This window comes from Callithrix jacchus, chromosome 7 (genome assembly GCF_049354715.1).
Source record: "Callithrix jacchus isolate 240 chromosome 7, calJac240_pri, whole genome shotgun sequence".
Lineage (NCBI taxonomy): Eukaryota > Metazoa > Chordata > Mammalia > Primates > Cebidae > Callithrix > Callithrix jacchus.
Window position 1 is genome coordinate 71,547,275 of NC_133508.1, and position 70,595 is coordinate 71,617,869.

At 40.7% G+C, this 70,595-nt stretch overlaps 2 protein-coding genes and 1 long non-coding RNA gene across 21 annotated transcripts; 1 reads left to right on the plus strand and 2 right to left on the minus strand.

Annotated features, from left to right (window-relative positions):
- Positions 1 to 625: 625 nt before the first annotated feature.
- Positions 626 to 5,060, minus strand: TMEM35B (transmembrane protein 35B). 2 transcript variants are annotated; one of them, XR_008482676.2, is made up of 4 exons: positions 4,922 to 5,060; positions 3,453 to 3,633; positions 2,971 to 3,099; positions 626 to 2,191 (listed from the first exon to the last, which is right to left on the minus strand). XR_008482676.2 is itself a non-coding variant. In XM_003733403.7 (3 exons), the coding sequence occupies exons 1-3, from the start codon at positions 5,027 to 5,029 to the stop codon at positions 2,055 to 2,057; spliced, it is 426 nt and encodes a 141-aa protein (XP_003733451.2). In that variant the 5' UTR covers positions 5,030 to 5,060; the 3' UTR covers positions 626 to 2,054. The 2 variants fall into 2 exon arrangements, 1 of the variants encoding a protein (XP_003733451.2); XM_003733403.7 differs by lacking the exon at positions 2,971 to 3,099.
- An 848-nt stretch (positions 5,061 to 5,908) lies between these two features.
- ZMYM6 (zinc finger MYM-type containing 6) lies at positions 5,909 to 46,945 on the minus strand. Of its 18 annotated transcripts, none has more exons than XM_078331157.1 (17): positions 46,784 to 46,945; positions 45,517 to 45,683; positions 38,140 to 38,224; positions 36,803 to 37,052; positions 32,711 to 32,885; positions 32,419 to 32,610; positions 30,457 to 30,607; positions 29,929 to 30,044; positions 28,874 to 29,161; positions 28,570 to 28,720; positions 26,607 to 26,779; positions 24,864 to 25,011; positions 23,079 to 23,213; positions 21,922 to 21,959; positions 16,748 to 16,910; positions 11,650 to 11,803; positions 5,909 to 8,177 (listed from the first exon to the last, which is right to left on the minus strand). In XM_078331157.1, exons 2-17 carry the CDS (start codon positions 45,607 to 45,609, stop codon positions 6,857 to 6,859), a joined length of 3,633 nt encoding a protein of 1,210 aa, XP_078187283.1. In that variant the 5' UTR covers positions 45,610 to 45,683; positions 46,784 to 46,945; the 3' UTR covers positions 5,909 to 6,856. The 18 variants fall into 18 exon arrangements, with proteins under 18 accessions (XP_078187283.1, XP_078187280.1, XP_008999115.1 ...); XM_078331154.1 differs by lacking the exon at positions 16,748 to 16,910 and adding an exon at positions 46,226 to 46,300 and having other exon boundaries at positions 5,909 to 8,688; positions 11,650 to 11,752; XM_009000867.4 differs by lacking the exon at positions 16,748 to 16,910 and adding an exon at positions 46,226 to 46,300 and having other exon boundaries at positions 5,909 to 8,688.
- A 65-nt stretch (positions 46,946 to 47,010) lies between these two features.
- Positions 47,011 to 50,132, plus strand: LOC144576969 (uncharacterized). The gene is made up of 2 exons (XR_013519921.1): positions 47,011 to 47,104; positions 49,885 to 50,132. It is a non-coding gene; the product is annotated as an uncharacterized LOC144576969 (long non-coding RNA).
- Positions 50,133 to 70,595: the final 20,463 nt, after the last annotated feature.

Below are 70,595 nucleotides of genomic sequence, written 5' to 3' on the forward strand. Positions count from 1 at the left end.
TGAGATGTAATTTTCCTTTTGTTGCCCAGGCTGGAGTGTAATGGTGCGATCTCGTCTCACCACAACCTCCACCTCCCTGGTTCAAGTGATTCTCCTGCCTCAGCCTCCCAAGTAGCTGGAATTACAGGCATGTGCCACCACACCCAGCTAATTTTGTATTTTTAGTAGAGACAGGTTTCTCCGTATTGGTCAGGCTGGTCTCCTGACCTCAGGTGATCCGCCCACCTCGGCCTACCAAAGTGCTGGGATTACAGGTGTGAGCCACTGCACCCAGCCAGTAAATCTTAGTCTAAGTCGATCATGGGAATTCTATTCTCCTGCCAGTGATTAGTCTAGGAATGGAAATGCAACATAATTCTGGCCAGTGAGATCTGTGGGAAAATGTAGAGTCTTCTAAGGCATCCTTCCTCTCTTTTCACCTTTCAGCATTATAGCAAATGCTCTGTCTGGAGCTGCTGCAGCTATTTCACAACTCTGTGGGCAACAGCCAATACACTGAAAGCAGCAGAGCATAAAGTTTAAAGAATGTTGATTCTTGATACCATCATTAGGCAGTCAAATTAAACAACATTGAAACTGAAGCGGGTATCTCTGGACCTCTTACAGGAGAGAAAAGGTTTCCTTATTGTTTTGACACTACCATTTATTTATGTGTAATCTATCCTTACTATAGGCAGACTGCACCACTGTGCTTTCAGACACAAGAAGAAAAAAATCCAACTGCAAGTGTCACCTTGCCTGAGGTTCACACTAGTCAGAATGGGAATTAGCATTTTATAGTGAACATGAAATAGAGTAACAGAGACTTCTTTCACTCCTGTGGCCTCCCAAAAGCCATTGTTCACACCCTCAAAGCAATTTGTAGGCTGATAGCTAGAATATTTGCATAAATAAGTGCGATGTTTCTCACTATGTTCCCTTATGGGAGGTACATCACTTCCCAAAAGCCCACAGCCCTGCCAAGCTAAGACAATGATGGTGGCATAATGGCAGGTGCCCTAACATACCGTCCACTTTTTCCCCAAGAACTGTCATACATATGCACCATTCCTACCCCCAAGGACCTCTGGGATTCCTCCCAGGCTTTGGGCCCTGCCGTACCATTCGCATTTCATGGAGTTGGTTGTCCCCCACTTCCGCATAGGTGTCAAGGAGCACTGGACTGGGTGCCACAGGTCACCACCAGAGCTTGATTTCAGGTCCTGTAAAATGACTCTATGCCTGCCTGTTAGTTGTGCAAATCTAATGTGTCAGAGAAAAAAAGGAGTGGGGGGGAATCTCTAATGTGGCTCAAAGGGCACAGGCAGAAGCAAGTACTTGTGCTCTGTGCCATACAGAACCTGTACATCTTAAATATGTATTAAATCCCTTAAAAATATGCAAGTAGGTTCAAAAAAACCTACATTTTTTTAACCAGCACCTTCACTTCTAGGGGAAGAAAATAAGTATGCAAAGGCGATTTACTGTGAGGCTTATAATAGCAAAAAAATTGAGAATAACCCAAATGTTCCTCATGGTGGGCGGTTGAGTAAATACAGTATAGTACATCCTTACAATGGAGTACTATGCAGCCATTAACAATGAGGCAAAAGAGACATGAAATGGTCTTATAGTATATTAGGTTTTAAAAGGAGGGAATAAAATAGGATATATGGTTTCATTTTCATTAAAAAATATATATATATATATCTGTTTAAAGGCACAGAAAAAAGTTCAGAGGTATAGTTACACTAAGGCATTAAAAGTGGTTATTTGGGGCATCAGAATTTTGGTTGATTTAAATTTCTTTTTTGCTTATTTTGTATTTTCATATGACATGAGGAACGTTAGTATGTATAACATGTACTCCTCACAAAAGAGTAGTAAAGCTAAAAAGAGAAAGCAGGGCCAGGTAGACAAGATGTCTCTTTCAACACTGGCTGACCCTGGATATTATACTGGTAACACGATGACAGACTGTGTTCTACCATGTTCCTGCTGTGACAGCTGCATGGCACAAAGAGGCAGAGATGCTCTACTTCCAGGATTCCTTGAATGTACTTAGAGTCTTCTTCCTAAGTGGGTCTGACCACCTTCTTAGTTTGGGCTAAGAGCTGGCCGACATCCAGCAGCAGCAGGAACACCAGGCAGATGATGGCTGGGATGCAGGTGCTTAGTGACTCTTTTAGAGCTGCCAAGGTGAAGATGGCCCCTGGAATGGAAAGTGAGGTCCCTGAGGCTTCCTGGAAGAACCCAGGAGATCCAGGAGCTCAGGGCTCTCCAGTTTAGGCTGACCCATTTCAGTCCAAGCCCTCCTATTAAACACCCCCCACCACTCCCAACGCACATTCCCAAAACTAGCTGCACTCATCTCTGGCCTCCTGGAGAATGCAGGACCAGGAAATTTAAGCCTCTTGAACAACAGTAGCAGTGTCAACAGTTGCCCCTCTCAGAGGACAAGAAAGAAACAGAAATGACCCAGCCAAATTCTCCCTGATCCTTTTTTTTTTTTTTTTTTTTTGAGATGGACTTGCTCTGTTGCCCAGGCTGGAAGGCAATGGTGCTATCTCGACTCACTGAAACCTCTGCCTCCTGAGTTCAAGCAATTCTCCTGGCTCAGCCTCCTGAGTAGCTGGAATTACAGGCACACACCACCACACCTGGCTAATTTTTGTATTTTTAGTAGAGACAGGGTTTCATCATGTTAGTCAGACTGGTCTTGAACTCCTAACCTCAGGGGATCCACCCACCTTGGCCTCCCATAGTGCTGGGATTACCCACATGAGCCACTGAGCCCAGCCCCTTCTCCTTTCTTAATCCTACATCTTCCAGGATTAACATGGAGGGAAGGATTAGCACAGACGCTGTTAGTTGGAGGTATGGGAAAGGTCTGAAAATGAGAGAAGCTGCAGAGATGGAAGCAAGCCTGAGAGCAGTGGCAGCAATGGTAACAGATGCTGGGGCATACAGAAGAGCCTGAAGATATCTGACCTTTGAAGCAGCAGCTGTCTTTGTACATCAGCAGTTCCTGTGGGCAGAGCTGCTAGCAGGGGGACTCTCCAGGGAAATTCTCTGCCTTCCTGTTCAAGGTTTCCCAGCTTCCCTGCTCTCTACACCAATCTGCCAGATACATACATCAAATGGCAGCTGCTGCCCTGTCCCCTCATCCCAGGAGTGGGCAAGTGGAGGAAGGGGCAGAGGTGCTGAGCTTGCAAAACATCTTCACAGAGAAGGGAATACTATGCAGCCATTAGAATTGAGGAGGTAGAAGGTACACTTAACATGTGATAGTGTTTTAGCATATTAAGTTTAAAAAGTACCTGTGCTAGTCTGAAGACCATGGAAACTGGTAGAGCAGAAGTGCTCTTGATTCCAGAGGTAAGAAGGGTGACAACAGTAAGGGTGAACAGCCAGGTCTTTCCATCATCCTCCCCCAGAAGACCCCATTTTCTCAGGCCAGTTGGCCCCCTTACCCATCATGAGCAGAATCAAGAACAAGTTACTGATCTCTTGCAGCATCGGTGGGCCTGTGACCAGCAGCAACCCAGCCAGCAGTTCCAGGAAGCCCACAGCTGTTTGGTAGCTCAGGGGATCTGGCTGGTAGCCAAACACCTTCAGCGGGAACACCTCAGCAAACTGCACGAACAGGGCTTTCTAGGGGTGGCAAGGAAGGCCTGTCAGCCATGCTCATCAGGGATGTGCTGCCCAGATGCTCCACAGCATATCTATGCCTGTGCCCTTAATTTCCCCGACAAAAGAACTACTACTATTCTAGGTCAGGCCCAGGCCTGAGGTCAGTCTAGAGAGGAGAGTGCTGCCCTGTAGTACTGAGCTTTGGAATCAAGAAACAGGCTCCATGCTCCAAGTGGTACAGAGACTGATTTTCTCACTAGACCTGTCAAGAGGTTACAGCCCAGCCCCAAATCCCAGGAGGAGGGAGCTGGGCTTGGCTCGTTTTCCTTTGTGCCTGGCCTGGTTTCTCTTAAGTTGATGTGCAGGGAATATTTGGAGGTGGGGCAGAGGTGGACAGGCTCATTAAACAGATTCCTCCTTGAATCTCCTTTGCTGGGTCCTGGATCCCACCGAGGCAGACACAAGGGCAGGGTCAGGTGGGCTCAAAGTGACTCTTCTTGTCAGGGCAGGTCCTCCCCTGAGCCAAATGACAACTTCATCCTGACTTTCGGAGTTATTTTTTTCTGTTCCCACTCCTCATCTCTACCTCCCTTCCTCAGCTCTGCAGAGAATTAGCTCCAAGCCGTCTGTCTCTGAGGATGTATCCAAGCCTTGGAGAGGGAGGTCAGCAGAGGTCTCCAAGTCTGGCTCTTTTGAGGGACTGAGGAGATTGGTGAGCAGGACAAGAAAGCTTTCCCATGAATCTGGAACTAGACAGAAGGCTGAAAAATGACCTCGGGGCTTCCCTTTCAGTCTTCATGAAAACGACTCTTGGGTTCTGAGTTAGGAGTGTCTAGTTTGCGTCCCGCTTCCTGACTAGATGTACAACCTTTAGGAGATATGCTTGCCCTTCAGGGCGGGCTTCCTTCCCTGCAAAGCCAGGATTACTACACCCCAACCACACGAACCTCCTCAGAACGGAGGCAAACGGTGAAAAGGGGGAAGAGAGCAGGGAGGGAGCTCAGTCGTTTTTCCAATGCATCTTCCTCCCCCAGGGTCCCGGGGAACCTCCTAAGGCTCAACTTTTTCCTGGGGCCATCAATGCTCAGTAGGAAGGGGAGGTTCTGTCCCCTTCCGTCTAGGGAAGGTCCAGAGAACCCGAGGAAATCCCCAGGCGGGACCCATGCCTTAGTCGAAAGCCAGGCGCTTTCCCCCAGCTCCTCCAACTGAGCCTCAGAAGCCCGAAGGCGGCCCGCCGGGCCGGGGAGCAGCGGGGCAGAGCACAAGCCGCTGCTGGCCCGATCCCCGGCCGCCCGCCCGCGCCGCTCACCATCCGCTCGGATACTGGAGCCGAGATCTGCTCCGAGAGCTTGGCCGCCCCCACGAGCGCGAAGAAGCCTCCCAGCAACACGCGCAGCACCGAGAGCAGAAGCGCCATGGCCGCGCTCGCCCCGCGGGACACCGAGCTCACCCGTCCGAGGGTTGGCCCCGCCGAAAACCCGCCCCTGCCGCCGGCTCATTTCCTCCCTCCCAGGGACAGCCGGAAGACTCGCGCCTGAGCTCCCGTACCCCACCCTCCAGGGGGTCGCGAGTCTCCAGCACTAGGGCAGAGTGCCCCCATCTCACTCGAGGACCACTGGCTCGTAACTGACTAAACCGGCGCCTGAGGATTCAGGAAGTGTTTCTCAGCCAATACGGAGTGCGGACAGACACGGGTGGGTGTCTGGGTGCGGCTCAGCTACCATCAAAAAGACTCCGGGCTTCGTACCTGCCTGTGCCACGCTAGCTGTGGGATCTGAGCTGTCACCCAACCCCAACGGTCCTCAGTATCTGCCTCTGTATATGGGGATAACTCAGTTCTCCAGAGTTTGTATAACAGGCCTGGGACAGTGCCTACACACGTAACAGCTCAGAAAGTTATTTGTAAATTAATTTATAAAGTTATAAGCAATAAATCAATAACCAGTAGTTAAATAAGTTTCTTTTCTGTCTTTGCCTGAGATATCTTTTCCCTCTAATTTCTCTCAGCTGAGATTGAAATGTGAAAGGTGTTTGAAAATTCAGATACTTGCAGCCATGGATAGAGAGGCTTTCACTGAACAAAGCCCTACAAAGCCACTCCTGGCCCATCTGCTCTTACCTGGAAATCTCTCTAGAGCTGGGATGGGCAAACCATGGGCCAAATTTGGCCAGCTATCTGATTTTTTCCCCATGCGTCTCCCCTTCCCCCAAGCTAATAAGGTTTGTTTACACTTTTTATGATAAAAAACATTTTTTAAAGAAGCTTGTGTGACATCAGAATTATATGAAATTCATATTTCAGTGTTCACAAATAAGTTTTATTTATACAGCCACACTCATCTGCATATTGTCTATGGCTGCTTTTGCAATGTAACTGCAGAATTGAGTCGTTGTGACAGTATGGACTGCAAAGCTGAAAAGATTTACTATCTCGCTCTTTATATTTAAAAAGTTTGCTAAACCCTGGTACAGCGGGCCAGAGAGGCCCCAAGCAGGGGTCTGAACCCTCCCTGCTGCTTCCATTTCTTGTTACCCAAGCTGTTTAGATCTATCTTTTCTGGCTGGGCACGGTGGCTCACACTTGTAATCCTAACACTTGGGAAGACTGAGGCAAGTGGATCACTTGAGGTCAGGAGTTCGACCTCACCAACATGGTGAAACTCCGTCTCTACTAAAAAAATAAATAGCTGAGTGTGGTGGCCCACACCTATAACCCCAGTTACTTGGGAGGCTGCGGCAAGAGAATCGCTTGAACCAGAGATAGCGCTTGTACCAGGCAGAGGTTGTAGTGAGCTGAGATCTCACCATTGCACTCCAGCCTGGTCAACGATAGCAAAACTCCATCTCAAAACAAAAAAAAATCTATCTTTTCCACCTACTCACAGCCTTGCTGGGGTAAGAAGCTGGTTGGCTGAAAGACTGAAATGTTCCACCTGCTTCTCAAGGCCAAGCTGTTTCCAAAATGCAGATTGTGCTGTTACATTATAAACTGGGCCTCTCATTACCTGCAGTCTTTGTCACTAATCCAAATTTATTAGTGAAATAACCACATTTTCTATCCTAGATTATAATTATACATATTTATAAAATCATAATTATTAAATTCCTCAACCAAAAAAATGAAAAATTATTAAAACATTTAATCACCAAAAACACAAATCCACATTAGGAAATTATCTTTTAAATACTTACACAAAACTTAATGCAAAATTATTGACTTCACTGATAAGCAATGTGCATGTTGCTACTCTTTCTCTTTCACTAATTTTTCTATCCTTGGAATTAAAGATGTGACTGCAAGTCTTAGGGCAGGGCCCGAAACCGACAGATTTCTTTGTTTTGACTCAGTCAAAGCTGAGAAGGCAGCATCACATAAATAAACAGTTGAGAAGGGTAATAAAAATTTCATTGCCTTTTCATGGAGTTCTGGGTATCTTGCCTTTGCATTTATCCAAAACTGAGTTACAGACACTGATTTAAATACTGATTGCAATCCTAAATCTGAAGATAGCTGTGTTAGCTTTTCTTCTTCGAAGTCGGTGAGATTATTATTTTGGTGATTCATAAAAGGGTTAATTATCCACAAATTTCCTGAACGTAAGTCTTGTTCTGGTGGAAAACAGTCACTGAACACTTGAGAAAGTCCTTCCAGGTGCTCAAAAATAATCCTTGTGATCTTTGTCATATTTAAGTCTGATGAATTTGAGAATTCAGAAAATGAAGGGAACATATCATAATCATTCTCTTGTGTGCACTTCAACCACACTTTTAACTTTCTCTTAAATACATCAATTTTATTACACAAATTGAAGAAAGTAGTCAAAGTTCCTTGGAGACTTAAATTTAATTCATTTATAAGTGAAAATATATCTGATAAGTAGGCCAGCTTTGCAACCCATTCCTCATCATGAAAATACTTGGCCAAATCTGAATGCTTTTGACTTAAGAATATTTCAATCTCATGTCGTAATTCAAATAATCTTTTTAACATTCTCCCTCTTGATATCCAACGTACTTCAGCATGAAGCGGTAAACTCACGTGCTCAGACCCCATCTCTTCACACAAAATTGTTAACATTCGTGAATTCAATGCATTGTTCTTTACAAAATTTAAAATTTGTGCTGACTGCAAAAGAATTTTATGTAAACATGGAGACATTTTTTCTGCGGCTAAATATTCACGGTGAATAAAACAATGTGTAAATGCTGCTGTATTCATGGCAACTTCTTGAATTTTTGCTTTTAAATCAGAATACCTGCCAGTCATGCTTGCAGCCCCATCGGTGCATAGACCAACACAATGTTTCCAATTCAGAGATTTACTATCAATATATTTATTTATTAGTTCAAATATTTCACAACCAGTTATTTGAGTAGGCATTTCAATGCAAAATAATAATTCTTCTTTTACATCATGACAATCATAATCAATGAAACGAATATAGCACAAAAGAAGTGTGATATTTGAGATTTCTGATGACTCATCTATCTGAAGGGCAAACCACTTTGACTCTCTGACCTTCTGAATCAGCTGGTCTTCAATATCTGCAGATAGTTCATCAATCCTGTGTTGAATTGTAATATTAGAAAGTGGAATTGTTTTCATTTTGTCTCCAGCACTTGAACCCAAAACTTCTGAACACATTTCTACTAAATACGGTTTAATTAATTCTTCAGCAATGGAGAATGGCTTCTTGCTTGCAGCAGTTTGGAAAGCAATTAAATAAGAAGCTTTCACAAGTGACTTTTCAACTAGTAAATACTTTTTTAAAGAACGATTTTGACATTCCATTTCTAGAGATTTTTGTTCAAAAAAATCTACTGGTTTGTTTTCTAATTCTGAATGTTTTGTCTTCAAATGATGAGAAAGATTTGCTGGCTTCATGTTTTCACTGGATAAGATCTCTCCACAAATGACACACTGTGGCCTTGGTGAACTTTCTTTTGATCCAGGACAGATAATAAAACCAACTTTTAAATATTCTGTATCATATGTCTGGAAAAAACCTAATCTTTTTTTCTTTGAAGGTGGAGAATCAAGTTCTGCATCATTTTTTTCATTAGGCATAGGTAAATCTGAATGAAATATTTGAATCACTGTTATTTTCAAGAACAAATAAGCAATGTTCTTTATCTCCTCACACATTTAAAATTCATATTTTGTTACTATTTCTATTTATCAAAAGAATGCATTCATCAAAGTTTAAGCACAAACCATAATACTTCCAATGATGCCACTGAAAACTGAATTTCTCCTTTGCCCAAAGCTTGATCACTGGGTGTAATAAAACTATAGGATGTGGTACATGTACAAGTAGTCCCAAGCACCCAATAGGTTATTGAAATTAGGGCTGAAGACCACAATACACATCAAATTAAGAATAAACCTTTTGGCTGAGCAGGGTGGCTCACACCTATAATCCCAGCACTTTGGGACGCCAAGGCGGGTAGATCACTTGAGCCCAGGAGTGAGACCAGCCTGGGCAACATGGCAAAACTCCATCTCTACAAAAGAAAAACAAAAATTGGCCAGGTGCAGTGGCACACACCTGTAGTCCCAGCTACTTGGGTAGCTAAGGCAGGAGAATTGTGTGAGGCCCAGGAAGTCGAGGCCACAGGTAGCATGATCAACGCCACTGTACTCGAGACTGTCTCAAAAATAAATAAATAAATAAAATTTTTTATTGGTTAGTGATACTAGTGCCAAAAATTTTTTTAAAGAAAATGAAAAAAGAGGCCAGGCACAGTGGCTGATGCCTGTAATCCCAACTCTTTAGGAGGCCGAGGCGGGCAGATCACCTGAGATCAGGAGTTCAAGACCAGCCTGGACAACATAGTGAAATCCCATCTCTACTAAAAATATAAAATTAGCCAGGCATGGTGATACATGCCTGTAATATCCCAGCTACTTGAGATGCCGAGGCAGGAGAATCGCTTGAACCTGGGAGGCAGAGGTTGCAATGAGCCAAGATCATGTCATTGCACTCTGGCCTGGGAGACAATAGAGAAACTCTGTCTCAAGAAAAAAAAAAAAGAAAAGAAAAGGAAGAAAAAGAGAAAGAAAACTAATGTTTTACTTTCAAACAATCCAGAAAAAAAAAGAAAAGAAATACTGCAAAAAATTAACATTTCATTAATCTGGATGAAGAGTACACTAGTGTTGACTGTACTGTATATTCAACCTTTCTGAATTTTGGTACTGAGCGTCAGTGAGGTTGTAGAGAAATGGATCCTCCTGAACACTGATGGTTGGAGCCTACATTGATATAACTTTTCAGAAGGGCAATTTATGCCTTTTCAGGAGGGCAACAGGTATCAAAAGCCTTAAGAATCAGTGATAGCCTTTGAATCAGTAATTCGACTGATTAGGATTTATCTTAAGGACATAATTAGACAAGTGGACAAAGATCCATTAACACAGCTTAACTCAACATTGCTTATAATATAAATATTTAAATTTCCAATCTTAGGGAGTTGGTTATATTATATACACTGAAATCTACGTTAAGAATCTCACACCCAGGTAACATATCTACAGATGTACCCCCTGAATAAAATAAGATAAAATAAATACAAAAAAAATTAAAATTGGAAAAAATAATCTCAATGTATATTTAAATCTATATTGACGTGGAATAATGTTTCCACTGCAACGTCAAATGAAAAAGTAGTTTCAATTGTTAGAAAACAATTCAAGATTTCTTCTTCTTTTTTTTTTTTTTTTTTGAGACAAAGTTTCACTCTTGTTGCCCAGGCTGGAGTGCAATGGTGCAATCTTGGCTCACCGAAACCTCTGCCTCCCAGGTTCAAGCGATTCGCCTGCCTCAGCCTCCCAAGTAGCTGGGATTAAAGACGCATGTCACCATGCCTGGCTAATTTTGTATTTTCAGTAGAGATGGGGTTTCGCCATGTTAGTCAGGCTGGTCTCAAACTTCTGACCTCAGGTGATCCACCTGCCTTGGCCTCCTAAAGTGCTGGGATTACAGGTGTGAGCCACCGCACCTGGCCAACAATTCAATATTCAATCTACAACTCAAAACATAAGCGCGCGCACACGCCCACAGATCCTTTAGTACGCTCCATGTGTGAATGTGTATATAATGTAAATTCAGGTACAAAGAATATATTATTTTAATAGGAATATAAAATAAAGTTCCTGAGGAAGGAAAACGGGATTCTCCTTGATTTCTACCAAAAGAAAAGTACCCTACATAAAAACTTACTACTTGTTGACAAACTAACCTTTTAAATATAGCATACTCTATGACATAAAATTATTATTAAAAACAAAACTCAGGCCGAGCACAGTGGCTCACACCTGTAATCCTAGTATTTTGGGAGGCCAAGGCCAGCCTTTGAACACCTGAGGTCAGGAGTTCAAAACCAGCCTAGCCAACATGATGAAACCCCATCTCTACAAAAAACACAAAAATTAGTTGGGTGTGGTGGCAGGCGCCCGTAATCCCAGCTGCTCGGGAGGCTGAAACAGGAGAATCGCTTGAATCTAGGAGGCAGAGATTACAGGGAGCCAAGATCACACCATTGTACTCCAGCTTGGGCAACAAGAGTGAAACTCCATCTCAAAAAAAAAAAGAATCAAAAAATGCTTTAGGTACCATAGACTATTTAAGTAACTGAAAATCTAAGGGTAGTGGGATTAAAAGTAGTTAACACAGACTGAGGCAATACTTTACAACTTTTTTCAAGTATAAGCTCAATTTTCATGGTCACTAACACCTCAGATAAATTAGTTGTACTGTTAGCAACTGATAATGGAATTTGCAGTGTTTTTTTTAAAAAAAACAGGTTAAATCAGTAATGCTTTTAACTAAAACTGTATGTTAGTAATTATAATAGCTTGTTATAACACCTGGTTATCAGTAATAATAATTATAAAAGCAAGTATTCAAAGTATGTGATCCAAGAAAAGGAATGTTTTCACATTTAAGAACCTGTCAATTATCTTTTTTCTTTCTTAGAAAACAAAAACAAGCCAGAAAACAAACTTTGTACATGGGAATTCACAAGGATACATACCTGTCTGACATTCCTTGTGCTGTGTATGTGGTTTGCAAGACGTGGCCTTGGTCTGTGTGACAGGCTTGCATAATACGCCTTTGTTCTTTAAAAACCTGGAAGGCTGGGAAGATTGGGAAGATGGAAGTTTCATAGCATCTGCCTGTGTACTTTCCTAGTTAAAAGCAAATTCAGAAACCAAAGAAAGATTTTTTTTTTAGTACCTTATCACTGACTATAATTTCTATCAATTGAAAGTTGATATATATCAAGAGAAATATAATTCCTCTGAGAGAGTGGTTGCAATAAAAAGTCACCTTGGAAAACACACACAGATTCCTAATTCTCCCATCAGTATTAGTTTAATTTATTGATTTTTAAAATATATCTATAAACTATAAAATATATAGTTTAAAAATAAGTATGATCAATGAAAACAATTATTAATCTTGCTGATTAGGACAACTGGCTACTCAGAAAAATTAGATCCAACCTCAGACCATACACAAAAATATATCCCATATCAATTAAAAATCAAAACAAAAAGAAAAAAAAAACAAAAACTAAAGTCACTAGAGAACTTTCAAATAACCAGATGGCAAAGTATTCTTCTTAAGTAAAACACAAAAGAGTAAAACAAAGTAGGAAAGATTGATACATTTGACTACCTAAAAATTTAAAACTGCACAGATGATCCAGGATAATCTCCCTATTTTAAGGTTAACTGATTAGTAACCTAATCATTTTCTACCCTAATTCCCCTCTGCCATGTCATGTAACATATTCACAGATTCTGCAGACAAGGATATGGACATCTTTGGGAGGCTACTATTCTGCCTATCATAATAAAGTTTTTAAAAATAGATTTTTTTAACCTAAAAAAATTTCTGTAAACAAAGGTATTTATCAAACCAAGTTATAGGACAAACAACAGAGTGGAGGAATATACTTAAAACGTGGTCACTCGCTGGGCGCGGTCAAGCCTGTAATCCCAGCACTTTGGGAGGCCAAGGCGGGTGGATCACGAAGGAGGTCAAGAGATCGAGACCATTCTGGTCAACATGGTGAAACCCCGTCTCTACTAAAAATACAAAAAATTAGCTGGGCCTGGTGATGTGTGCCTGTAATCCCAGCTACTCGGGAGGCTGAGGCAGGAGAATTGCCTGAACCCAGGAGGCGGAGGTTGTGGTGAGCCGAGATCGTGCCATTGCACTCCAGCCTGGGTAATAAGAGCGAAACTCTGCTCAAAAAAAAAAAAGTGGTCACTCAATATTTATTTACTGAATGATTACTACAAGCCAGGCATTGTTCTAAGCCTTGGGGATACAGCAGAAAACAAGACAAGGTTCTGCTCTTATTAGCCTCACATTCTAGAGGAAGACACAAAACATAAACAAGTAAAACAAGTAATATATAATTCCAGGTAGTGATAAGTGCAATGAAGAAAATAAAGCAGCATATGGGAATGGAGAGTGATGGCATGGAGGAGGGTAATTTTGAAATAAACATCTGAGCAGAGACCTTTTTGAATTATTCAAAAGAGTAAGCCATGCAACAGCCTAAGGTCAGAAGAGTCCAGGCAGGGAGACTATAGGTGCGAAAACCCTGTGTGCGAAAAAGCTTGGCATACTTTAGGAACATCAACAAGAACAAGGCTGAAAGACAGTAAGCACGGGGAGAATGATACATTTGGAGACGTAGGCAGATTGTACAGGATCTGGAAGGTCTCAGTTAAAAACTAAATTAGGATTGTATTTTAAACGTGATGGGAAGCCATTGGAGGTTATACTTAAATTTACTTTAAACAAAAGTAATACATGAACTCAGTACAAAATTCAAAAGGTATGAAGTATTGGATTAGTACAAAAGTAATTGTGGTTTCTGCAATTAAAGTAATATATACATGAATGACTGCCATCTACCCAGACTCAACCTAGAACGCAACCACAGTTCCCAGTTTCTTATACAGTTGTTCCCCCTTATCTGCCAGGGATATATTCCAAGACCCCCAGGGGTTGCCTGAAACAAAGGATCACACTGAACCCTATATACATATGTAGATATATATATATATACATATATATATAAACTGTATGTGTGTACATATATATGTGTATATACACCAAACCCTATATACATACATATGTAGATATGGGAATCACTATTACCCATTTATTAGTTGTCTTCCAGGGGATATTCTATACTTATGTAGGGGGGAGAGGGGGAGAGAGAGAGAGAAAGAGAGAGAAAGAGAGAGAGAGAGAGAGAGAGAGAGAGAGTATGTGTGTGTGTGTGTGTGTAACACAAATGGCACCGTTATACAACTGTCTTTTTTTCACTTATGATATTTGAGACTGCTCTATGTCTGTACATACTAAGCTGCCACATTCTTTTTAATAACTGTGTAATATTCCATTGTTATAGATATATACCTTGCTCAGTTTTCAGTTTTAACTACAGCCTCAACAAGGCCACTGTGCATGCCTGTGCAGCAATTCCACTTGCCAGGCCAAACAAATAGGTGTGAAATTCAAAAGGGTACATTTTGAAAATAGCTCTACCTGCCCATGTAGAGCTATTTTTTTTCTAATTCACACAATAATTCAGAGTGAAATACACCATGGCCTGACCACTGGTGAAATAATTAGGGTTTTTTTCAAGCTTCTGCTACTACAAGCAATGTTGCTGTGATTAAAATCCTTGTACATGCTTCATTTCATAAATGTATAAAATGTATCTGAAGAATAAATTCCTAAAAATGGAGTTCCTGGGTAAATGGTATTTAAAATTTTAACAGGTTCTACTAAATTGCCCTCTGTAGCAGTTTTATCAATTTACACTATTCTAACTATTGGCAGTAAGAATACCTTAGCAGTGTTATCCATCATTTTTCTTTGCCAGTCTGGTTAAACTGTAGTTCTAACCAGCATTTCTCTAATTTTGAAGTTGAATGTTTTTGCATATGTTACTTTTGCCCATTTTCCTACTGGTATTTAAATTGATTCATAGAAGCTCCTTGGGGATGTTTTGTTTTGCTTCTTGAGACAGAGTATCGCTCTGTTACCCAGGCTGGAGTGTAGTGGCGTGATCTCAGTTCACTGCAACTTCCACCTCCCGGGATCAAGCAATTACTTGTGCCTTAGTCACCTAAGTAGTTGGGATTACAGGCATGTGCCCCATAGCTGGCTAATTTTAAAATTTTTAGTAGAGATAGGATTTCCCCATGTTGGCCAGGCTGGTCTTAAATTCCTAGCCTCAAGTTATCTGCCCACATCGGCCTCCCAAAATGTTGAGATTACAAGCATGAGCCACCTTGCCTGGTCCATAGAAGCTCTTTACATATTAAAACAACTAGATTTTTGTAATAGGAATCGTATGTAACCTTTTCATTTTGTCACTTATCTTTTGATTTTGAAATATGGTTGAATTGCCTTATTGATTCTTTTATGGCTTCTGGGTTTTGTGACATATTTAGAAAGACTTCTACACTGTTAAAATTTTTTTCCTACTTTTTCTGAGTATATACTTATAATTTCTTAAGTCTTTTCTCCATCTGAACTTTATTTTGGTCTAAACTGTGAGGTACAAATCTATATTTTCTTCCATGTGTCTACTCACTTGTAACAGCATTATTTATTAAATAATCCATATTTTTCCTACTGATGTGAAAGGATACCTTTATCATTAGAAAATTCCCATATATTAAATATATGTTTGGGCCAGGTGCAGTGGCTCACGCCTGTAATCCCAACTTTGGAAGGCCGAGGAGGGTGGATCACGAGATCAGGAATTCAAGACCAGCCTGCAAGATGGTGAAATCCCAACTCTACTAAAAAATACAAAAATTAGCCAGGCAGGCATGGTGGTGCACACCTATAATCCCAGCTACTCAGGAAGCTGAGGCAGAGAACTGCTTTAACCCGAGAGGCAGAGGTTTCAGTGAGCCAAGATCACGCCATTGCACTCCAGTCTGGGCAACAGAGATGCCACCTAAAAATATATATATATTTGGGCCTATTTCTGAATTTCTTGTCTGTTGGGTTGTCTGTCTATTCATGCACCAGTACCAACTGTTTTAACTATGTGGCTTTATAATATCTATAGTTTTCCTATAATTTCAATATGTGGAAACTAGCTCTTCGCCTTCTTTATTCTTTTCGGAATTTCACTGAAGGTTTTTGAGCAGAGGAATGACATGATCTGATCTGGGTTTTTAAAAGATCATTCTGGCAACAGTGTAGAGAAAAAACTGCAAAAGAAAAAAATGGAAGCAGGATGACAGGTAGGTCACTGCAATAATCCAAAAGAATGATGATGCTCAGACTAAGAAGGTGGTAATGGCATGGTAAGAAGTAGAGTTCACTGGAGAGAAGTCTGGGGGGGATAAAAGGGTTCTGTTTTCGACATATTATTTGAGATGGCTGTTAATCATCTAAGTGTAAATGTCAAGTCAGCAGCTGGATACATGAATCTGGAGCTCAAAGGTCAGGGTAAGAGAAATAAATCTAAATAAATCTAGAAGGAATCAACCACCATCTAGGGGGTATTTAAAACCACAGGACTGGGCCAAGCAAAATGGTTCACACCCTGTAATCCTAGCACTTTGGGAATCTGAGGTGGGAGGATGGCTTGAGACCAGAAGTCTGAGACCAGCCTGGGGCAACATAGCAAGATCTCATCTCTATTAATAATGTACAAGGAGCCAAGCATGGTGGCATGCCACTGTAGTCCCAACTATCAGGAGGCTGAGGTGGGAGGATCTCTCAATCCTGGAGGGTTGAGGTTGCAGTGAGCTGAGATCACACCACTGCACTCAAGACCCTGTCTCAATCAATCAGTCAATAAAACCACAGGACAGTATGAGTTCACTAGAAATAATGTAGACTGAGAAAAGAGCCAAGCATGATGTTCTGGAATCTGAGTGAAGAAGGTATTTCAAGAAAGGAGGAAAGAGTGACTGTGTTAAATACAGTAAATTGACTACTGGATTCGGCAAAATAAAGACCGATAGCAACATGGATAAAACCAGTTTCAATGCAGTGATGCAGACAGAAGCCTGACTAGAATGACCCAAGGAGAGAGAACAGATAAGGAGGCAGAGGCAGCAAGAACAGACTACCTTTAGAGGAGTTTTTCCATAAAGAGCAGAGAAAAGGGATAGTTGCTGGAAGGCCATGGTGTTCAAAAGGATTATTCTCAGATAAGGTGTAGGACTGCATATTTTTGTGTTGATGAAAATGATGAGTAGAAAAGGGGGAAAATCCAGAATACATAAAGGACACCTAAAAATCAATAAGAAAAAGATAATTCAACACAAAAATGGGGAAAAATTAAAAACAGGAAATTCAAGAAAAGACCAAAAACAGAAATATAAGCAAATCTACTGGTAATTAGTAGGCGCACAAAATAAGACAACAATAAGATGTCACAAAACAGACTGGCCAAAAAATTTTAAATATGATAACATTAAATGATGGTAAGGCTGTAATATATGGGTACAATCATAACTGTTTTGGTAGGAATAAAAATTGGAACAGCCCTAAAAATGAAAATGCTCTTTGACCCAACAATTCTACTCTCCCATTTCTACACATCTACACACACAGAAGGAGACATATACAAGGATATTCACTGCAGCAGTCATTTTTATTTACTCATTTATTTTGAGACAAGGTCTCACCCTGTTACCCAGGCTGGAGTGCAGTGGTGTGATCTCAGCTCACTGCAGCGTCAACCTACCTCCTAGGCTCAAGCAACCCTCCTACTTCAGCCTCTCGAGTAGCTGGGATTACAGGCGTGTGCCACTATACCCAACTAATTTTTTGGTATTTTTTAATAGAGATGAGGTTTCATCATGTTGCCAAGGCTGCTCTCAAACTCCTGGGCTCAAGTGATCCTTGGCCTCCCAAAGCACTGGGATTACAGGTGTGAGCCACCACACCAAGCCCCAAAGACTTTTTTTTCTTTTTCTTTTTTGAGACAGGGTCTCACTCTGTCACCCAGGCCAAAGTGCAGTGGTGCAATCAAGGCTCACTACAGCCTTGAACTCCCAGATTCAGGTGATTCTCCCATCTTAGCTTCCCAAATAGCTGAGACTAGAGGCACTTGCCACCACACATAGCTAATTTTTTGTATTTTCAGTAGACATGGGTTTTTGCCATGTTGCCCAGGCTAGTCTCAAATGCCTGAGCTCAAGAGATATGCCCATCTTGGCCTCCCAAAATGCTGGGATTACAGATGTGAGCCACCATGACCAGCCACAGAGATTTTTAATGGTGAAAACCTGGAAACAATCTAATGTTCATCAATAGGACAATGGATAAATAAAAAGTGGTACCTATAGGCAAAACATTACTATAATCAACAGGAATGTACCAAGCCTACTCAGTATTAACATGGATAGATTTTTTTTAAACAATATTAAATATTTTCCGTGGATCTATACCTATGAAAGATTACAAGACGGTCTAAAAGAACACACACTAAACTCATAATAGTAGTTGCTTCCAGGGATGTAAAAGGGAGACTAACTGGTAGTAGCAATTAATTTTTTAAAAAAGAAGAAAAAGGTAGGGGAAGAAACTGAGCAAATAAACCAAATCTAACAATGGTTAATTCTGGATGGTGGGAATATCATAGACTGGTGGTTGGCAAACTATGGCCTGTGTACCATGTCCGGCCCACCATCTGTCTTTGTAAATAAAATTTTATTGGAGGCCAGGTGCGGTGGCTCACACCTGTTATCCCAGCACTTTGGGAGGCTGAGGCAGGGAGATCATGAGGTAAGGAGTTGAAGACCAGCTTGGCCAAGATGGTGAAACCCCGTCTCTGCTAAAAATACAAAAATTAACTGGGCATTGTGGTGGGCATCTGTAATCCCAGCTACTGGGGAGGCAGAGGCAGAGAAGTGCTTGCACCTGGGAGGCAGAGGTTGCAGTGAGCCAAGATCGCACGCACCACTGTACTCCAGCCTGGGCGACAGAGTGAGACTCCGTCTCAAAAAAAAAATTTACTTGAACACAGCCAGGCTCACTCTTTAATGTATTATATATGGCGGCTTCTGCACTACAATAACGGAGGAGACAGAGTCTAGTTACAACCATAAAGCCTGCAAAGTCTAAAATATTCACTATCTAGACTCTTATAGAAAAAGTTTGCTGAGTCTTACAGATTTTCTTCTTTGTACTTTTCTGTATTTTTCACCTTTCCCAAAAATTTAAAACCATTTAAGTAACTTGAGGGAGATTCACAGCAAAGTCCTCAGAGAAACCAAGAAAAGATTCTAAAACTGTCAGGTTTTTTTTTTTCATATTGTAAGAGTGTTACATTATTTATTATTATACTTTTTATAGACTAAAGTAAAAACATTCATCAGAACGATTCTGTAACACAGTTTAAATAACTGGTGAATTATAGAAATACTCCACATAGGGAAAACATATATAGAGCAGCTACATGAAATAGGAGGTATATTTTCTTAAAAGACTAAATAATTAAAAACTAATATAATTCAAGACTAATTATCTCATACACGTAGAGGAAAGACACATTCTCAGAGTATATAAATCTATAACTAATATAGAATGTTTTTATGAATACATGTTAATACTTATTAACATGTAACAATACATTAATACCTTGATTATACAATTGTGTGGTTAATAATTACTAATGTACAACACAGTGATTTATTATGTGATTTGAAAATATAATTTAATGCACAATACATAATATACAAGTAAATATCAAGTTAATTTAATGACAGTTCATTATCTAATGTGGCATACTGCTTGAAAATAATTAAGGAGAAATTATGATCACCTTCCAATAACACAAATAATGAGAGAGCTAAGAGACACTAAATTAAGACAAGCTATCTCTCCAGATTACAATGAAGGCTGGTCTGATTCTGTGGAAGACTTTTGCTAAAGAATGAATCTAATGTAGTTTGAGAGTTTTTTCTTTCATTTTTTTTTTTTTCCACTGAGGATTTCTTAATATGCAGACACATTTTTCATCTTTAGCCTTCCCACCACGAACAGCAATCCACATTTAGATCACCTTCAAAAATAGTGCTGCTGAAATATGGTCAAAAACCTATGGCAGTCACTTTACTGTTAGTTGTTCCCAAGGCCCAGATTGATTGCTAGGACCCTCTTCCAGCTGCCTTTGTTTTTCTAATTCTAGCAAGACTTCCTTTATTAATCCATGGGGGACAACCCAAGCAAACATTCAATATCCCCTTCATGAACTCTGTGCAAATCTACCTTCTGTTCTACTTTCACAGATTCCTCATTAGCAGGTGTTATGTTGTCTTCCAAGCTAAAGCCTCTTTAAATTACGGTAAAGCTGAAATGATAGCTTTGGAGTTAGCAGACACAGCTTGCCAGCTCATTTTTATATTCCTAAAACCTTGGTGGGCTTTAAAATCAGAGAACCAGCCATGACTTGTAGTAAATCTTGTGTCTCACTGTCACCTCTTTTCAAGTCAAAATCAAAATACTCACACCTCAGCACAAATGATAGATTGCCCTCAGGGGTGCATAATGGCACCATTGATCTTGCAACTTGTATTGAGAGGATTTTTTTTCCATTTATTCCATTATCATTACCTGGTTATAATTTTTATGAACTAAGTGGCATACCTGCTTTAATACTGCTTTTGATTTTTTGAGCACTACTGCAAATATTCTGCAGGGTACACTCTCCTAAATTAACAGCACGAGATAACACAGCAGTGGTTTGAACATCTTCATAGATTTTTTTTTTTTTTTTGAGACAGAGTCTCTCTCACTCTGTCACCCAGGCTGGAGTGCAGTGGCTCGATCTCAGCTCACTGCAAACTCCAACCCCGGGTTCAAGTGATTCTCCGCCTCAGCCTCCTGAGTAGCTGGGATTACAGGGGCCTGCCACTGGGCCCAGCTAATTTTTTTTTTTTTTTGCGTTTTTAATAGGAACAGGGTTTCCCCAGCTTGGCCAGGTTGGTCTTGAATGCTAACCTCGTGATCCACCCGCCTTGGCCTCCCAAAGTGCTGGGATTACAGGCATGAGCCACTGTGCCTGGCCTCCTTATACCACATCTAACTTTTGTTCTAAAGTTATTAAATTTGGGGAACAATTTTAAGCACTAGCACCACCACTTAATATAACACTTAAATGACACTGTTCTACAATATGAAAAAGTTTTGATTATATCACGAGCAAATGTTAAGACAGCAGCACAAGCTGGGTGCCATCAGCTCACACCTGTAATCACAACAGCTTGGGAGGCTGAGGCAGGAGGATCACTTGAGACCAGGAGTTTGAGACTAGTCTGGGCAATATCACAAGACCAAGACCCTGTCTCAACAAAAGAAAAAAAAAAAACAAAATAAGCTGGGCATGGTGGTAGACACCTGTGGTCCTAGCTCCTCCAGAGGTTGAGATAAGGGATTACTTGAGCCCAGGAGTTGCAGTGAGCTATGATCATGCCACTGCACTCCAGCCTGGGCAACAGAGCAAGAACCTGCCTCAAAAGAAAAAAAACACACATAACATAACAGTCACCAAAAACATTAACCCAAGACCTGATAGAGTATCATGTGACACTGATGAAGGATGATGGGAATTTTGTTTTCCTGCTAAAGTGATGCTGATACAGAGCAACAATGCCATAATTTGCAATCAGCCTGCCAGACTTTAAATTATGCATTTCTTGAACATTTCTTTTAATTGTGAGAAGTCTCACAATATTTCAAATTTGAGACATAAACTGGAAGTCTAAATATATTTTTACTTTGCACTATTTTCAGACTCACATAATTCAAAGTTGCATAAAACAGGACTATACTGAACTTTCGAAACTTCTAAAAGGAAACTACTTGAATACAGTAAAAGAGAAAAATAATGTAGTCTTGTTATTTCCAACCAGGTGAAATTAACAAGAATTTAAATAAATTAAAGAACCTGAATACAAATAATAAATCAGGAATGTATTCTTACTAATGATCTAAGATTAAACTTTAAGATTCAAAACAAAAGCGCACAATAGATTACTACACTTTTTTAAAGACTAAGCTTGCCACTATGAATAGCAATCCACATTTACAACATCTTCAAAAATAGTAATTGCTGCTGAAATATGATCAAAAGCTTATGCTAGTCACTATACTGTTACTTGTGCTCAAGATCCAAATTGATGACTAGGACCCTCTTCCAGCAAACAGAAAAGTATTCAGATATTAAAATGCTATATCCAAGGTGAAAATAAGCCCAAGTGGCATTATCAAGAAAAGTATTAACAATCAAACTCACATCTTCAATGATCTTTGCTGACTCTTTGGTAACTGCACCTGTTGTAAATTAAAATAAACATTATTATTTTTAGAATATACAGAAGTAAACATGGAAACCAAGAAGTTACTTTCCTCCAATTAAGCTGAGCTACAGACTAAACCAGAATTTCTCAGAAAAATGGTACAAGGAAACTCTGCATCAGTATCACCCAGGATGCTTAGTAAAGGTAAGTATTCCTGGACCCCAACCCAATCCAGCTGTATTAGAATTTCTGGCAGTAAAGGAGTAGGATATTTAAATCATCTGGGCTCCTAAAAAAATACCACTTTCAGGGGAGTGTTTCTGAGCCTACTCTGGCTCGAGGGGCTGCCTGATTAAAAGAAAAAAAATTAGACAGGTGTGATGACCTATAATACCAGCACTTTGAGAGGCCAAGGCAGGAGGATTACTTGAGGCGAGGAGCTCTAGACCAGCCTGGCCAACATGGTGAAACCCCATCTCTACCAAAAATATAAAATCAGCTGAGTGTGGTGGCAGGCACCTGTAAACCCAGCTACTCAAGAGGCTGAGGCAGGAGAATCGCCTAAACCCGGGAGGCGGAGGTTGCAGTGAGCCGAGATTGCACCACTGCATTCGAGCCTGGGTGACAGAGTGAGAATCCGTCTCAAAAAAGAAAAGAAAAAAATTAAAAATGGAAAAAAACAAAAACACTTCCTTTCCCACCCACACCACCTTGCTTGCTATCTACTTCCCTGTTGGGGAGCGGGGGAAGGATGTTCCCTTATATCAAGTAAGGAAAGATATTACTAATAAGAACTACTGGCCAGGCGCAGTGGCCCACACCTGTAGCACCAGCACTTTGGGAGGCTGAAGTGGATCACCTGAGGTCAGGAGTTTGAGACCAGACTGGCCAACATGGTGAAACCCTATCTCTACTAAAATTGCCAAAATTAGCTGGGCGTGGTACCAGGCACCTCTAATCCAGGTACTCAGGAGGCTGAGGCAGGAGAATAGCTTGAACCCAGGAGGCAGTGGTTGCAGTGAGCTGAGATCTCACCATTGCACTCCAGCCTGGGCAACAACAGCAAAATTCCATCTCAAAAAAAAAAGAACAACTTAGGCTAGACAACACTCACTTCTATGGCTTAGTCAAATGCCATTATATCAAGTCACACCTTTTAAAACACTGTTTCCTGTAGATGAGGCAGCAGGTATTTGTGCCAATGACACCACACTGGTTATAACTGGTGTTGTATTTGTCCTTGAAGAAGGGAGCTCCACCACAGCAGTTTTCACCTTAGAAATATTTCCTAATTAAAACAAAAAGTTAAGACCTGGAATAAGCAAAAGGGTCTCTCTCACACACACTCACACTTACATACACACACAAAACCCTGTTTAACAACTAGGTGTTCAAGAAGCAATGCAAATATCTGATTCTGTATAATGTTAGGTTGGGTGATTCTGTTCAAATTAGTGTTCATTAGGATTTAAACAGAGTCCCATTCTATAAAATTATAAACCTCAAATGACATTTATCAGGTAAAAATACAGGTGTTGGATACAGTGGCACCAGCCTGTAAACCCGGCTACTTGGGAGGCTGAGGCAGGAAGATCACTTGAGCCCAGGAGTTCGAGACCAACCTGGGCAACATAGCAAAACTAAGTCTCAAAACAAAAAAACAGGTATTAGCTTCAGGATTCACTGCATTGTTTTATTAGTGACTATTAGAACTTCTAGACCTAAGTGTGCATCAACTAGAAACTTAACCTGAAAGTTTTTATAAAAAAGTTAATGAGGGAGCTGTCCAACCCCGTAACAGTGGTTTTCTCAACACATATTCTACCACCAACCTGACTGGTCTGGGGAATGGAGGACTAACACAAAAGATCATCACAAGGCATTTATGATTAAGGTAAACATTAATAAGACTGCAAAGGTAGGCAATGGCCACCCTGCAAGAAGCCAAAGCTCTGTCAAGTAGGTACCACCACAGGCTTTAATCAGAGAACACAATGCCAACTGTTTTTTTCTCTCTAAGAGAGAGAATATCAGTCTGTCACCCAGGCTGTAGTGCCATGGCATGATCACAGCTCACAGCAACCTTTGTCTCCCGGGTTCTAGTAATTCTCATGCCTCAGCCTCCTGAGTAGCTGAGATTATAGGCATGCACCACCACATCTGACTAATTTTTGTATTTTTAGTAGAGATGGGATTTCACTATGTTTACCAGACTGGTCTCAAACTCCTGGCCTCAAGTAATTCGCCCGTCTCAGCCTCCCAAAGTGCTGGGATTACAGGTGTGAGTTACCACACCCGGCTACCAAATGCTTTTAATCTAACACTAAGAAAGAAACATTTAGGAGAGCTACTTTATGAATACACCATGGATCTATCTACTCACCTGGATAATCTGACCACATTAGCCGTCCTACTTGAAAAATGATTTTATTCTTAGCCAGGATAAACTTTGCTACCCATGAAGAACTGATCTATTTTATATTTTTTGAGATAATTAATGTGTTGTTCTTTTCTCCTTGCCTATAAGCAAACTCTGAATCAAATTTTACACCAGTCATAGCAACTATATTAACTACAATCTCCCTTTGTTTGCCCTGATTTTCTATTTTTATTTCTACTTTATTAGCTAAATAGTATATATTCCTAGTTTAAGTTATGTACAGACACATTCAATCAAACTCAATCAAATCTAACTTTCCTATAAAAATTAGTGCATATATATTATTTGTCTTTTGGTGTGCTGCACTATCAGAGCAAAAAGCACTAGAATTAATTTTCCCTCAAGGAGAAATCTTAAAGACTTCTTAAGGAAAAATTTAAGGAAATTCAGGCTATTTGAAGCCAGTGAAATTTTTTTTTATTATATTATTTACAACTGTGTGTGCTGATAGTGTACTACAACTGACATAAAGATCCCATCAGCTAAGTTTAATTTTACCTTTATTTTGTGGAAGAGAGTCATTCATAATTTGCTGATGACAAAACTCCAAAACACAAAATAGGTTACAGAAATGTTTGATGTTGCCTCGCCACTTTATAGACTCGCTTAGTTTACCCTGTCGTTTACAACCATCACACTTGGCCATCTGAGAAACAAACATTAGACAAGATAGGCTTAAAACTATAAAATAGCGGAAAGATAACAATCATGAAAAGAGGCACTATAAAAACAGGATACATGAGTCAGTTGAGACTACAAAATGTAAAGTTCTTACCTTAAAATACTGATTTTAAAAATATATATTTAATTATTTGTTTCATATAGATGCCCTAAATCAAGATAATATAAAAATTGTGGCCTGTAATCCCAACCCTTTGGGAGGCCGAGGCAGGCAAATCACTAGGTGAGGAGTTCGAGACCAGCCTAACCAGCATGGTGAAACCTGTCTCTACTAAAAATACAAAAATTAGCCAGGGGTGGTGGTGCATGCCTGTAATCCCAGCTAATCAGGAGGCTGAGGCAGGAGAATCACTTGAATCCGGGAGGCAGAGGTTGCAGTGAGCTGAGATCATGCCACTGCACTCCAGCCTGGGCAACACAGCAAGACTCTGTCTCAAAAAAAAAAAATTGCTCTTCTGTTTTCAAAATTACCAATAAAGGAATCTAAAGACAGGTTCATAACCAGGTATGGTGGTACACGCCTCTAGTCCCAGTTACCCAGAGGCTGAGGCAGGAGAATCGCTTGAACCCAGGAGGCGGAGGCTACAGGGAGCCAAGATCTCGCCCCAACCTGGGCAACAGAGCAGGATTCTGTCTGGAGAGGGCAGTGTGGGGAGGGCTGGGAAGAAAAGATACACAATGAAGAAAAAAGTTAAAAAAGTACATATAGGTTCAACTTTAAAAAAATTAAGAAGCAGCTTACAGCAGTTGATACAACATGAACTTTGGAGTCAAAGATTTTTATTCATTCAGCAAATATTTAATTAGACATCCTTTGTCTTAAACACTGTGACTGGTCCTAATTATACAATCATGAAAAATATACTACCCTCTCCTGACAACAAAATTCTATTTTGGGGGTGAAGTAGACAAGCACACAGTGATTTCACCAGAGTTATAGATGCTATCTTGCTGTCACCTACCAGCCTCCTCAAGAGCATATTACTTGACATCTCTGGACCTCTCTCCTTTTCCTTATTTATAAAATGGCAATAAGAGACTTACCTCTTGGGACTATGGTAAAGATTAAATGAAGTAACACTTGTGGAGCACAAGACATGTATTAGTGGTTCAGTTAACTATAGCTACCAGTTAGCCTTTCAAAAAGTTAATCTTTTTTAAAAGGAGGTCATAATGATTGCCAGTTATTGTCCTTTAGCCTATGAAGTGAGACAAGGTCTGACTTCAAATTCCTCAGAGTAGCCTGAATGAGAGAGCCACTTCAGGCAACATTATGTGAAATTCTAACCTGAAAGAAGTCGAATAAGGACAATGTGCCTTATAAGAAGGCAAAAATAAAAGGAATTTATCCAATCAACAACAAAGTCTGCAGAAATCCTATACTCCTTTTATCCCAAAGGCTTCATGTTTATATTCAATTGAATTTTTCTATTATAGCCCATAATTATTTTATCCAGCTCTAAACACCAAATTTTTCTTCACATTATCTGAACATATTTTAAATAGAAAACAATTTGCACTAATTTCAGGAAGCCAAAAACAGTATATCATCACATTTACCTGATAAAACAGAACTGTAAATTTGGACATACAATCTTCACAACAAAACTCTTCTAACTTGCCCTCCAATCGATTTTCCACCAAATTCGGGGATGTCTGTGAACAATAGCTGCACATCTTACAGTAGTTTCCCCATCGTTCCCCAAAGTCACGGGCAGAGAGGAATTTGCAAACTGAGGATCAGAGGGATAAAAGGAAGAAAGATCAAATTTACATTAACTTGGAGAAGGTAAAATAAGTTTCTGTGGTCTTAGATATAAAACTTTAATTTCTAAATATTGACGTAATTATTTGCCTGTAGATTACAGGATAGTCTCTATATTCACAAACCAAACTTATACCACCTTTTAAATATACTCTAAATATTAGGCCATTTATATTCAGAAACATTCGGAGGTATAAAAGTTTTTTTTTTTTTTTAGATGGAGTTTTGCTCTTGTTGCCCAGTCTGGAATGCAATGGCGTGATCTCAGCTCACCGCAACCTCTGCCTTCCAGGTTCAAGTGATTCTCTTGCCTCAGCCTCCCGAGTAGCTGGTATTACAGGCATGTGCCACCATGCCTGGCTAGTTTTTTATTTTTAGTAGAGCAGGGGTTTCTCCATGTCGGTCAGGCTAGTCTCGAATTCCTGACCTCAGGTGATCTTCCCGCCTCGGCCTCCCAAAGTGCTGGGATTACAGGCATGAGCCACCGTGCCCAGCCAGTATAAAGGTTTTTTAAGCCGAGAAGCAGCGACTGTTTGAAGTTCCTCTTTACAAATGAGTGCAAGAACAGAAAGATCTCTGATGTCATAGCTAAACTTATGAAGAGATTTCTTTATTAATACCACTCATCTAATCATGTTTACAGTTTTTTATCACTTTTTAAATGACGAACTTTTAGCCAGGTGCAGTCGCTCATGCCTGTAATCCGAGCATTTTGGGAGGCCGAGGTGGGGGGGATCACCTGAGCTCAGGAGTTCAAGACCAGCCTGGACAACATGGCGAAACCCCATCTCTACAAAAAATACAAAAATTAGCCAGACATGGTGGTACTCTCCTGTAGCTTCAGCTACTTGGGAGGCTGAAGTGGGAGGATCACTTAAACTGGGAGGTGGAGGCTGCAGTGAGCCAAGATCATGCCACCACGCATGATCAAAAAATAAATAAATAAAAATAATAAATAAAAAGATTAAAGTGAATTAACTATAAACACAACTCAAAAAAACTTTTTTTTTTTTTGAGACAGAGTTTCGCTCTTGTCACTCAGGCTGGAATGCAATGGCGTCATCTCAGCTCACTGCAACCTCTGCCTCCCAGGTTCAAGCAATTCTACTGCCTCGGCCTCCCAAACAGCTGGGATTACAGGCATGTGCCACCCTGCCCAGCTAATTTTGTATAGAAATGGGGTTTTTTAGTAGGAACAGGATTTCACTATGTTGGTCAGGCTGGTCTTGAACTCCCAACTTCAAGTGATCCATCCACCTCAGCCTCCCAAAGTGCTGGGATTACTAGCATGAGCCACCATGCCCAGTCTCCAAAATACTTCTAATTATATCTCATAAGACAAAAAGAATGTGAAAACTAGGCCGGACACGGTGGCTCACGCCTGTAATCCCAGCACTTTGGGAGGCCAAGGCAGGTGGATCACAAGGTCAAGAGATCAAGACCATCCTGGTCAACATGGTGAAACCCCGTCTCTACTAAAAATACAAAAAATTAGCTGGGCCTGGTGGCGCGTGCCTGTAATCCCAGCTACTCAGGAGGCTGAGGCAGAATTGCCTGAACCCAGGAGGCGGAGGTTGCGGTGAGCCGAGATCACACCATTGCACTCCAGCCTGGATAACAACAGCGAAACTCCGTCTCAAACAATAAAAAAAAAAAAAAAAAAAAAAAGAACATGAAAACTAATCGTGGCTTAATTGCCTAAGTCATCATGAATTATAACAACCACATGCTCTGAGGATAAAACAACTTCGTCCTTACCTTCACTACAGAATGGCTTATCAACCCCTGAGAATCGCACAGTTTCCTTTATAATTTTCTGCAGTTTACAGTAGTCACACATTGCCACAACTTTATTTTTCTTCTTGTATTCATCAGAGCAATTCTTGCCACAAAACAGAAACATTTTACCCTGCAGAGAACCAACAGTCATTAAGAGTTAACTGAACAGTTGCTTTAAGAAGTCCTTTTCATGTCAAAGCAAACTAAGTGATCGAAATTAAAAAGACAAAAGTGTTTCTATTGGATAAGTTTATATTCAATCCTTTTCATGATCTCTCTTTACCTTGTAGAAAAGAAGTTCTGGTTTTGTGGCAAACAGATGGTTACAGTGCTGACACTTGAGTTTAACAACTGTATGGGTTAAAGCAACTTGCTGGGATTGTTCAGCGAGAGGCCTGAGAGGCTGGAGACCAGCTGTAGCAGAGAAACTGATGGCACTAAGGGAAACGGCAGAGGTGTTACCTCCTCCTGATGACACTGCTGACCTGGAGGAGGGTGGGCTTACAACCACTTGGCCCCGAGACAGGGGCACTGCTGAAGAGTTTGTTCCTTTTGGCTTGTTAAATACATTCTGAATTAAAACAAATAAGGTAAAGATTTTATTAACTGAGAAATAAGATAACTTGGTACTTTTCATTTCCTCATTTTAATAAATTAAGTCCCCCACCAACATTTTTTTTTAATTTTCTATCTCACAGAAAGAGTTTAAATGGCATACTTCCTCTAATAAATTAAAGCAGGCCTCTCCTTCCTCCCAACCCCCACTACCTGCCTGCACTCCCATCATCAACTAGCTTCTGATGGCTATTAAGACACAATAGCCACCAGCAGTCTCTTTCTCCCTGCTGCCAAGGATACTGGGTCAGACATGTTCCTACCCCGGGGATTACTAAACTCTACTCGTGTGTGTATTGCAGAGAGGGCGGAGAAAATGGGACACGTGGATGCTTACAATTCCATGCCAGGAGTCACTAGGTATCTGACCCAGGATGAGAGGAGGGGGTACGTGAATCCCAACAGGCTACTGTTCTTCACCATACCACCTACCCAAACCATAATCCTAGCTTCCATCTTTTTGAAGAGGAGAGACCCAAGGGAGAAAGTGGGAGGGAATGATCATTTAGGCAAGGATTCAAAAAAAGAAAAAATTGCTGAGACCCAATATCTAGGTTCAGATATTTTGTAGAAATGACCTGCTTGGGACCCTGGTTGAAACGAAGTTTTTTATTTTCAATTCAAATTTAAACTTTCATAAGAATGGGCCTTTACCAGTTAACACTGTGCCACAGATCAATGCCTAAGAGAACCACATGCATGATGTGCTACCTTAGATCATACCTGGAAAGCGACCACACAACTGGAGCTGCAGAAGCTGTATATAGCTCCATTTGACATGGCTAGGTGATACTGAGGGATTGCTGAGGTTTTACAACTATGACACGAAACCTGGACACCTTGGTGACAAAAAATAAAAACCAATGATTAAGTCACACAAATGAATAAACAATCTAAAAATGCACTGGGAGAATGAAAAATTAAATAATAATATACCAAAAAAATCAAGAAACTTTACAAAAATCTGAAATCTAACTACAACTAACCTCAATTAAGTCCCACTTATAGAAAAACTAACTTGGAAATTCTAAGTATTTTTTCTTTCTTTTCACATATAAAACTATAAAATACTATATAAATTGCAACGAAGAAAATCAGTGAAAAACTATTTTCACATAAAAGTTATTTAAAAGTCAATCTCGGGTCTTTATTTAAATAAATAAATTTAGCTTGTAACAAAATCAAAGAAAAGCAGTTACATTTTTCTTCAATAGTTATTAAATCTATAAATTTATCAAATTTAAACATTACCTGAAGAAGTAACAGTCTTAACTCTGTAGGCAGATAAGCAATTAATAGAGCAGAAAAGCTCTGTTTTTCCTGAATCATTCGTAGTCTCGATCATTTCAGCTGAGGGCCTCAATGACTTTCCCAGGGCATATGGAGGAGTTTGGGCTGAATTCTATTAAAATAAAATAACATTAGAAACCTAGTACAAGCATAAGTATTTACACATTACTCAAAAAAGTAAAAAGAAAAGCTTCCTACAACCACGGCCCTTGGTTGAAATACTTGAGCATGACGATTAAACCACACTACTGGGAAGTAGGAAGATAAGTTCTTCCACACAATAAAAAAACAGAAATGGAAGAAAATTAGTAACTACTCAGATAGATATCTTGCAAACAAAACACACTAATTCAAACACAAGTAATGAATTAGGTAGTCATTACATATTTTTACACCACCAATAACCAGAGAAGGCCAGCTAATTCATGAACCAAAGGGCCATTCTCCTTATAGTCATGTACATCAATCTAGGAGAGTCTACCACCTTTAAGGTTTCTTAATTTGTGAGACTCTTCAGCAGGAGATAGAAATGACACTTAATGTATATGAATAGAGATCCTATAGAACTACCTATTTTTCAAGCTGAGTTTCATAATAAAAATCTGCCTATAAGTTTATTCGTGTTTTAAGAAATAACAAAAATAGCTACCATTTACATAACCAGTACTATAACTTATTGGATGCTTACCATGAACCAGGCCCCAGGCTAAGCAATTTATACATAGTGTATCACAGAATCCTTTCAATGACAGAGTGAGGTGCTTTCAAAAATTACATTAACAAAAGGTTTAAATTAACTTTAATTAACAGATGATCAGAAGAAGTAGGAAATTAAACTCATCTCATCAGGCTCCAAAGTTCAGGCTCCTAACTATACTATGCTGTCAGTGACACACTAAATCTCTCAATATGAAAGGAAACAGTAGAAAAATATAAATTGTGAGGTTTCACTACATAATCTTCCTAGTAAAAAGATAGAGTAACAAAATTAGAAATGTAACTGATTTGGGGATCATATGTAAAATAACATGGATTCTTTTCCTGTGAAAGTAGTAACCAGACTGCCAAAAATGGCAGTTCTTAAAAAAAGAGATTCTTTTCAGTGATGAATGTCCATATGTCCATTTCCAACTGCTCAGAGGAAGTAACAAATCAAACTTGCTAACTGAAAAAAAATGTTTATCATCTACATGATACATCTTTTTATCTTTAAGAAAAACAACTTCTTTAAAACCACAAATCATTCGGTAATAATTAAATTGACAAAATGATATATTTAGTAGCCAACTAAATGGATATATTTAGAATCCATTATTCATTACAATAAATAAAATTACTTAAAGTATTCTCATGAGACAATGTTGACCAAATAATTCCAATTCATTCCCAAACACATTTTAAAATGAAAAAGACAAGCTTTGTTTAGATTCACTGATTTTATCATCTTAACTCTTACTTAAGGTTTATTTATAATATGGTTTTCTTGCTATCAATACATCACAAAATATTTCATGTTCACAGAAAATCCTGAAACTACATTTATGAGGCCGGGAGTTGTAGCTCACGTCTGTAATCCCAGCACTTTAGGAGGCTGAGGCCAGTGGATAGCTTGAGCTCAGGAATTCAAGACTGGCCTGGGCAACATGGCAAAACTCCATCTCGATTTAAAAAAAAAAAAAGGAAATCACAGTTGTGAATTCTTAGCTACGAAGGGAGCCTTTAAAAAAGGGAACTATTTTACCTATGTCAACTTACCACCATAATCATGCCTCATACCATCAGAATCTATCGCATTTTCTGGAAGGGAAATCATGCATCAGGATGGACTAATGGGAGGATCTCACTCTCATTTTGTAGTTCATTCCTGTGCAGTCAAATCAGAAGGAGTAAGCCTAACTACATACAACAGATAGATATTCATACCTGCTTGTATGCCGTGACACTTGTTGAACTAAAAACCTTCTGGGACTGGCAAGGACCAGAGCTACTATAGCAATAGCTCCCACAGTTCTCACAACACTTCATGGTGAGGTTGTTGGTAGAGTGAAATTTTGAAAAACAGGCATCACTACAAAGACCATGTACTACATTTTGATATTTAACTTCAAACCGAATCTAGGAAATAAACACACACATAAATACAGAAAATAAGCAGAGCCAGTTTAAAAAAAAAACTCTTTGAGCAGAATCCCAATAAAAGTAAAATGTAACTTACATCAGCATTCTTCTGACACATACTGCACTTAGTTGAAGTGCTATTGGTATATATGGTAACAACAGGTTTCTTCTTTAGCTCATAAGAAGACAAGCATGACTGGCTGCAGAAATCTTTGCTGAGAGAGGAATTCTCAACGCGGGTTGTGATCACATCCTTAGGATTTAAAATATCTCTAAAAATAAATAACAAAGGTAAAATGAAATGTGTTCTTCACAACTGTAACTTCCTCCTCTTTGTGAGCTGAAACAACATTTACTAAGGGCAGCTATTATATGGTAGAAAAAGGATAAAGCATCTGGAAACCTGGATTTGATGATGAGTTCTATTATTAGGTGAGTGACAATGAATGATGTAATTACTATCTCAATTTCCTTATGTATAAAATGGGGTTTATAATACCTAATTCATAAATTTGTCAAGAGCAAATTATATTTACAATATTGCCAGCCAGATGCTGAAGACAAAAATAGGAAGGCTTTCAGCCCCAACCAAGTTTCATCTGCTGTAGCCAATGGGACCTGTCAGTGGCCATCATACAACTCCAGACGACAAGACACTGGTTCTCTTACTAGCCAGATGGTGCAAAGAGTAGAACAGAAATGAGACAAAAAATTAATTTTTTTTTTTGAGACAGAATCTCTCTCTGTTGCCCAGGCTGGAGTGCAGTGGCGTGATCTCGGCTCACTGCAACTTCTACCTCCCAGTTTCAAGTGATTCTCCTACCTCAGCCTCCAATCCAAGTAGCTGGGACTACTCCCACCCAAGTAGCTGGCTAATTTTTGTATTTTTAGTAGAGACAGGGTTTCACCATATTGGCCAGGCTGGTCTCAAACCCCTGACCTCGTGATCCACCTGCTTTGGCCTCCCAAAGTGTTGGGATTACAGGTATGAGACACCATGTCCAGCTAAGATAACAAATTTTTTTTAAATTATAAGTGCAAGATTTTGAGAAACACATGAGCTACTAGAATACAAAAAATAAGCATGATATATAATATTTAGCTATAACTGAAAAGATCAAAGAAACACAAGACAAAAGGGCTGTTAAGACTTTGTATCAGAGGACAGATGGAGACAAGAATCAGACAGGAAGAACAAAAATACTTGGTTCTGTGAGATTCCTAGAGCCAATTTGTAAGAGCTAATTATTGCAGTAAGCACAAATAGCAATACCCTGGTAAAACAGAGGCTAAGTATTGCCATTCTTCTGACAAGCATAACAACTAATTATAAACACTAGTGCAGGCCACAAAGTAAATAATAATGGCAATAATATAAACTACAATAAGTGTGTTAAGTAATTACTATGTGCCAAGCATTACTCTCTTTACTCAAATTACCCAATTTAAATACCATCAAAATGACAGAGTGCAGTGGCTTACCCCCATAATCCTAGCACTTTGGGAGGCCAAGGCGGAAGGATGGCTTGAGCCCAGGGAGTTCAAGGCTCCAGTGAGCGGTGATCACGCCACTGCACTCCAGCCTGGGCAACAGAGCAAGACCCTATCACTACAAAACAATTTTTTTAATTAGCCAGGCATGCTGACTCATGCCTGTGGTCTCAGTTACTCAGGATGTTGAGTTGGGAGGATTGCTTGAGCCAGAGAGGTAGAGGTTGCAGTGAGCTGGGATCGTGCCACTGCATTCCAGCCTAGGTGACAGAGTGAGACCCTGTCTCAAAAAAAAAAAAAAAAAAAATACTCAAACCACTATGAGGTTAAGTATTATTGTAACTGCCTCTTTAGAGATGAGGAAACTGAATCAGAGGTTAAATAGCTTGTCAAAGTCATATTGCTAGTAGGCAGTAAAGCTGAAATACAAATCCAGGCAGTCTGATTCTAGTCTATGGAATTAATTATTCCACTATCCTGCCTCCCCATCCTGCACCTTTATTATACAGGTGTATTAGATGCTAAACCATGAGAAAATAATGACAATAAAAATTATTATGTAAAACTGAACTGTAAAAATATGACAGTAAGTCTTGGAAACCAAAAGAATATGCTTATATACAGATGAAGTATTAGTTTTGAAAGTTATTTTTCTACCGAAAACACAGCAATAGTTTCACTTAATAAGGTGAATATACCAGTGGCATAAGTAAAAAAAAAAATAGTAAGTAAAAATGCATAAATCAAAGAGAATAACTTTATAATGAAAATCTGTGCACATACGTTAGAAATGTACTCTAAACCTTATGCATGCAAATGAGCGTTATACCATAACATTTATCTTAGAAAAACCACACCTCTCCCAACAATAACATAGCTCAAAACATTTTTCTAATTTTTTTAAGTTTTATTAACCCTTAGAACTATTTTTTAACTTTAAATTTTATAAATCTCATGTTTTAATAGTATGACTCAATTTAGCTACTAAATTGACCCGATTAAGGTATCTAGCAGTCTTCGGCAATTCATAAAAATCAAACGCACACTGAAAAGATAAGAATCTGTCTCCTAACCTAGTCTAAAGGAATGTTTCATAAGCTCTGAAGGCAATGCCAAATCAAGACAGCAAAAGAAATTTTGAGTAAGAACAGCACTATGCTAAAAAGTCACTGACGAGGGTGATTACTTTTAAGAAAACAAGAGGCATTTGGATGTATAAGTCATGTTCTTTAAAATTATTTAATTTTATTTTGATATTTGGTATGTTGAAACAATACCTAAAAATAGAAAATGAAGTTTACTCTTTCAGATTAGTTTCATGAACATGACATAAAAGGGTTAATTAGAAGGGCATTTTGCAACAAAACTGATTTACGGTATATAACTATTTAAAATTCCTCTCTCCTGGCCAGGCGTGGTGGCTCATGCCAATAATCCCAGCACTTTGGGAGGCTGAGGTAGGCTAATTGCTGGAGCCCAGGAGTTCGAGATCACCCTGGGCAACATAGCAAAACCATCTCTACAAATAAATACAAAAATTAGCTGGGCATGGTGGTGTGCGCCTGTCGTCACAGCTACCGGAAAGGCTGAGGTGGGAGGATCATCTGAGCCCGGGGAGTTCAAGGTTGCAGTGAGCTGTGACCATGCCACTGCACTCCAGCCTGCGCAACAGAGGAAAAAAAATCCTCTCTCCTCTTTAGTTGGAAATTTCCAAATAGTAGGATCTACTCTTAGATAGTTTAGGTCCAGACACAAAGCAGATAAACATGGCCAAAGGCAAAATAGGGGCCTACAAGTGGTATGTTAAGTATACATATTAATATGTATTGTATGTACATCTATTTAATATATTTATGTTAATTATAAATAGTAATACACAATATAATTTTTATTACTAATAACAGAATTCTATTTGTTAAGTACTTGCTATGTGCTAGGCCATGTGCTAACACTGTCTCATTGAAATCCTAGGAAGCAACTATTATTTTCTGATGAGAAATGGAGGCTTAGAAAGTTAAATATCTAGCCCAAAGTCACAGAGATAAATCATAGATCCACAATTTAAAACCAAGCTCTTACTGTTTTGTTGCCTGTAGGGACTACTAACAACACACTGTATTCCTTGAATTACACTACCACAGAAATGGGCAAAACATGTCAAATCCTTCAAATGTACTAAGGCAGAGAAACATTTATGTAACTTTGTTGCCGTTTTTTTCCTCTCTCTGCATCTAAGCATTAATATAAAGCAACAATGACCCCACAAGGACATTAGAAATAAACACATTTTTGTGACCATGTAGAGTTTTTACTTTTTAAAGAATTAAATAGCTTTCATATACTATGAAAAGAGTGATATTATTTTATGCTATACCAAATAACTTTCAAGAAAACTGTTACATAAATTTAAATGGTTGTTGTCTACAATTCCAGGATAGTCCTGCAATTCCCACAAGTCATTTGTTACTTCTTTCCATAGTAAAATTTAAAGTGATAGAAAACTGGTTTAGGAAATATTCTAACACCAAGTCACATATTTAATGTTGTAAAACTTTAAAATTTGCAAATCCTTCCATTACTTTCTACAGACACATGATAAAGAGCTGTAAAGTATCAATAGCATGTTTGAATTAAACTATATACACAGTTAAAAAAAAAAAAAAAAGGAAAGTAAAAAGGGATATCAAGAATTTTATACTTCGAGCAATTTGTGCAGGTTTTCTTGGGAGGAGGTGGCAGGCAGGCAGGTGAAGAATGTCTGGTGATGCATCTTGTGGAGCAGAAGAGCTGAGTAGATCCTGTCTTATGATACGCAGTTTGCCCCTTATAAAGCATTCTTTTACAACCAGAACAAAAAACCTTAATACCAACGGCTGGAACTGAAGGAAGCAATACACTTGGGCCAGATGATGCCAAAGAAAGCTGAAAGCCTGGGTTCAACTGTTGTGCTATCAAAACAAAATTTTTTTTAAAAGTTTTAATATCAATAGTAATGCATATACAGTGTCTAAAGTTTTAGTATCAATAGTAATGCACATACAGTGTCTCTCTCTTTCTCTCCCCCACCCGCCTTTCCTTTTTTGAGACAGGGTCTCACTGTGGTGCAATCATAGTTCGCTGCAGCCTCAAACTCACACAATTTACCAGTACTCCCACCTCAGCCTCCTGAGTAGCTGGGACTACAGACACATGCTATCATACCCAGCTAATTTTTTTTTTCAAGATGGAGTTTTGCTCTCATTGCATGGTGCAATCTCGGTTCACTGCAACCTCTGCCTCCCAGGTTCAGGCAATTCCTCAGCCTCCTGAGAAGCTGTGATTACAGACATACAACACCACATCTGCTAATTTTTGCATTTTTAGTAGAGACAGGGTTTCAACATGTTGGTCAGGCTGGTCTTGAACTCCTGACCTCAAGTGATCCACCTGCCCCAGCCTCCCAATGGGCTGGAATTATAGGCGTGAGCCACCTCAGCTGGCCTTTTTAAAATTTTTAGTAGAGATAAGGTCTTGCTGTGTTGCCCAGGCTGGTCTCAAACTCCTGAGCTCAAGCTATCCTCCTGCCTCACCCTCTCAATTTGCTGAGATTACAGGTGTTGGCCACCACACCCAGCCCAGCCTCTGTTTTTTAGGACAAGTTTCCTATCATGAAATTCAGTGTTAATGAGGCAATAAGCACCCCAAAACAGAGGTTTCAATTTTTTTTTACCATGACCCAAAGTAGGAAATACATTTAGTATTATAACCCAGTTCTCACACATATACATTTGTAAATGTGGAAATGTGTGTACAATTTAATCACTGAAACAGAAGTTTTATGAAACAATATGTTTCTTTACTACACATATTATTCTGATATAATCCTATTCTATTTTATATTTTTAAATACTGCTGCAAACCAACTACGCACAGTCTGAAAAACAAACTGCTCTAAAGGAAGAGAAAGACATACACAGAAAGATGCTTTCCCTCAATTTTACTAGTCAGAATAAGCAAATACTAATTGTAATTAACTTAAACAGTTCTATTTCTTACCAAGAGGTCTGTCACTAACTGAAAACACAGCACTAATTTTTAATTCACTTTCTTGAGTTTTTGGCTGTTGGGCACATCCATACTCCTTTAGAAAAAAAAGAAAAGAAAAAAAGAACAATGAATATAGTGTATGCAAGTAAACTAGAAATTCAAGCAAAACAAAAAAAAGATTCTATCCCATTTGTCTCTTAAACATTCTGATCATAAACACCTCCACAAACACCTCAAAAGTCAAAATTTACAAGTTATTAGACTAGATTTAATCTTTACAACGACAATGTTTCAGAATTAGAGAATCGTTTACATAGTTTTATCTACTTTTCAAATGTAATTTTGACATATGGGAATAATATATAGTTATTCCAAATGCTAAGCACTACCTATTTTTTAGGTAATGCATTTAAAAGGGGGCAATAAAAAAATGGTTTGTCGTTTTTTTTTTTTTGAGACAGAGTCTTGTTCTGCCACCCAGGCTGGAGTGTAGTGGCGCGATCTTGGCCCACTGCAATCTCTACCACCCAGGTTTAAGCAATTCTTCTGCCTCAGCCTCGCAAGTATCTAAGACTACAGGCATGCGCCACTACACCCAGCAAATTTTTGTGTTTGTTTAGTTGAGATGGGGTTTCACCATATTGGCCAGGCTGCTCTCAAACTCCTGACCCCAGGTGATCTCCCCACCTTGGCCTCCCAAAGTGCTGAGATTACAGGCGTGAGCCACCACACCTGGCAAAAAGAAGCAATAAATGAAATTACATCTGGCTGGGCACAGTGGCCCACACCTATAATCCCAGCTACCCGGGAGGCTGAGGCAGGAGAATCACCGAACCCAGGAGGAGGAGGCTACAGTGAGCCTAAATCATGCCAGTGCACTCCAGCCTGGGCAACAGAAGGAGACTCTGTCGCAAAAGAAAAGAAAAAATTAAATCAGAATGATTTACAGTTTGTATCTCAATCATTTTAGCCAACAGACTTACAAGCTGTCTTTTCTGCTAATGACAGAAAAGATACAAGAGTGTCAATGCAATCTGCTCGTTATATATAAAATCATCACAGACAAAATCCTATTTATTCTTACATTCTTCAAAATGTTTTAAAACAAAATGCAATCATGAAACATTTTTAAAAATGTAAATGCCTATCTTGAATGGTCCTTTATTCTGAAATTACAACCATCCTTTTTTTTGATGTTAAAATATCCTTACATGTTTCAAAACAGAAAGTTTTAAAAAATAGTCTTACTTTTCTGAATCAATGATGGTAATAAATGGCAGCTGTATTTTTAATCTCCCTACACGTAGCAAAATAAATGAGTAGCTATGTTAGTTCCAAAGTTACTTTAGAAATTTCTTTAGACTATTAAATGCCAAAAACTAGGAACCATTGCATTAATTCACCACTTCCCATGATATTTATTATTAGCACCCAAAGAGGTGCTGTCTATAAGATATACCTTCTTTATAGATGAGTAAAGTGAAGCTAAGAGATGTTCAGCAACTTGCCCAAGGTCACAAAGAGACTACGTGCACATATGGGAATCAAAACCCAGACTCTCTGTTCTTTTTTTTTTTTTTTTGAGATGGAGTCTCGCTCTGTTGCCCAGGCTGGAGTGGAATGGCACCATCTTGGCTCACTGCAACCTCCACCTCCTGGGTTCAAGTGATCCTCAGCCTCCTGGATAGCTGGGATTACAGGTACTCACCACCATGCTTGGCTAATTTTTGTATTTTTAGTAGAGATGAGGTTTCACCACGTTGGTCAGGCTGGTCTTGAACTCCTGACCTCAGGTAATCCACCCGCCTCAGCCTCCCAAAGTGCTAGGATTACAGGCATGAGCCACTGTGCCCAGCCAGTCTCTCTGTTCTAAAACCCATGATATCACCCTCATAAATGTGAAAATACAAAGCAATTACTACAGTGAATTCAAACTCTGGCCCAATTGAAATTAAGTTACCCTGTTGTAGGAGTCTCTCCCATCTCCTTTCTCTCACAGTACTTATCATAATAAATCATTTAATTACTTATTTGAATAATTTGATTAATGCCTAACATTCACCCTTCCTCCTACATACACATTAGACTGAAAAGATCACATCCATTACGGACAGGGACCATACCTGTTTTTTTCACCTCTGTATAACCAATCGCCCAATACAGTCAACATAACAGAAAAGACTATGGGTTCTAACAACAGACAGAAACAGGTATGATCTTGTCTCCTAAACAAGCTATTTAATATTTCTTAGTTTCAATTTCTTTATCTGTAAAGTAAAGATATATTACCTAACCCATAGGGCCACTGGGAAGGGAGGGGGCAAATGACTTATAGCATGACATTTTACAGTTAGTCAAAAGCAAACACGATACATACACAAAATGGTAGTTCTTCTTTTTTTTTTTTTTTAAGACGGAGTTTTGCTCTTGTTGCCCAGGCTGGAGGGCAAGCAGGCAATTGTGTGATCTCAGCTCACCACAACCTCCGCCTCCCAGGTTCAAGCAATTCTCCTGCCTCAGCCTCCCGAGTAGCTGGGATTACAGGCATGCACCACCATGCCCTGCTAATTTTGTATTTTTAGTAGAGATGGGGTTTCTCCATGTTGGTCAGGCTGGTCTTGAACTCCTAACCTTGTGATCCGCCCACCTCGGCCTCCCAAAGTGCTGAGATTACAGGCAGGAGCCACCGCACCCAGCCAAAATGTTAGCTCTTATACTTTTTATTAGTTTCATAATTGTGCAATTTAATAAATACTTGCTAAATGGATGAATATAAGTCTATTCAATCCAAAGAGCATGTTCTTAAACGTTACTCTATACTTAAATAACAATATTTACTGACATTTGCAAAAAGAAGATGAAGATAAAAGTATTATATACATCTTCAAATTATCAAAATGAGTGTTTAAGATTCAATAAAAATTACTTTACCTTATCGATTCAATTTGTAAAATTTTTCTAATATTCCTGTTATATTTCCCTGGCTCGTTTCTTTTACCTCACAACTCTTCTACACCTTCATAGCTCACAAGTCCCAACCCCACATCTTTCCTGCTCTTTGATGTTTCAATTTCACCAAGTAAAAAGAAGTAACTAAGAACTCCCTCAACATCCCTCAACCCCTCCACCTTACCTACAAATTGCTCAGCAAACTGTCCCACTATCTTACAGGAAAAGGAAACCTTCTTTTTAGCTATAGCTGAAATAATGCTATTTTAGAATAAGTGTGTTCCAAGTATTGCATGCAACACACTTACAGTAAAAATTACCATTGTTTATTTGATAGTCAAATTTAACCTGGCATCCTATTTTTATCTGGGAGACTTACATCTCCATGTAGGTAACTTTCCAATCTCCAAATCCCAGATTTATATGTACGAATGCCTCCTTGTGTAATTACCAATTGAATGTCCCACAAACCCTTTAAACACAACAGACCCCAAACTACCCTTATTACTTCCTCGAAAATCCTCTTCTAACCCTTCAGTAAATGGTATCACCATAAATCCCAAAACCTGTAAGTATTCTTAGACTGCTCTTTGATCTTCACACCTCTTATACAATCTCTAAATTTGATCAATCCTACTTAAACATTTTTAAATCTATTCTCTTTTCCCACTTTATTATTGATATTCAGTTCTAAACACACCACATTCTCTCACCCCTACATGACTTGGCTATTTTTCTCTGCTATTTCTCATATTTTCTCTGTCTGAAACTCTTAATTGTTATAATTCAATTTCCTACCTGCTCTGTGAAGTCTTCCTCTCCTTCCCAGATAGATTTGGAGCTCCTTCCCCTATGCACCCAATGTACTTCACACAATTTTAAAACATTAACATAAGACTGTGATTTTATATGTGTGTGTGTGTGTGTGTGTGTGTGTGTGTGTGTGTGTGTGTATATATACATGTATATGTATATATTTTAGACGAATCTCTCTCTGTTGTCCAGGCTGGAGTGTAGTGGAGTAATCTCTGCTCACTGCAACCTCCGCCTCCTGGGTTCAAGTGATTCTCCTGCCTCAGCCTCCCAAGTAGCTGAGATCACTGGCATGCATCACCACGCCTGACTAATTTTTTTATATTTTTAGTAGAGATGGGGTTTCACCGTGTTGGCCAGGCTAATCTCGAACTCCTGACCTCAGACGAGCTGTCTGCCTCAGCATCCCAAAGTGCTAGGGTTAGTGGCATAAGTCACTATACCTGGCTCACTTGAGGCCCACTTTGACCTCCCAAAGTGCTGGGATTACAGGTGTATGCCACCGCCCCTGGCCTTGATTTCCTATTTGTATAAATAGGGGCACAGGCCAGGCACAGTGGCCCACGCCTGTAATCCCAACACTTTGGGAGGCTGAGGCGGGTGGATCACTTGCAGTCAGAAGTTCGAGACCGGCCTGGCCAACATGGTGAAACCCCATCTGTACTAAAAATACAAAAATTAGCCAGGCGTGGTGGTGCACAACTGTAATCTCAGCTACCCAGGAGAGCAGCTTGAATCTGGGAGGCAGAGGTTGCAGTGAGCTGAGATCACATTACTGCACTCCAGCCTGGGGAAGAAAGCAAGACTCCATCTCAGAAAAAAAAAAAAAAAGGAGAGAGAATAGTTCATGCTACTTGTGAGTGACAGACAAACTTCATCTTAAAAGAGCGCAAAACTTTGCCAGCCTATCTAGCTTATTTCTTCTTCCACCAGCATAAGAAATGGCATGTGCAAAGGCAAGGAAATAAAATGCAACAGAGTTTTAGAAGATAATGTTGAGTGAACTGCAAATAGTTGGCAGGAGTATAGATTAGAAAAGGTGGGAACAATGAATGATGACAATGAAGAGAAAATGAAGGCCTACACATGTATAGTTTGGATGTTACACTGAAAAATCCCTGCTTCATCACACAAGAGGAAACAGGGTCTTTAAAGAGAGAACTATCACTAGATCTACCCAGTACAATGGCAACACTGTACAGTGTTTTGATCGGATATGTGACTGAAGGAAGAATAGCTAGGAAACTATTACAGAAGTCCAAATGAGAAATAATGAAATATTTAAGTGCAATGGCTAATGCCTATAATCCCAGCACTTTGGGAAGCCAAGGTCAGTGGATCACTTGAGGTCAGGAGTTTGAGACCAATCTGGCCAACACGGTGAGACCCTGTCTCTACCAAAAATACAAAAACTTAGCCAGGCATGGTGGCACACACCTGTAATCCCAGCTACTCCGGAGGCTGAGGCAAGAGAATGACTTGAACCTGGGAGGGGGACATTGCAGTGAGCCAAGATCACACCACTGCACTCCAGCCTGAGCAGACAAAGCAAGACTCCATCTCAGAAAAAAAAAAAAAAACGGAAATAGGAGATGGCATGAAAAATAAATTTTTTTTATTATTTTAAAATATTATTGCTTCCCTTATACAATGAAGTCAATAACTATAGAGTATAAAGCAAAAGAACTGTCCTAGAAGAAAAAAACGTTCCTTGCCAAAACAACTAACTCATCTCTCCACATTGATTTCTGTGTTCTCCATTCTGTGTCCCTATGGGGTAACCAGAACGACCTTTCCAAACACAAATCTGTTTCATCTTACTTTCTCACTCAAAACCAATTGGCCAAGCACAGTGGTTCACACCTGTAATCCTAGCACTTTGAGAGGCCGAGATAGGCAGATCACCTGAGGTCAGGAGTTTGAGACCAGCCTGGCCAACACAGTGAAACCCTGTCTCTACTAAAAATACAAAAAATTGGCCGGGCGTGGTGGCTCAAGCCTATAATTCCAGCACTTTGGGAAGCCGAGGCAGGTGGATTACGAGGTCAAGAGATCAAGACTATCCTGGTCAACATGGTGAAACCCCGACTCAACTAAAAATACAAAAAATTAGCTGGGCATAGTGGCGGGTGCCTGTAATCCCAGCTACTAGGGAGGCTGAGGCAGAAGAATTGCTTGAACCCAGGAGGCGGAGGTTGCAGTGAGCCGAGATCGCGCCATTGCACTCCAACCTGGGTAACAAGAGCGAAACTCCATCTCAAAAAAACAACAACAACAACAACAAAACCCTACAATGGCTATCGACTACTCTTAGGATAAAGACCAAAATTTATAACAACGTCCACCAGGTCCTGCATAATCCAGCCTCAAACTATATATACAGTCTTATCATAGAGAAGCAGCATAGCACAGGTTCTGGGGTCTGACCACCTGGATCTGAATCCAGTCTTTGTTATTTACTAACTGTGATCTGTAGCAAACTATTTGGATTTTTTAAGTTTTGGTTTCCTCATCTGTGAAATGGGGATAACAACATGGTGTTGAGAATGATGTCTGGCACACTCTTAAGCACATATAAGTATTAAGTTAATAATGTCACATATAATTATGATATAATATATACTGCATACTGATATACTAATGCCATCTATTTTTATTGTTGTTATTTTGATCATTATCATCATCACCATTTTCGTACCTTTTCTGTTCCAGGCTCACTGGTCTTACAGGTCTTGAAAAGAACCACACATCTTTCCAACTCATGGCTTTCCTATTCATATTCCTCTGTTTGAAATACTCTTCTCCATGCCCTTTGCCTAATCAATTCATTCTTCATAATTCAGCTTACACATCCTTCCCTGAGAGAGGCCTTCCCTAGCCATCCCCAGGCCCCAGACCACAACCAAAACTAGGTCAGATTCCCCATTTTAGGCTTTTCTTCCAGAGCATTTGTCATAGTTTGTAATTATATATATTATTTGACCAATACTTGTGTAATCTCTGCCTCCTCTACTAACATATAAGTTCTAGGAGGAAAGGGACTAAGCTGACTTTGCTCAATCCTGGATCCCCAGAGCCTAGCATAGACCACAAATTCTTAACAGAATAAAGGAAAGTACTACCAGATTCAAGAGAATTTTTTTAAGTGACAAGTATGGAAAATGGTAAATATATTACTTTCCTTCCAAAAAAAAAAATCACGTAGTTACATCTTTCATTCAAAGAGCAGAAAACCAGCCAGGCATGGTGGCTCATGCCTGTAATCCCAGAACTTTGGGAGGCCAAGGTGGGTGGACTGCTTGAGCTCAGGAGTTCGAGACCAGCCTGAGAAACATGGCGAGACCCTGTCTCTACCGAAAATACAAAAAAGTAGCTGAGCATGGTGGTGTGTGCCCGTGGTCCCAAGTACACAGGAGGCTGAGGTGGGAGGATCATTTGAGCCCAGGAGTGACCCGAGGAGATCGAGATTTCACCACTGCCCTATAACCTGTGCAACAGAGCGAGAGCCTGTCTCATTTTGGGTTATTTTAACTTACAAAATAACTGCCTAACTAAAATTTTTCAGTTCACCAGATCTTAAAAAGAAGGATTTAAAAAAAATTTAAATCAAGATGAAATGCTTACTTGAGCATTATCTGGTTCTTCTTTAATTTTGTCCAGAAGCTCCTGCTGTGGTACCACTGCTTTGCCACATTCACCATCCAAAGGTTCTTTCATTCTAATTTTTTACCTGAAGGAGTTCCTCAGGCTCAAACGAATAGATTTCTTCTTGGCAATGGATAGCCGGACACCTAAAATACATACTCAGGTTTATTCTTTCTTTTTTTATATCAAGCTTATCAATATGAAAAACTTCGTGTTGAGTGCACGAGGTTTCACAGCTCAGCATTTGAAAAACAACTCCTCTGGGGTCATGACTTTTTTCTTTCTTCCTGCTTTCTGCTCCTTCAGTATCTACATAAGAAAATAGTTTTCCAGCAACAGCTCCCACTTCTCTAATATTTTTAAAGACACACACAGTGGTCTTTCCTGTGTTGAACGTAGTTGAAGGGAATCAGAGCAGCAGATCAAGATGTGGGAGGAAGTTAGCAAACTCTGAGAAGAATGGACTAAAGAAATAGTTCCTGACCCCATGAGAATCAGTACTTAGAGGCCCACGTCAGTTTTTATTTCTCAAAGTGGGGCACAACAACCTCCCTGCCCTGACCTATAACTCAACCTTGACTGGAAGCCTCCCTAAGGGCCCCATTTCTTGGCCTAACGCTACATATGAGCTCAAGATGCCATTCATTGCAGGCGAACAACAGGCACGCCCTTACTGAAAGTGAATCACCTGCTTCTTTCAAGGACTCCGTGTGGGAGGTGGGGGACATCAAGCCCCTCTGAGCGCCGCTTCACAATCGCCCTCCTGTGGAAAAGAAACTCAACTGGCCATTCAATAAATTCCTTTCCCCTAAGAGTCAAAGAACTAAACGGGGCAAATTAAACCTAAAACAAAAAGCTCTTCAAAGTTGTCTTTTATCCGAATAGTCCAGGACGGAAATGGACAACGGGTAGAAAAGCCTGTTCCGAAGAAGAGATGAGAACTTTTGCGCACTCGCCACAGTCACAACTATCTATGGGCGCGCATTCCTCCTCTAAGAACTGCACGCGTTCGGAAATTCTCCTTCCCACCAAGAATTCCCATTCCCATCACTAAGGACTAACAAGGCAACGTAGTCTCCGACAAAGAGCAGAGGACTAGCCAGTGCATGTCATCGCGTACCAAAGGCGAAATCCGCAGCAGCCCCAGCCGCGTAGCCCACCTGGCACCGCCCCCGGCGCAACGCCTCGTCACGTGGCGCGGCCTCCGCCCCGCTGTCCCGCCCACTACCAGTGCGGCCGCACTCACCTTCTGTAGCCTCCCTGCTACCGGAGGAGCACCGGTCAAGGAATTTGGTAATAGGATCCAAGCCCTCTGCGCCTAGACAAGGATCATTTTCTCTTATGGAATTCTGCCTGATCCATCACAACGCAACAGCCGGCCAACCGCGCATGCGCAGCCCTGATCTCCGCCCTCTTTTCCCGTCAAGCTCCGGACCTGAGCAGAGGAGAACTTCCCAGCATTCCTCTTTCCTTAGTTTTGATTTACTTCTTAAAGAGACCGAGACTCAATTGTGAATAGGTGGAGAAAGGGGTTTGAGGAAGATTATCAGTGACGTTAGAAGGCGCTGTAAGTGTTCTGTTGTGTGTGTCTCAAGAGTCTCACGAGTCTCACCCTGTTGCCCAGGTGTGTGTGCGGGTGTGTGTGTGTGTGTGAAGAGTCTCACGAGTCTCACTCTGTTGCCCAGTCTGGGGTGCAGAGGTGCAGTCTCGGCTCACTGCAACCTCCACCTCCCGGATTCAAGTGATTCTCCTGCCTCAGCTTCTTACGGGGGACCACCACCACGCCCAGCTAATTTGTAGCATTCTTTAGTGCCCATTTCCTGAACGGTGGCTTATTGAGAGAGCATGGTAGTAAATACCACTTGGCTTGCTGAGCACTTCACATGCCTCATCCCACTTAATCCTCACAATAACCCTAAGAGTTAGAATTTTTTAATCTCTTAGATATAAATGAAAAGATTAACTTGCCCAAAATGAGGATTTGTTATTTTTTTTATTCAACGTTGTTTCGCAGATAGATCTGTGATTTGTGACTGTTCATTTTGATTGCTGTATAGTATTCCATTTTATGAACATGGTACAATATTAATCATCTACTACTTATGGACATTTGAGTTGTTTCCAATTTGTGCCTATTAGGAATAATGTCACTGTGAACATTCTTGTCATTGGTGGTGTTAAAGGACAAAATTACAACAAATTTAATTTAAAGATCTCAATTAGCTTTATTTGTGATACTAGAATCTGGCAACACTTCATTCTGTAAAACAGAACAAGTGTTCCAATGATCTGAGCAGAAGAGGTCGGTTTTATAAACAGAGAAGGGCTGGAGAAAGCAGAAACAAAGAACAAAAAACAGATTGGTCCATTTCAAAGTAACTTTCTAAAAAATAAATAAGTTGTTTTCCTTGTAAAGCAGAACCAGGAAACAAAACAATAGAGAAATAACTGATTGGTTAACTTCAGGTAACTTCAGTTTACCTTTTTTTGGTAAGGATTAAAGCAGAAGGAATTTCAGTATTATCCTAATTCAAACGGGCACTCAGGGCAAATTAGACTGTTATTTTTCCTGACTTCTCAGAACTTCAGATAACAAGGTAGTTTCAGTTTGATGATATGGTTTTGCTTTCTGAAGTTTAGTTACCCACAGTCAACCACATTCTAAAAATACTAAATGGAAAATTCCAGTAACAAATAATTTATAAGTTTTAAACAACTTTTATTAAAGTACGTGGTTATAATTGTTCTATTATTAGTTGTTAGTCTTTCTATGCCTAATTTACAAATTAAACTTTGTCATAGGTATGTATATATAGAAAAAATGTATAGAATATATAGGGTTCGATACTACTGGAGATTTCAGGCATCTGTGGAACATCTTGAAACCTATCCCCCATGGATAAGGGAGGACTACTCTATGTATTGCAAATATCTTCTCCCATTCAGTAGCTTGCCTTTTCACTCTATTATTGGTATCTTTTGATGAACTTAAAAGACTTTTGTGGGCCAGGCATGGTGACTCATGCCTATAATCCCAGCACTTCGGGAGGCCAAGGCGGGCAGATCACAAGGTCAAGAGATCGAGACCATCCTGGCCAACATGGTGAAACCCCGTCTCTATATGTATTAAAATTTTTTTAAAAAAAGATCTTTGTGGCCAGGTGCAGTGGCTCATGCCTGTAATTGCAGCACTTTGGGAAGCTGAGGCAGGCAGAACCCTTGAGGCCAGGAAGGAGTTTGAGACCAGCCTGGCCAACATGGTGAAACACTGTTTCTACTAAAAGCACAAAAATTAGCCAAGTGTGGTGGGCATCTGTAATCCCAGCTACTCGGGAGGCTGAGGCAGGAGAACCACTTGAACCCAGGAGGCGGAGGTTGCAGTGAGCCGAGATGGTACCACTGCACTGCAGCCTGGGTGACAAAGCAAGACTCTGCCTTAGAAAAAAAAAATTAGCTGGGCATGGTGGTGTGTGCCTATAGTCCCAGCTGCTCGGGAGGCTGAGGCAGGAGAATCACTTGAACTGGGAGGTCAAGGTTGCAGTGAGCCAAGGTCGCACCACTGCACTCCAGCCTGGGTGACAGGCTGGACTCTGTCAAAAAAAAAAAAAAAAAAACTTTGTGTTTAGTGCTTATTGTACATTCTTAAGTAAGAAATATTTTCCTACCAAAGGAAGAAAATTTCTGGAAATGTTACTAGTCTTTCACATTTAGTTATGTAATCCACCTGAAGTTGGGTTATGTATGTAGTGTGAGGTAAGTCAGATTTCAGCCTTTCCCTGTGAATTTTAAATGGATTAAGCACTATTTTTTTAAAAGACTGTCCTTTTCCCCACTGTTCTGCATTGACACCTTTGTCATGTATAAATGTATAAGTTGTCTGTATATATGTGGGTTTGTTTCAGGACTATCTTGCCTATTCCTTTTGTTTCTCCTTGAGGAAATACCATGCTGTCTTAATTTCTGTAATAGCTTTATAATAAATCTTAGCATATGATAGAAAAAGTCCTCCTTCCTCTTATGTCCTTCAAGATTGGCTTTCCTTGGTCCTTTGCATCTTGATGTAAATTTTTTAATCAGCTTGTCAGTTGTGACAAAACTTTCCTTATAAATTTTAGAATCCATTGGGATTTTCTTTAGCATTTTACTGAAGTGGTATGCCTGTTTTGGAGAATTGGTATTTGTTATTCATTGTGTTGAACTATGTTGCCTAAAAAGATATGTTGAAGTCCTAATCCTCAGAATGGGACCTTTTTAAGTCACATAGTCTTGTTGCAGATGTAATTAGTTAAGATGAGCCCATATCGAAGTAAGGTGGGCGCTTAACTCATTATGGCTGGTTTCCTTAAGGGAGGAGAAGATATGGAGACATCCACATGGGAGGAGAACACCATGCGACAATGGAAGCAGAAATTGAAGTATGCATTTGCAAGCCAAGGAATGCTAAGGACTGTTGATAACACTAAAAGCTAGGAGAGGCAAGGAAAGATTCTCCCATATAGGTTTCAGAGAAAGCATGACCCGACTGATCTTTAATTTTAGACTTCTAGCCCCAAGAATGGTGAGATAATAAATTCTGTTGTTTAAAAAAAAAAAAAGTTTGTGGTACTTTATTAAAGCAGCCTTAAGAGATTAATAATAGCATTCTGTAGGGTTGACTCTTTCAATCCATGAAAATGATATATTTCTCCATTTATTTGTAATTTCTGTGTCTGTAATTTCTCTTAATAATGCTTTATAGTTTTTAAGTGTAGAGATTGCACACATCTTTAGATTTATTCTAGGCGTTTAATATTTCATGTCATTTTAAATGTAAATTTTTATTTTCTAATTTTTTTCAGTGTAAAAATAGAAATACAGTATATTTTTGTATGTTGGTCTTGAAGCTAGCACCCTTGCTAAATTATTAATTAAACTAATTAATTATAATAGTCTAGCTATTTTTCTTTCTGTTTCCAGCTATGTAGAGAATAATGACCATTTTACTTCTTTCTTTCTAATTATATAACTTTTATTTCTTTTTCTTGCCTATTGCAGTGGCTAAACCTCTAGTAATGAGTTGAATGGAAATGGTGATATTGGGCATCTGTATCTTGTTTTTGTTATGTTGCTTTCAACATAGCATTATTGAATATTGTATTTACTTTAAGATGTTTGTAGGTACCTGTGGGAGGTTAAATATGGACATAAAGTTGTTACAACTTTTCCCATCAAGGAAAGGAGTCTTAAGTGTGCAGATGGGTGGATTTAAAAGAGAGAGAGAGAGAGAGAGATAGTCTGTGATAGTAAATGTGTCAACTTGAATCTGTAGATTCAGTAAAATATGTCCTCCCAATATAGAAAGGCATTATCCAATCCACTGAACTCCAGAATAGAACAAAAGAAGGAGAAAGGAAGAATCTGCCTTCTCTCTCTCTCTCTTTTTTTTTCCTGCCTCACTGTTTAAGCCGAAACATCCCCTCTCATCTTCTTCTGCCCTTGTACTAGGATTTATATCATCAGCTCCCCTGGTTCTCAGACCTTTAGACTCGGACTGAATTACACCACTGGCTTCCCTGGGTCTCCAGCTTGCAGACAGCAGATTGTGGGACTTCTTTGCCTCCATAATTATGTGAACCAATTCTTCATAATAATAAATCTTCATATCCTATTAGTTCTGTTTCCCTGGAGAACCTTACTAATACAGAGTCTGTTTCACTACCTCTTGTTTCTTGACTGGGCTTGTGAATTATTTTGACTGACAAAATGTTATAGAAATGATACCATATGAGTTCCTAAGCATAGGCCTCAATTGTCCTTGGAGCTTCTGCTTTTGTTATCATAGAACACTCCTACCACCATATCAAGGTTAAATGAGATCACTGCTGACTGATGAGAAATCACACATAGAGAGTAGCCCCATGGCCAGCAACAAGGCCCCATAACATATGAGTGAAGCCATCTTATATCCTCCAGATTGCTAGATGATTGCAGCATCTGTTGTTATATAACAGAGCACCCCTTTGTAGGTAACTGTTAGATAATTGAAATCTAGAAATGAGATACTGCCATAACTAATATATAAAATGTGGCATTGATGTTGGGACCAGGCAGCAGGCAGAGCCTGGAAAGACAACAAGGAGGCTGTAAGTGGAGGTTAGAAGAGCAGTGAGGAAACTGTTGTTGAAGCCTGGGGAAAGAACAAACAGTGTGATGCGTTGGCAAAATGTTTGGCAGCACTGTCATCTGTGATAACGTAGAACCTAGAAGACATACTTAATGATCTTCTGAATCTGCCTTAGGAGACTTCCATGCAGAAGATTACAAAAAATACAAAATTTGCCAGGCGCGGTGGCTCACACCTGTAATCCTAGCACTTTGGGAGGCTGAGGTGGGTGGATCACCTGAGGTCAGGAGTTCAAGACCAGCCTGGCCATCACGGTGAATCCCCAACTTCAAAAAAAAATACAAAATTTAACTGGGCATGGTGGCATGTGCCTGTGGTCCCAGCTACTCAGCAAACGGAGGCAGGAGGATCCTTTGAGCCCAGGAGGTTGAGACTGCAGTGAGTCAAGGCCACAGTGGGCTATGATTGTGCCAATATAGAGTGAGATGAAAGAAAAGAAGAGAAGAGAAAGAGAGAAAGAAAGATTGTTTCCAAAGATGCTGGCAATAATCCCATCTTTGCATGTGCATGATGCTTCTCCCATCAAGAGGTAGAATTAACTAATGGTCAGATTTTCCCGTGCTGCACTGCGGCTCCTTTCTCTTCCGGTCCTAGGAGCTTCGGGAACCGCGGCTTGGGTGCAGACATGGCCAAGTCCAAGTACCACACCACACACAACCAGTCCCGAAAATGGCACAGAAATGGTATCAAGAAACCCCGATCACAAGGATACCAGTCTTTTAAGGGGGTGGACCCCAAGTTCCTGAGGAACATGCGCTTTGCCAAGAAGCACAACAAGAAGGGCCTATAGAAGATGCAGGCCAACAATGCCAAGGCCATGAGTGCACGTGCCGAGGCCATCAAGGCACTCGTAAAGCCCAAGGAGGTTAAGCCCAAGATCCCAAAGGGTGTCAGCCACAAGCTCGATTGACTTGCCTACATTGCCCACCCCAAGCTTGGGAAGTGTGCTTGGGCACACATTGCCAAGGGGCTCAGGCTCTGCCGGCCAAAGGTCAAGGTCAAGGCCAAGGCCAAGGATCAAACCAAGGCCCAGGCTTCAGCTCCAGTTTCAGTTCCAGCTCAGGCTCTCAAAGGTGCCCAGGCCCCTACAAAGGCTTCAGAATAGATATCTTTGTCTGCCAATGTGAGGACAGAAGGACTAGTGTGACTCCCCTGGGGCTGCCATCTGCATAGGGCTGGGGTCCTCCTGTGCTATTTGTACAAATAAACCTGAGGCAGGATTAAAAAAAAAAAAAAAAAACTAATGGTCAATATCTCTGATGAATATTGATGCAAAAATCCTCAGTAAAATACCAGCAAAAAGAATTCAACTATACATTAAAAAGATCATTCACTATGACCAAGTGGGATTTATCTCTGGGATGCAAGGATGCTTCAACATATACAAACCAATCATTGTGATATATCAACAGAATGAAGGACAAAAACCATATAATCATTTCAATTGATGCTGAAAAAACATTTGATAAAATTCAACATCCTTCATGATGAAAACCCTTTAAAAACAGTATAGAAGGAACATACCTGAACATAATAAAAGCCATATTCAACAAACCCACAGCTAATATCACACTGAATGGAGAAAAACTGAAAGGCTTTTCTCTAAGATCTGGAACATGAGAAGGTTGCCCACTTTCACCACTGTTACTCACCACAGTAATGGAAGTCCTAGATACAGCAGTCAGATGAGAGAAAGAAATAAAGGGTATTGTGGGGCACAGTGGCTCATGCCTGTAATCCCAGCATTTTGGAAGGCCAAGGTGGGTGGATCTGAAGTAAGGAGTTTGAGGCCTGGCCAACACAGTGAAACTCCATCTCTGCTAAAAATACAAAAATTAGCTTGGCATGGTGGCATGCATCTACAGTCCTAGCTACTCGGGAGGCTGAAGCAAGAGAATTGCTTGAACCCGCGAGGTGGAGGTTGCAATGAGCCGAGATCATGCCACTGCACTCCAGCCTGGGTGACAAAGTGAGACTCCATCTCAAAAAAATAAAGGGTATCCAAATTGGAAATGAAGAAGTCAAATTATCTTTGCTTGCAGATGATAGGATCTTATATTTGGAAAAACCTAAAGAGTCCACCAAAAAATTATTAGAAGTGATAAATTTCACTGGGCATGGTGGCTCACACCTGTAATCCCAGCACTTTGGGAGGCCAAGGCAGATGGATCGCCTGAGACCAGGAGTTCGAGACCAGCCTGGCCAACATGGCGAAACCCCTTCTTTACTAAAAATACAAAAATTAGCTAGGCACGGTGCAACACATCTGTAATCCCAGCTACTCAGGAAGCTGAGTCAGGAGAATCACTTGAACGCAGGAGGCAGAGGTTGCAGTAAGCCAAGATTGCACCACTGCACTCCAGCCTACACAACAAAGCAAGACTATCTCAAAAAAAAAAAAAGTGATAAATTGCCAAGCACAGTGACTCACCGGTAGTCCCAGCACTTTGAGAAGCCGAGGTGGGCAAATTGCTTGAGCTCAGGAGTTCAAGACCAGCCTGGGCAACAGGGTGAAACCCCATCTCTATCAAAAAGAAAAGAAATTAGCCAAGTGTGGTGGTGTGCACCTGTGGTCCCAGCTACTTGGGAGGCCGTGGTAGGAGGATTGTTTGGGCGTGGGAGGCGGAGGTTGCAGCAGCCAAGATCGTGCCACTGCACTCCACCCTGGGTGACAGAGTGACCCTATCTCAAAAAAAAAAAAAAAAAAAACTGACAAATTCAATAAAGTAGCAGAATACAAAATAGACATACAAAAATCAGGATTTCTGTAGGCCAGCAGTGAATAATCTGAAAAAGAAATTTAAAAAGATAATCCCATTAACAATGACCACAAATTAAATATATAGGAATTAACCAAAGAAGTGAAAGATCTTTGTAATGAAAACTATAAAACACAGATGAGCTGGGCGCAGTGGCTCACACTTGTAATCCCAGCACTTTGGGAGGCCGAGGCAGGTGGATCACGAGGTCAAGAGATCAAGACCATCCTGGCCAACATAGTGAAACCCTGTCGCTACTAAAATGCAAAAATTAGCTGGGCATGGTGATGCATACCTGTAGTCCCAGCTACTCGGGAGGCTGAGGCAGGAGAATTGCCTGAACCCAGGAGCGGAGGCTGCAGTGAGCCAAGATTGCACCACTGCACTCCAACCTGGTGCCTGGCGCCTGACGAAAGAGCAAGACTCTGTCTCAAAAGAAAAAAAAAAGCAGATGAAAGAAATTGAAGAGGACACTAAAAAATGGTAAGATATTCCACGTTCATAGATTGGAAGAATCAATATTGTTAAAATGTTCATACTACCCAAAGCAATCTACAGATTCAATGCAATTTCTACCAAAATGCCAATGACATTCTTCACAGAAATAGAAAAACAATCCTAAAATTTATATAGAACCGGCCAGGCATAATGGTTCACACCAGTAATCTCAGCACTTTGGGAGGCCAAGGCAGGAGGATTGCTTGAGGTCAGGCGTTCAAGACCAGCCTGGCCAACATGATGAAACCCCGTCTCTACTAAAAACACACAAAAAAATTAGCTGGGTATGGTGATACATGCCTGTAGTCCCAGCTCCTCGGAGGCTTAGGCACAAAAACTGCCTGAACCCAGGAGGCAGAGGTTGCAGTAAGCCAATGCACTCCAAGCCTAGGTGACAGAGCAAGACTCTGTCTCAAAATAAATATCTGTATATATATATAATTTTTTTACATAGAACTACAAATGACCCAGAATAGCCAAAGCTGTCTTAAGCAAAAAAGAACAAAACTGGAGGAATCACATTACCTGACTTCAAATTATACTACACAGCTATAGTAATCAAAACAGCATAATACTGACATAAAAACAAACACATAAATCAATGGAACAGAACAGAGAAACCAGAAACAAATCTACACACCTACAGTGATCTCATTTTCCACAAAGGGGCCAAGAACATACACTAGGAAAAAGACAGTCACTTCAATAAATGGTGTTGGGAAAACTGGACATCCAAATGCTGAAGAATGAAACTTGACCCCCTTCTTTCACCATATACAGAAATCATAATCCCAGTACTTTAGGAGGCCGGAGCAGGAAGATCACTTGAGCCCAGGAGTTCAAGACCAATCTGTACATTGGGAGACCCTGTCTCTGCAAATAATTTTTAAAATTAGCCAGGTATGGTGGTGTGGTTGTGGTCCCAGCTACTTGGGAGGTTGAGGCAGGAGGATTGTCTGAGCCATGATCATGCCACTGGACTCCAGGCTGGGTAACAGAGCAAAACCCTGCCTCAAAAAAAAAATCAAACAAAATGGACTGAAGACTTAAATCTAAGACCTCAAGCTATGAAATCACTATAAGAAAACATTGGGGAAAATATCCAAGATATTGGTCTGTGCAAAAATTTCTTGAATACCCCACAAACACAGGCAAACAAAGCAAAAATGGACAAATGATATCACAACAAGTTAAAAAGCTTCTGCACAGCAAAGGAAGCAATCAACAAAGTTAAGGAGACAACCCACAGAGTGGGAGAAAATATTTAAAACTACCCATCTGAACAGGATTAAAAACTAAAATATCTAAGGAGCTCAAATCACGCGATAGGAAAAAAAAAATCTAATGATTTGATCCAAAAAATGGGCAAAAAAAGGCCACAGTGGCTCGCACTGGTGATCCCAGCACTTTGGGAGGCCAAGACAGAAGGATCACTTGAACCCAAGAGTTCGAGATCAGCATAGGCAACATGACAAAACCTCATCTCTACAAAAACTACACAAATTAGTCAGGTGTGGTGGCACTCACCTGTGATCCCAGCTACTTGGGAGACTGAGGTGAGAGGATGGCTTGAGCCTAGGAGTCAGAGGTTGCAGTGAGCTGAGGTCATGCCACTGCCATCCAGCTTGGACAACAGAACCATACTTTATCTCAACAACAAAAAAGAAGGCAAAATATTTGAATAGACATTTCTCAAAAGAAGGCATACATATGGCAAATAGTTACATGAAAAGGTGAAAAGATTAATATCATTGATCATCAGAGAAATACAAATAAAAACTACAGTGAGATATCATCTCACCCCAGTTAAAATGGTTTGTATCCAAAAGACAGGCAATAACAAATGCTGGCTAGAACAAGGAGAAAAGGGAACCCTCGTACACTATTGGTGGGAATGTAAATTAGTACAGCCACTGTGGAGAACAGTTTGGAGGTTCATCAGAAAACTAAAACTAGAGCCACCATATGATCTAGCAATCGCACTGCACTCCACGTTTGTTGCAGCACTGTTTACAATAGTCAAGATTTGGAAGCAACTTAAGCACCCATCAACAGACAAATGAATGAGGAAAATGTGATATTTGTACACAATGGAGTACTATTCAGTCATAAAAAAGAATGAGATCTGTCATTTGCAGCAACATGGATGGAACTGGAGGTTATTACAGTAAATGAAATAAGCTGCCTGGCGTGGTGGCTCACGCCTGTAATCCCAGCACTTTGGGAGGCCGAGGCGGGTGGATCACCTGAGGTCAGGAGTTCAAGACCAGTCTGACCAACATGGTGAAACCCCATCTCAAAAAAAGAAAGAAAGAAGCCAGGCACTGAAAGAAAAACATCACATGTTCTCACTTATTTGTGAGATCTAAAAAATGAAAACAATTGAATTATTGGAGATAGAGAGTAGTAGTTACCAGAGGCTGGGAAGGGTAGTTGGGTGGGGAGGTAGGGATGGTTAATGGGTACTAAAAAAATAGCTAGAAAGACTGAATAAGACCTAGCATTTGGTAACACAATAGGGTGGCTATAGTCAATAATAACTAAATTGTACATTTTACAATAACTAAAAGGGTGTAATTGGATTGTTTGTAACACAAAGGATAAATGCTTGAGGCGATAGATACCCCATTTTCCATGATATGATTACTACACATTGCATGCCTGTCTCAAAACATCTCATGTATCCCATAAATATATATACTCGCTATGTACCCACAAAAATTAAAAATTAAAATAATTTTTAAAAGAGGTGAGAAGGCCAGGCATGGTGGCTCACACCTATAATCCTAGCACTTTGGAAGCTGAGGCAGGTGGAGTGCTTGAGCCCAGGAGTTCAAGACCAGCCTGGGCAAGATATCTCATCTCTAAAAAAAATACAAAAATTAGCTGGGCATGGTAGCATGTGCCTGTGGTCCAAGCTACTCGGGAGGCTGGGAAGCTAAGGTCGGAGGACCGCTTGAGCCCCAGGAGGTGGAGGTTGCGGTGAACCAAGATCACACACTACATTCCATCCTAGGTGACAAAGTGAGAGCCTGTCTCCAAAAAAAAAGTGGAATTAGTTTCCCACCACTTGAATCTGGCTGTACTGTTACTTACCTTGACCAGTCAATTGCAAGGGAAGTGACCCTGTGACACATATAGGTGTAGGCTTTAAGAGGACTAGCAACTTCTGCCACCACATAAATAGATCTGGCCAACCTGTTGGAGAGACCTCATGGAGAGAGAAAGAGAAATCCCAGAACGTCCCTGCCAATGTCCCAGGCACGTGGGTGAAGCCAGTTTGGATGTTCCTGCCAAGCTCCTAGCAGAATGCAGCCACAGAAATGACCCCAGTCAACATGAAATGGAAGAGAAGAACTTCCACGTTGAGCCCAGCCAATCACGGAATCATGAGAAATAACAAATTATCGTCTTAAGTCACAGTTTTGGGGTACTTTGCTATATAACAACAGATAACTGACACACTAAAATCATTTGCAACATTTAGTCTGATGTTATTAACAATTTCCTCTCAGGATGCATGTACAGTTTCAAGGATGTTTTCTTTGTCCTTCTATGAAAAATTCCCAGTTACAATGTTATGTTCTATTTAGATTTAACTGTATTATTATTACTCTTTATTTTTATTTTCTTCTATCTTGAAAACTAGTTAAGAGTACTTTTTCAATTACTTTTCTCAGATAAAGTTATGGATGATACACTGCCTGAATCCCTGATTATCACTTAGAGACTAAATTTCTATAACAAAGAAATCCCCAAATGCAATAGCTCAAGTAAAATCGAAGTTTATCTTTCTCTCATGTTGCATTTCTGAGCATTGATTTAGGACATTTGCAGTTATGCTGCTACACAATCATTTATAGACATAGTATTCCCCCATCTTGTTTCTCCACCATTGAAACTGAGTCACAGGCACATCTTCCTGAGAGTGTGAAGAAGGCACACACTGGTCTTAAGTCACTGGGCTCAGAAATGGTACATAATCTATTCTCTTAGAGACAGATCACATTCTATTAGCTTAGTCCATGTAGCCATGTCTACACTGGGGGCTGGGAAATAGAATGTCATGTTAGACCATTCTAATTCCACAGGAAAGGAGAAGATTGAATTTTACTGGAAGATTAACCATCTCCCTAACATCTTATACAGTATTTCCAAAACTGTCATCAATTTGCCCAAGAATGATAGCTATGTATAAGGTTCTTGGATTTTAGTTTATATCATAGTACTGTAGAAGAGAAACACAAATCTAGTCTAATTCTCTTTCCTTTGTAAGTAAAATGTTCTTTGTCATGCCTGGAATTATATAAGCCTTTTTTCTTTTTTTGTTTCAGTTAGAATTTTCTCCAGTTACTATTCACCCACCCTGCACTATGCTCAGGAACTGGAGAACTGCCTATCACTTTCCAGCAACTTTTTTTTTTTAGATGAAGTATTGCTCTGTCACCCAAGCTGGAGTGCAATGGCACAATCTCTGCTCACTGCAACCTCCACCTCCCAGGATCAAGCGATTCTCCTGCCTCAGCCTCCAGAGTAGCTGGGATTACAGGTGCATGCCACTACACCCAGCTAATTTTTTTGTATTTTTAGTAGAGACGGGGTTTCACCAAGTTGGTCAGGCTGGTTTCAAACTCCTGACCTCAAATGATCCGCCCACCTTGGCCTCCCAAAGTGCTGGGATTACAGGTGTGAGCCACCACACTCAGCCTTAAAAGCACTTCATAACCCAATATGTTATTTTTTTTTTTCAGCAAAACTTAGTCATTCTTTCTCCTAAATAGAGTAAATAAAAACTAAAAGTAGCCTCACATCAGTTCTGATCAGGCTTTGCTGCTATAACAGTCCAGATCTGGTCATATTATGTCACCAACTGAATTACGAAAAACTTTCCTTTTTAGAGCCTTTCAAATTTCAGGACTGTTAAGTAAGAGGCTGTGGATCTGTAAATTTAGGTTTAAACTTTTCCTACTTTCTAGTAAAGTTTCTGTTTATGACGTTAAGAATCAAGGAAAAGGTTTTGTTAACATGCACTTTGCATCACCCCTTTTCTGGCAATTTGGGAGCACCACCTTGAGTCTGCATATGTGGCTTAAATAAGGTGGAAATTTATTTCTCTCTTACATAGAAGTTCACAGGTTGTTGGTATGGCAGATCCATAGATATCAGAAAAGTACAAATTATATGCATAAAATTCCATGAATTATTATAATTGTTGATATTACTGAGACAAAGTCTGGCTCTGTCACCCAGGCTGGAGTGCAGTGGCACAATCTCAGCTCACTGCAACCTCTGCCTCCCAGGCTCAAGTGATCCTCCTGCTTCAGCCTCCTGAGTAGCTGGGACTACAGGCATGCACCACCATGCTCAGCTAATCTTTGTATTTTTGTAGAAACAGGGTCTCACTGTGTTGCTCACACTAGTCTTGAACTTCTGAGCTCAAGCGATTCATCTGCCTCAGCCTCCCAAAGTGCTGGGATTACAGGTGTGAGCCACCACATCTGGCCAGCTCCGTTAATTATTACAAAGCAAATACAGTATTTTAACTATTAACCAGACCAAGATATAGGGCATTACTAGCCCTCCGTAATGCCTACTTCTGAGGAAATGAACTTTGGAATCCTTCTATGAGTGCTACATGTCATGTCATGTCATGTCATGTCATGTCATGTCATGTCATTGAGACAGGATCTTGCTCTTCACCCAGGCTGGAGTATACAGTGGTGCAGTCATAGCTCACTGAAGCCTGAAGCTCCTGAGCTCAAGTGATCTTCCCACACCAGCCTCCTGAGCAGCTGGGACTATAAGAATGCCCTACCATGCCCAGCTAATTTTTTTTAAAAACTTTTGTAGAGACGGGGTTTCATGACCTTTCCCAGGCTAGTAATGATAAATTTTAAATTGGGAAGATAAATAGTCTTCTGTCAACCAGATGAGGGGGCGGACTTCGGGGAAAATTGGGGAACAATGGTGCCAACATGAAGTCACATGACCCATAGCAAGACCAGACAGGAACCTGAAAATAGAAGCAAAAGGGTCCAGCTTTGCATCGTGACAAAACCAGCTCCAACACCAAACTTCTGGGTTCAGGACAGAAAAACAGGTCAGTGCGAGGGCTGTACCCAGAGGCGTCTGGTGAAGAGTCGGGCAGTGAATATGAACTATCCCAGGAACATGAGCCCACACAGGAAACAGTTCAGTCAATATTCTCAGCATGCCTCCACTCTAGGCTTATTTCAACCTTCAGAGATTTGATGCAGAGTCCCTTCCTCAATCCAGAATAAGGACAAAGGCATCCATGGAATTACATGGACTGAAGTCCTGGTTGGGCCTGGACCACATGCTGGTATCAGACCTAAGAAAAACTTGCTTGCTACACTTTCTCAGTAGCTACCATCTGACTGCCTTAGGCTCTCCCTCTCTCCAGCAGAGAGAGCAATACCCAGTCACTGCCCCCACCCACAAACACTCTGGTCATGCCCTAATTCTGTGGGGCCAGAACTGGTTCAGAGTCTAATTCAGAAATTGCTGATTCCCAGAGACCACAGAGATATCCTCACTCACTCACTCTCCCTCAGCCTTGATCATAGGTCTCCCACCCATGGCCAGACCTGGCCCAGCTCCTCAGCTCTGCACACACCTGCACACACTGGCCCGGCATCCTCAGACTGGACCTACTCTGGCCTTGATTCTCACCCTCACCTCCAGCTGTTGCTCCACAGGCCTCAGAAGTGAGGTCACTTTCATTTTTCTTCCTTGACATCAGTCCTTGACGCATTCTGTCTGCTGGGCTTCTCTGCCCTTGGCATTTCCTTTTCTCTGGTTCTAGGAGGAGGAAGACGATTTCCCCCATGGGTCCCAGAATTCCTTTGTGGGATTAAATTGTCCTTATGTGACTCAGAAACCACCAGACTGTCCCTGTTATCTGACCTCTAGGAATAGAACTTCTTTTTTGTAACTCTGCTGGCCAGAAAGGGTCTCAGGAGGCTCTCTCTGGGACTTCCCCTTCTGGTCCTCTGGTGCTTTACTTGCCTCTAAATTGAGCATGTCCTATAAATGGAATGGGTTTCTTCTTTAAAAAATAAGCTTATAACAGCTTTCTTGAGATACATTTCACATGCCATACAATTCACCCATTTAAAGGGTACGATTCAATAGCTTTTTTATATTCACAGAATTGTGCAGCCATTACCACAATTGATATTAGAACATTTTCATTGCTTAAAAAAAAAAAAAATTAGCAGTCACTCCCCATTTCCCACTGACCCCTAGGCAACTACCAATCAACTTTCTGTCTATATAGAATTGTCTGTTCTGAACATTTTGTATGAGTGAAATCAAACAATATGTGGTCCTTTGCAACTAGCTTTTTTCACTTAGCATCATGTTTTCAAGATTCATCCATGTTGTAGAAGTATTAGTATTCCATTTTTGGGGGGGGTCTGTTTTTTTGTTTTGTTTTGTTTTGTTTTTGAGATGGAGTCTTGCTCTGCACCCAGGCTGGACTGCAGTGGCGCAATCTTGGCTCACTTCAACCTCCGCCTCCCAGGTTCAAGCAGTTCTCCTGCCTCAGCCTCCCAAGTAGCTGAGATTACAGGAGCAAACCACTGTGCCCAGCTAATCTTTGTATTTTTAGTAGAGATGCGGTTTCACCATGGTGGTCAGGCTGGTCTAGAACTCCTGACTTCCAGTGATCCACCTGCCTCAGCCTCCCAAAGTGCTGGGATTACAGGCACCTAGCCTCTTTTTATTGCCAAATAATATGGATGGATTACCATATTTTATTTATCAGTTGTATGGATATACCACATTTTTATTTATCTATTCACCATTGATGGGCATCTGGGTTGTGTCCACCTTCTGGCTTTTATGAAAAATGCTGCTATGAACAGTCACATACAAACTTTTGTGTGGGCATGTTTTCATTTCTCTTAGCTACATACATATGAGTAACATTGCTGGGTTATATGGTAACTCTATGTTTAACCATTTGAGAAACTGCCATACTGTTTTCCAAAGTGAATGTACCCATTTGACATTCCCTCTAGCAGTGAATGAGAGTTCCATTTTCTCTTTGTCCTCAAAAACATTTGCTATCATCTCTATTTTTTATTATAGCTATCTTGGCACAGAGAGGTATCTCTCTCTCTCTGTGGTTTCAATTTGCATTTCGCTGTAGCTAATGATGTTGAGCATCTTTTCATGTGCTCTTTGCCCAACTGTGTATGTTCTTTGGAGAAACGTCTATTCATATTCTTTGCCCATTTTTTATTGGTTTATTTGTCCTTCTATTAATGAGCTGTTAGAGTTCTTTTTTTTTTTTGAGTCTCACTCTGTCACCCAGGCTAGAGTGCAGAGGTGCCATCTCAGCTAAATGCAACCTCCGCCTCCCAGATTCAAGCCATTCTGGTGCCTCAGCCTCCCAAGTAGCTGGGATTACAGGCATGCACTACAGGCCCAGCTAATTTCTGTATTTTTCATGGAGATGGGGTTTCATCATGTTGGCCAGGCTGGTCACAAACTCCTGACCTCAAGTGATCCTCCCACCTTGACCTCCCAAAGTGCTAAGATTACAGGTGTGAGCCACCATGCCCAGCTGAGATGTAAGAATTCTTTATATATTCTGTATACAAGTCCCTTATCAGATAAAGAATTTGCAAAACTTTTATTCCATTCTTTAGGTTTTCTTTTCACTTTGTTAATGGTGTCCTTTAAAGCACAAAAGTTGGCCAGGTGCAGTGGCTCATGCCTGTATTTCCAGCACTTTGGGAGGCCAAGGCAGGTGGATTACCTGAGGTCAGGAGTTCAAGAACAGCCTGACCAATGTGGCAAAACCCTGTCTCTACTAAAAATACAAAAATTAGCTGGGTCTGGTGGCACATGTCTGTAATCCCAGCTACTTGGGAGGCTGAGGCAGGAGAATTGCTCAAACCTGAGAACTGGAGATTGCAGTGAGCCGAGGTGGCACCACTGCACTCCAGCCTGGATAACAGAGTGAGACTTTTATCTCAAAAAAAAAAAAAAAAAAGCACAAAAGTCTTTAATTCTAATGATGTGCAATTTATCTACTTTTTCTTTTGCTGATTGTGATTTTGGTGTAATATCTAAGAAACCACTTTCTAATCCAAGATTATAGAGATTTATGCCTATTTTGTTTTCTTCTAAGATTAGTATAGTTTTATCTCTTACATTTAAGTCTGTGATCCATTTTGATTTAGTTTTCTGTATGGTGTGAGGTAGGGGTTTGGTTTTTTTGTTTGTTTGTTTGTTTCTTTTGTTTTCTTTGAGACAAAGTGTTGCTCTTGTTGCTCAGGCAGGAGTGCAATGGTGCAATCTCGGCTCACCACAACCTCTGCCTCCCAGGTTCAAGCAATTTTCCTGCCTGAGCCTCCCTAGTAGCTGGGAATACAGGCATGCGCCACCATGCCCAGCTAATTTTGTATTTTTAGTAGAGATGGGGTTTCTCCATGTTGATCAAGCTGGTCTCAAACTCCTGACCTCAGGTGATCTGCCCATCTCAGCCTCCCAGAGTGCTGGGATTACAGGCATGAGCCACCACGTTTGGCCCATTCTTTTGCATATGGATATCCAGTTGTACCATCATCACTTGTTGAAAAAGATCTTCTTTCCCTAACTGAATTGCCTTGGCATCCTTGTAAAAATGAATTGACTGTAAATGTGAGGGTTTATTTATGGACTCTCAATTCTATCCTATTTGTATATCTGTCTTTCTTTATGCCAGTACCATGTTGTCTTAATTACAGTAGTTTTGTAGAAAGTTTTGAAATAAGAAAATGTGAGTCTTCTAACTTTGTTCTTTTTATTCAAGATGGCTTTGGCTATTCTGGGTCCCATGCATTTCCACACGAATTTTAGGATCAGCTTGTCCCTTTCTGCAAAGAAGCTAACTGTGATTTTGGTCAAGATTTTTTTTTCTTAATTCAGCATTCCTCATTTCTGTCCTCTAAAAGAGAAGACTCTGCTGCCATAGTGTGTCTTTTTGTTCTACTTTCCCAATGATTTCCCAACACTTTTATTAAATTTCTCTTTTCTTTCTTTTTTCCTTTTTTTTTTTTTGAGAGAAGATTTCACTCCCACTGTCCAGGCTAGAGTACAGTGGTGCAATCTCAGCTCACTGCGGCCTTAATTTCCCAGGCTCAAGCAATTCTTCCATTTTAGCCTCCCAAGTAGAGGGGACTACAGGCACATGCTACCATGCCCAACTAATTTTTTTTTTTTTAATAGAGACAGGGTTTCATCATGTTGCTCAGAATGGTCTCAAACTCCTGAGCTCAAGCGATCCCCCTGCCTTGGCCTTCCCAAGTGCTAGGATTACAAGTGTGAGCCACTGCACCCAGCCTATTCTATTAAATTTCTAATGTCAGCTACTGTATTTTTAATTTCCAAGAGCTCTTTCTTACTCCCTTATTCTGTTTTATTCTTCATACCATTGCTTCTTGTTTTATACATAAAACTTATCTTAATTCTTTCGGTATATTAATTAATGTTGGTGAGCTTTTTAAGTAATTTTCTTAAATAATTTTTTGTTTCTTATATTCTCCTTGCTTACTCCAGGTTTCTTTTTCCTGCTTATTAATAGTTTTAGTCTCTTTCTCACTTTTAAAGTTTTCTCAAATATCTATGATCCTTGCTGCTTTATTCATTTTAGTAAAGCACATGGAGAAGTGAACTCCACTGGCTTTATCACTGAGGGATCTCCAAATGACCCATCTAAATATCTTTATTCTAGAGTCATTCAGTTTCTCCAGAGAAGAATCTTTCAATGCTGCTTGTGAGCCTGGATGAAAGCACACACACACACACACACAAAAAGAATCCTTCAAGTTCTTGCCTTATGACCACAGATCTGAGAACAACATGGGGGAAGAGGGCTGCAATCCCTATCACACTGTAGACTTTCACTCTTTTCATTCCCTAGTCCCCCTATTTTCATCCCTACTCACCGTCTCTACTCTCTGTCATGCCAGATATCCCCAGACATGAAGTCTCTCTGGTTGTTTCTCCAGAATGAAGGAGTCTGGCGTGGGTTGTTGTGTGGCTGTAATGGATGCTGGGGAGATTACTGAGGGATCTAGCTCTTCCACATTTAGAGTTTCTACCAATTCCTTTGTTTTCATCCCAATGTCACCACTCATCCTCTGAGATGCCTAATCCCTCTGCACCTTGAGCCTTTCTGGAGTTCTATGGAATGGATTGACTTTCTTCTAAGGATACCCCACCTCTGCAGGTACCTAGTAGTTTTCACCTTGTGTAAGTTTTCAGTCTTCAAAAATGTGTTGAACTCTTCCTTTCTTTGGTATCTCCTTTCCCATTCTTCTTGCTCTTTTATATATATATTAATTCCTTTAATGTCATTTTAGTCAGGTTTCAGAAGGAAGATGTTTTGTTTTGTTTTTTTAGATGGAGTCTTGCTTTGTCGTTCAGGCTGGAATGCAGTGGCATGATCTTGGCTCACTGCAGCCTCCACTTCCTGGGTTCAAGTGATTCTCTTGCCTCAGCCTCCTGAGTAGCAGGTACTACAGACACATGCCATCATGCCTGCCTAATCTTTGTATTTTTAGTAGACATAGGGTTTTACCCTGTTTGACAGGCTGGTCTGAAACTCCTGACCTCAGGTGATCCACCTGCCTTGGCCTCCCAAAGTGCTGGGATTACAGGTGTGAGGCACCGCACCCACCCAGGAAGACATTTTAAATCAGAATTTGGATCTTGTCAATTCTACTATCAAATACTTGTCACTATTTTTATTTTACTTCCTTTTTTTTTTTTTGAAACAAAGTCCCACTCCATCACTCAAGCTGGAATACAGTGGCAGTATCACAGCTCACTACATGCTCAACATTCCTGGCTCAGATGATCCTCCCACCTCACCCTCCCAAATATCTGGGACTACAGGCATGTGCCACCATATCCGGCTAATTTTTCTGTTTCATAGAGTCTCACTATGCTACCTAGGCTGGTCTTGAACTCCTGGACTTAAACAATCCTTTTGTTTCAGTCTCCTAAAGTGCTAGGATTATAGGTGTAAGCCACCACACCCAGCCAATTTTACTTTCTGAAGGGAGCCAAGGAATCCATGTGGAAGACGTCATCTCCTGCCATTGTGCCAAACCAGAAAATAGGCCTGTCGTTACTGAAGTGTGGATCCCAGGAGGAATGTTGATCCTATGCCTGATGAAATTCAAGGTTTCAGGTAGTTTATGAGTCCTGTACACTATTCCCATACACTCCCAGGATGCATCCCATGGAGGGGCAGGAAGGGCTCTGGGGAGGATTGAAGAGGGCCCAGACCCTCCTAACACCCTGTGTTAGTGGATGATGGGAGGCTTTCTTTCCAAGGCTTCTCTATTTCCTCTTGGAAAGCAAGATTCTGTGGCACTGGTGAGGTGTCTGCCTTCCTGCCTGCCTGCCTACTGGTTTTCCTTTTGGCCTAAAAGCTTCTCTCTGTGCCTCACTTCCCAAGTCCCTCTCAATTTCTAGGATATTGGTCTGGGCCTCAGAGCCCCCTCCCTCCTTTCCCTCTGCTATATTAGCCTTGCTGGGTTAGGGGTGATTAAGAATTTAATTATTTTGTTTCTTCATCTTAGAAGATTAATCCTATCCATCACAGGCAAGCTAGGCCTTCTCTTGTTCCTCTCTCAGGGCTACCTAGCCAATCCCAAGGGGAAGGAACTCCATGGCTCTCTGGGTCTGGGGGCAATGGATGAAGTTTTAGTTAGGGTGAGGGGGTGTGTATCAATTTATACAAGTGAGTGTTTGTTTAGTGTTGAGTATAGGTTTTAACGTGTTTGTCTGTGACGACATTCAAGCCTTTTGGTTTTCAGGTCAGAGGAGGCCAAGGTGCAACTTTCTTCCATCATCTCACATCCAGGTACCTCTGACACCAGCCACCTCCACCTTACTGCCTAAGTTCAACCCCAACAAGATTAATGTTGCAAACCTGAGGTACGCCAGTGGGGAAGTCAGAGCCATGTCTTCCCTGGCCCCCAAGATCAAGCCCGTGGGTCCATCTCCAAAAAAGTTTGGCAGTAACATCACCAAGCTAATGGGTGACTAGAAGGGTTTGAGGATTACAGTGACATTGACCCTTCAGAACAGACAGACCCAGGTTGAAGTGGGACCTTTTGCCTCTGTTCTGACGTTACAGTAGGTAGCTAGTCTGGTATGAGCAGAGCAGGAAAGGGCTCCCACACACACCCAGAGTGCCGGGGGACCAGCAGGTGATGGTCAGGCAGTTGTTAACTGTTTCTCTAAAGTAATAATTGGTCACAACCAGCGCCAGAGAGAGGTAGCCTCCTAGTAGATAGAAACACCTGAAATTGATCAGCAGCTTCCCAGTACAATCTCAGGGTTGGGGAGAAATAAGGCAAGATTCCAGCAGTATGCCAATGTATAAAACCCCAAGTCAAGAGGTCAAGCCGCACGCTTGATTTCTCAAGTCACCCACTTGCCCTATTCCAAGTTGCACTTTCTTCCTTTCTTTACTGTCCTAAAGCTTTTTAATAAAGTTTCACTCCTGCTCTGAAACTTGCCTTGGTCTCTCCTTCTGCCTTATGCCCCTCAGTTAAATTTTTTCTTCGGAGGAGTCAAGGACTGAAGTTGCTGCAGACCTGTTTGGATTTGCTGCCGGGGTAACTCAGATACCTGCCACCAGTAACACTGATCCTCTAAGCCCTCAAGGAACTTCCAAGACATAGAAAGAAACAGAAAAATATTAAACACAGTGGAAATGTCACTTTTGATGAGATAATCAACATTGCCCAACAGGTGTGGCACCACTCTTTGGCCAGAACCATTAAAGAGGTCTTGGGGATTGCCCAGTCTGTGGGTTGCAATATTGATTGTCAGCCACCCTCAGGACATCATAGATGACATCAACAATGGTGCAGGAGAATGTTCCACTAGTTAAAATGTACCAAAAAAAAATTTCAATGAAAGATCATTTGGGCCAGGCTCGGTGGCTCATGCCTATAATCCCAGTACTTTGGGAGGCCCAGGTGGGCAGATCACGAGGTCAGGAGTTCGAGACCAGCCTGGCCAACATGGTGAAATACCATCTCTACTAAAAATACAAAAAATCAGCTGGGCATGGCAGCACATGCCTATAATCCCAGCTACTCAGGAGGCTGAGGCAGGAGAATCACTTAAACCCAGGAGGCAGAGGTTGTAGTGAGTAGAGATCATGCCATTGCACTCCAGCCTGGGCAACAAAGCAAGGCTTGATCTCAAAAAAAAAAAAGTTTTATTTCAACATGTATATACAGGCGGGTGATTATGTAAGTTTTATGTGATTTTTTTTTTTTATTGTTTTAGAGACTTAAAGACTTTAGAGACTTTAGAATCTTACTCTGTTGCCCAGGCTGGTCTTGAACTCCTGACCTCAAGCAGTCCTCTCACCTTGGCCTCCCAAAGTACTGAAATTACAGGTATGACCCCCTATACCCAACCAGTTTTTTGTCATTTAAATTGTTGTGAATATGTATTTGCATGCAAGGGTTAGAAGGAATAGAGGCTGATTAGCCTGTGACATTATCTTGAGTGTCCTCCGGGCAGCCTTAACCTCAATAAGACAGATAGGTAATCTTCTGAGTCTTTGCATCTCTGGTACCAGTCCTATATTCTTCCAAACTCTTGGATTTCAGAGTTGCAATGCACCTTGGTGATTACATGATCTGGGGCTTGTGCAGTGCTTGAATCCCCACTGCAGCATTCTTAAAGGAGTCTCCAGCCTCTCTTGGCATAGTTTTCAATACAGGAAGTTAACTTCTTCCTTGCAACTCCTTCCACAGAGAACAACTTAGCTGTCATGGAAGTTCTGATGATAAAACCTGGCCCAGCCAAAAAAAGTATTTCCTTTCTCTCTCTCTTGCCCTCACCCTTACTTATATAATTCAGCTGTAGGGTGCCACCCTTCCTTTTCTAGATCATTGAATCTCAAGTCATTGAGTATTGTTAAGCCAGAGCTGGTGCTGAGCACTGGATACATATAGATGAATGAAATAAATGTTGGCCTTTAAAGTTCACACCCTAGTAGAGAGACAAACATGGGGGAAAAACTATTAACAAGAATAGAGGAGGGATTGATTAACTTGGCCAAGGGAAAGAGAAATGGCTTTCAGGAAAAATTCCTGGAGGAAGGAAGACCTCTGCACTAAGTCAGAGGGCAAAGGCAGGCAGAAGTAGCTCCCAGTCTGTGCTGCCTCCTTGCACCTCCTCTCCTGCTGTGGCCTCAGCTCTCAAATCTCTTTTCTCCTGCTAAGTCCAGAAATCCACAAAGGAGGGGCTTGGACATCCCTGAGGCTGAAGCAAGGTCAGGCAGAGTTTCAGACAGAGCTGAAGGGTGGGAGGTGGCACCACATGAACTGAGCAGTCAGCCAACCAGCCAGCCTTTGTGGGGCCTCATAGGGCCCAGCCTGTGCCTAACCGTCCTATGAGAGAGGCCCAGAAGGAGGAGACCAGCCCTGGTGCTTGAAGCCCCTGTCCTAGCTCACCCAGATAGCTTACGGGACAGTGTGCTAACCCAGCAGGCAGTCCCAAGCTCTGGATCCACCTGGAACGGAGGGTAGGAAAGGCCATGGGCCTGGCTGGGATGAACAGCTCCTGCCCAGTGGACACTTGCA

What these genes read in the sequence shown, in the direction of transcription:
- TMEM35B (XM_003733403.7), bottom strand. Translation starts at nt 5,029, where the DNA reads ATGGCGCTTCTGCTCTCGGTGCTGCGCGTGTTGCTGGGAGGCTTCTTC. An exon ending in CTCCAGTATCCGAGCGGATG is followed by an intron (nt 3,634 to 4,921) that starts GTGAGCGGCGCG and finishes TGCCACCCCTAG; the next exon opens with AAAGCCCTGTTCGTGCAGTT. An exon ending in CTTGATTCTGCTCATGATGG is followed by an intron (nt 2,192 to 3,452) that starts GTAAGGGGGCCA and finishes TTTCCATTCCAG; the next exon opens with GGGCCATCTTCACCTTGGCA.
- ZMYM6 (XM_009000866.6), bottom strand. Translation starts at nt 45,609, where the DNA reads ATGAAAGAACCTTTGGATGGTGAATGTGGCAAAGCAGTGGTACCACAG. An exon ending in TTACAGTTCTGTTTTATCAG is followed by an intron (nt 25,012 to 26,606) that starts GTAAATGTGATG and finishes TTTGTTTCTCAG; the next exon opens with ATGGCCAAGTGTGATGGTTG. An exon ending in CAGCAAAGATCATTGAAGAT is followed by an intron (nt 11,804 to 21,921) that starts GTGAGTTTGATT and finishes GCTTTTAACTAG; the next exon opens with GAAAGTACACAGGCAGATGC.